Source organism: Puma concolor, chromosome C1 (genome assembly GCF_028749965.1).
Source record: "Puma concolor isolate L17-30 chromosome C1, mPumCon1.1.hap2, whole genome shotgun sequence".
NCBI classification, from domain to species: Eukaryota; Metazoa; Chordata; class Mammalia; order Carnivora; family Felidae; genus Puma; species Puma concolor.
In genome coordinates this window covers 195,833,308-195,905,396 of record NC_141674.1, presented here as the reverse complement: position 1 = coordinate 195,905,396, position 72,089 = coordinate 195,833,308, and the positions used below count along the sequence as shown (strand labels likewise).

Genomic DNA, 72,089 nt, shown 5'->3' with positions numbered 1-72,089 from the left:
TCAATATTCTTTATCAGGTTGAGGAAATTCCGTCTATTAGTTTGTTGAGTGCTTTTATCAAAAAGGATGTTGAATTTTGTCAAATGCTTTTTCTGTATCCTTTGGGATGATTATTTGGGTTTTGTCTTTTATTTTATTAAAATAATTTATCATATAGATTACATATTGAACTTATCTTACATTCTTGAGATTAATCACACTTGATCATATTGTACAATCCTTTTTAAATGTTATTGGATTTGGGGATGCCTGGGTGATTCAGTTGGTTAAGCGTCCAAATTCGTCTCAGGTCATAATCTCACAGTTTATGTGTTCAAGGCCTGCATCAGGCTTTGTGCTGACAGCTCAGAGCCTGGAGCTGCTTCAGATTCTGTGTCTCCCTCTCCCTCTGCCCCTCCTTCTCTCTCTCTCTCTCTCTCTCTCTCTCTCCCTCTCAAAAACAAACATTAAAAAAATAAAAATAAATGTTATTGTATTTGAATGGTTAATTTGTTGAAGATTTTATTTATATATTTATATTTAACGACTTGTTTTGTGTGTCTCTCTTATGGATAGTATATATTTGGAACAGTTTTTAAAGTGCATTTGGTCAATATCTGCATTTTCCAATCCATTTACATTTAATATATTTATGGTAAGGTAGGATTTATATGTCATTGGTTTGTATATATCTTAAGTCTTTTTTGTTCTTCTATTGTCCCATTACTGACTTTGATAATTAAGTATTTTATATTGTATCATTTTCATCATTATTTCTTTTACTATGTTTTTCTGTTATTTTCTAGTGGATACTTTTGGGATTGTAATCAGCATCATAGTTTATAGGTATATAGTTCAGATTAACCCCAATTTAATTTCAATGGTATAAAACACTGTGTTTCTTTTTTTTTAATTTTTTAAATGTTTATTTATTTTTGAGAGAGAGAGACAGAGCATGAGCAGAGGAGGGGCAGAGAGAGAGAGGGAGACACAGAATCTGAAGCAGGCTCCAGGCTCCGAGCTGTCAGCACAGAGCCCAATGTGGGGCTTGAACTCACAGACTGTGAGATCATGACCTTAGCCAAAGTCAGACACCCAACTGAGTGAGCCACCCAGGCACCACTAAAAACTGTGTTTCTATTTAGTATCATTTCCTCCTTTCTTTTTTGTCTTACTACTGCTGTACAAATTATATCTTTATACATTGTATTCTCATCAATGTAGATTTATAAGTATTGCTTCCGAAATTCTTTTAAATCAGAAAAGAGAGCAAAAGAATTGCAAATAAAAAATACATTTGTACTGTCTTTAATATCATCAAACTATGTAGTTATCAATTGTAGTATTCTTATAGTTTAGGTCTGTGGGTAACAAATTTTCTCAGATTTTATTGTCTTTAAATTTTTTTATTTTGTCTGTCTTTTTATTTATTTGTTTGTTTGTTTGTTTTTATAGTGCCCCAGTGTACTCACACTGTAAACAATTTTTTTTTTATTGTCAAGTTAGCTAACATACAATGTAGCCTTGGCTTCAGGAGTAGAATCCTGTGATTTATCACTTACATACAACACCCAGTGCTCATCCCAACAAGTGCCTTCCTTTATGTCTTATCACCCCCATTTTCCCTAACACCCAAGCCCCACCCCCATCAACCCTCAGTTTGTTCTCTGTATTTAAGAGTTTCTTATGGTTTGCCTCCCTGTTTGTATTTTATTTTTCCTTCCATTCCCCCATGGTCATCTGTTGTTTCTCAAATTCCACACATGAGTGAAATCATAGGATATTTGTCTTTGTCTGATTGATACTTCGCTTAACACAATATCCTCCAGTTCCATCCATGTTGTTGCAATTGGCAAGATTTCATTCTTTTTCATCCCCAAGTAGTATTCCATTGTGTATATGTAGATAGATAGATAGATAGACAGATAGATTCATATATACATAGAGATACATATGTAAATATAGACACATACATATATATACATATATATAGATACATACATATATATAATATGTATCACATCACATCTTCTTAATCAATTCATCAGTTGATGGACATTTGGGCCCTTTCCATAAGTTGGTTATTGTTGATAGAGCTGCTATAGACATTGGGGTGCATGTGTCCCTCCAAATCAGCACTCCTGTATCCTTTGGATAAGTTCCCAGTAGTGCAATTGCTGGGTCATAGGGTAATTCTATTTTCAATTTTTTGAGGAAGCTCCACACTGTTTTCCAGAGTTGCTGTAACAGTTTGCATTCCCGGCAATAGTGCAAGAGGGTTCCCCGTCTCCACATCCTTGCCAACATCTGTTGTTGCTTGAGTTGTTAATTTTAGCCATTCTGACTGGTGAGAAGTGGTATCTCATTGTGGTTTTGATTCGTATTTCCCTGATGATGAGTGATGTTGAGCATCTTTTCATATGTCTGTTAGCGCTCTGTATATCTTCTTTGGAAAAGTGTCTATTCATGTCTTCTGCCCATTTCTTCACTGGATTATTTGTTTTTTGGGGAGTTGAGTTTGGTAAATTGTTTATAGATTTTTGATACTAACCCTTTATCTGATATGTCATTTGCAAATATATTCTCCCATTTTGTTGATTGCCTTGCCTTTCTTTCTAAAAACATTTTCACGGGGCGCCTGGGTGGTGCAGTCGGTTAAGCGTCCGACTTCAGCCAGGTCAGGATCTCGCGGTCCGTGAGTTCGAGCCCTGCGTCGGGCTCTGGGCTGATGGCTCAGAGCCTGGAGCCTGTTTCCGATTCTGTGTCTCCCTCTCTCTCTGCCCCTCCCCCGTTCATGCTCCGTCTCTCTCTGTCCCAAAAATAAATAAACGTTAAAATAAATAAATAAATAAATAAATAAGTAAATAAATAAATAAAAAACATTTTCACAAGTAATGCAATTTTTAGTTGATAAATTTCTTCATTTCATCACTTTAATGATATATCTCCATTTTCCTCTGTCTTGCATATTTTTTGATGAGAAGACCACAGTCATTTTCCCCCTGTATGTAATGTATGAAGTTTTACAGCTGCTTTTATAATTTTTCTTTAGAATTTAATTATTATGTTCCTTAGTAAGTGGTTTGTGTGTTGGTTTGTGTGTTGTATGATGTGTATCCTCCTTAGTGGTTTATGAGCCCCCTAAATCCTTGGGTTTATAATTTTCTTTAAATTTCAAAAGTCCCTGACCGGTATTTCTTTAGTATTTTATTAGTGTTTACATGGTATATTAAATATTAAAATACATGGCTACTTAAGTCCTTGATCTTGTTTCATATGTCACTGAGATTGTTAATTTTCTCTGTCTTTTCTTTGTGCTTGTGTCTAGAAATAATCTATTTTTGTGTCTTTAGATTCATTAATGCTGTCTCTATGTCATTTAATCCTCAGTGCATCTCAGAAAGTTGAGTTTCCATTTCCAATATATTTAGACGTTCCATTGTTTTTGATGCTTCCATTTTTCTCTTCACTGTGCTCTTGTTTTTCTTTAAAAACTTGAACATCAACATTTGTACCTTTTTAAGATCCTTTCATTCCTATTTCTGCCATCTGTGTTATTTCTGCTTCTTTTACCTTTGAGTGATATTTCTCTTAGTTATCATCGTATTGTTAACTTATCTAGTAATTTTCAGTTGGACACTGGACATTTATGGTCTAACATAAGCAGTTAAACTGAAATCCTCCCTGAATATTGCTTTAGTTGCACTCTAACAATGTTATGTTGTATTTTTATTATCTTTAAGTTCAAAATATTTCTAATTTCCTTTGTGTTTGTAATATCATTTAAATAAAAATTATTATGTTGTTTAATATCCTAAATATCTTACTTTAAATTAACTTCTAATTTATTTCCAATGTGGTCGGAGAACATACTCTGAATGATATGCTTCATGTTGGCCATCTCCTACACAAGGTCTTGAGGCAAATTTCCATGTTAATTTCCATGTTAATTTTTTTAAATTTATTTTTAAGCAATCACTACACCCAATGTGGGGCTTGAACTCACGACCCTGAGATCAAGAGTCACACGCTCTCCCAGCTGAGTCAGCCAGGCTCCCCTCCAGAAGCTTTTTGATTAGGTTTTACATTAATATCTATGGTGCACCTGAAATTAATATTTGATGGTATGATATAAATGTTTTTTTTAGCCATGAATCTCCTATTCACCCAGTATCATTATTGAATGATATCGATTACTCATATTGAAAATATGAGTTATGATATTGTATACCTTTATCTCATTCCTTATCCCAGAGAGAATGCTTTCAATATTTTACCATTAAATATGATGCTTATATATTTTTTTTGTATTCAACCTTCATCACACTAAAGATGGCCCCTTATGTTAAATTTTGTGAATAATTTTTTAAATTATGGCACAGAATGGTATTGAAATTTATCAAATGCTTTTTATATATTTGTATTAGTTTACTATGGCTGCTATAGCTAATTGCCATAAATTTAATAACTTGAAACAACATAGATTTATTATCTACAATTTTGTAGGTTAAGTGTCTGGCATGAGTTTGACAGGCTAAAATCAACATGTTGGTAGGCTTGCCTTTGTTGCTGGAGGTTGCAGGGAAGAATCAGCATTCTTGCTCATTTCAGTTGTTGATAGAATTTAGTTCCTTGTGGTTATAGATCCAAGGTCCCATTTTCTTGCTGGTTGTAAGCTGAGGTCTATTTCCAGCTTCTAGATGCTACTGCATTTTTTGGACTCGTTCCTCAAATTTAAAGCCAGTACAGGGAAGGGGTATCAATCTTTCTCACATTGCATGTCTCTGACCGCAGCTAGGAAAGGTTCTTCACTTTTAAGGACTCATTGTTAGAATGAATCCACGTGCATATTCCAGAATAATCTATGTCAAGTTCTTTAACCTTAATCACATCTGAAAAGTGTTTTTACCATGTAAGGTAACATATCCACAGGTTTTGGAGACTAGATGTAGACATCCTTGCAGGAAGGAAATGTTATTTTATCTTCCACAACATCTATTGATATATTTGTGTAATTTTCTTTTTTACTATGTTAATATGGTGAGGAGATTTGATTTTTGAATGTGATACCAGTCTTGAATTCCCAGTTCAACTGTGTTATGATTTACATCAGCTTTGCTGCTGGACATGATTTGCAAATATTTTATTATGTTCATGTTTCATGTTCTTTGTGCTACATCTATGTTTAAAGAATTGATCTGCAAGTTTTCTTTATTGCTATATCCTTACCAAGTGTTAATATCAACTTTATTCGACCCTATGAAACCAATTTAGACATTTTCCTTTTTTTCTATATCTGGATGAATTTGCATAGGTTTGGTATTCTTTCTTTCATAAATGACTGGAACAATTTGCCAGTAATGCCACCCAGACTTGGTGCTTTTTTTGCAGAAAGTTGTCCAATTCAAAGTTAAATTTACTTAACAAATGTATTTAGATTTTTACTGCTATTTTGGTGTATTTTAATATACTTTGTTTTCCAGATTATCATCTCACTAAATTTCCAGATTTATTGGTATTAAGTTTTTTATGAGATCCTTATTATTTTACATTCATAATTTTATTCATGATATTGGCAATTTGTACCTTTTATATTTCTTTTTCATCAGCTTTCCCAAGACTATAATTTCTTAAGTCATTTTGACAAAATGACTTTTGTCTTTATTGAAATAGAAAATAATTGCTTTCTATCATCAGTTTTTTCCTATTATCTATCTTCTTTATTCTGTACTACCTTTTTTGAAATTCATATGCTGTTCTTTTTCTAGCTTCTTCATATAGAAGCTGAAATTCTTTTCTAACAATTGCATTTAAGGCCATGACTTTCTCTCTAAACATAGTTTTAGCTCTATTTCTTAGATATGATATATCATATTTTAATTATCATTCAGTCAAACTTATTTTCTATTTTCCATTGTGATTTCCTTCTTGACCCGTGGTTATTTAGTAGAATAGCATTTCATTTTCAAACACTTCAGAACTTTTTACATTATCTTTTTTGTTTATTTCTGGATCAAAAATACATATATTTCTCTACTGTGGTCAGAGACCACATTTTTTTATGACCTAGTACCTGGTTAAATTTGCTGAATTGCCCATTTGCACTTAAAAATAACATGTAATCTGCAGTTGTTCAAGTTATTGTTTCACAATGTATCTACTAGATCAATTTTTCAATTTGTAGTTTTAAATCTTGTCTTTCTTACTGATCTTTTGTTAGCTTGTTCTAGTAGTTTCTGAGGGCTATGTGTTGAAATCTCCCACTGTGATGATCTATTCTTCTCTTAATTCCACCAAATTTGGGGTCGCTTTGGTGGCTCAGTCAGTTAAGCATCCAACTTTGGCTCAGGTCATGATCTTGCGGTTCGTGGATTTGAGCCCCACATCAGGCTCTGTGTTGACAGTTCAGAGCCTGGAGCCTGTGTTTCCCTCTCTCTCTGCCCCTCCCTACTCACACTCTGTCTGTTTCTCTCTCTCTCAAAAATAAATAAACATTAGAAAATAAAAAATAATAATTCTGCCAGTTTTTGCTTCACATGTTGAAGGCTATGCTAAACAAAGCATCGAAATGATCGAATGATCATATATTCTTGGTTAATTGGTTGTTTTATAACATGAGCTATTCCTCTTTTTTGTGGTAATGTCTTAGAGCCTATTTTACTCATATCTGTACACTTCCATCAACCTTCTTTTGGCCACTGTTCACATGGAATAACTTTTTCCATTATTTCATTTTAGTCCTTTTATGTTAATTCATAAGTAGTTTGTGTGCAACATTGAGTTAAGTTTTGTTCTTTTTCCAGTCTGACAATTTTGGTCTGTTTTGTCTGTTTCCACTTACTGTAATTCATTTACGTTGAGGCTTCAGTCTACCATCTTACTATTTGTTTTATATTTGCACGTACGGCTTCATGTTCCTTTTTCTTTCTTTCTTCCCTCGTCTCAATAAATTGGATATTTTTATTTCATATTCCCTCCATTAGATTGTTGCCTGTACATTCTTTTATTTCTGCTAGTGATTTCAACCTGCATGTATCCTTTTACCACTTCCTGGAAATCCAGAAAAGTTAGAGCACTTTAATTCAGCTTATATCGCCTCCTGACTCATGTGCAATTTTCATTTATTTTATTTCTTTGGGTGTTTTAAATGCCAAACGCATTATTGTTGTTGTTTTATACCATCAATATTCATTTGGAGCTACTTTCACACAGATATATGTTTATATTTTGTCCAGATCTTCGCATTCTTCTTGGAGGGAGAATCGGGCTACAATAAACTATTCTACAATTACTAAGAGCTGAAATCCCTAACATCCTCTTTTCATTATCCAGTCTTCAGTGTTCCTAGGGGAAACAAGAGCACTTCTGTCCGGATTATCTTGCAGTAAACAAAAACCACTCAACATACTTTAGACAGAAAGGGATTCAATATAGGAAATAAAATACTAACACATTTTTAGAACCAATGGAATAGGGGGCTGAGGCTTGGCCTTCAAACGAGAATGAGAACATCCCTTCTGGACTGGTCGGTCAGGAACACTCTTACCTCTATCACAACCAGAGAGCTGCAAATCATGAAGCTGCTGTTGTAAGTAAGGAGTTTAAGAGCGGTGACCTAAATGAGATCTAGCTATCAGGAAACCAGTCCTGCTTACACCACAACTGCCTCTTCACAATCACACAGCTGATGATAAATGCAGAAAAACCCATTGTCTCCTCAACTACACTAATCAGCAGCAGTAGCCGAATCACTATCCTTACTTCTTTCTAAATGGCAGGAAATCGTGAATGTAATTTCCAGAACCCAATCTGCAAGAGCATAGGGCACATGTCTGTTTTGGTTTTCTAGCCTTTGCAGTGTGCAATGGAAGGATGAAGGTGGAAGAAATGCTGTGTGCCAATTTATTATATCCAAATTGATTAAATTGTAATGTGTAAGCAAGCTGTTCTCCAAACATGAGTCATTATGATTTAGTTCTTTCAACACTCTGTACAACTCAGCATTCCAAAAGAAACCACTTAATAATGAGACATTGCTATACAGTTAATAAACCTTCCTCTGTGCAAAGTAGCACTTTTTCCTGTTCTATCTGAATGATACTCTCTCACTGATCAAGGATATTTTGGCTGCATCTTCAACTTTGCAGGGCACAGTGATAGTCAACATGAAATGAGAATAGTTATTCTTGTGACAATGCTATGAAAATGTGTAGGATGAATATTAAAGCACAGGATATCATAAACTCTAGCTGCTAAGAGACATATAGCATTTCCCCCCCCCCCACCCCCCCGCCATGTCTTGCCAGGTGCTTAGAAGGCAACTGTAATAACATCAATCAGCAGCTCCATGAAGCTGCTCTTACTTACCATTGGAAAGGGAGTCAGAGTTCTCTGTATAATTGCACTGGAAAAGGCACAGTGTTGAACAGCTCCTGACACAGAAGCCAGTTTGCCCCAAGGCCAATGGGGATAATTCAGAGCTTTTGTATTTTTCCATCAACAAACAGCAGTACTTTTGTACTGCCTTTAACCAGCCCTGAGTTATGGTGATTGCTACTGAGCCTGCTCAGACTTTGGACAGTGTTGTGAAGTTTCACTCCACCTTCAGTTCTGCAGAAAGACTCAAGCACTCCAACAACTGCCTATTCACTTTCCTTTTGCAAAAGTAACATTGGTAATACTTGAAAGTGACGGAAATGAAAAATACAAATACATTTCTCCTATCACATTATAGATCATTTATGCTCTCTTCCTAACTTCTCAGACTCTCATGTCTTGCAAGCCCACCTAACTATACACACATACACCCCACTCAAAACACCAGTATACATTTAAATGATGACCTCATGCTCAAAGTAGCCCACATAATTAAGAAAAGCATTTCCAGTTTGAGTGTCATTTTTCAAAATTTGTAATACTTGACAAGGTCAGAAGACAAGGTCTTTAGATATCTAGAGGCCAAATAATTCTGCAGTAATTGTTGTAGCACTCTGAATAAGTCTTTGTGCTTTAATTAACAAGATTGAAAAATGCAGATATAAATGTAGTTTGACATAAAGTGAAGAATACTAGAAACCTCCTAGTCACATATGCTGCCCCCACTTGTTCATCATTTTGTTATGAAATTTCTGAAGGAAGAGAGGAAAAACAACAACAACAACAATTGGATAACTATGCTATGTCCTAAAATATATTGTACATTTAAAGACATTGGGGCGCCTGGGTGGCGCAGTCGGTTAAGCCTCCGACTTCAGCCAGGTCACGATCTCGCGGTCCGTGAGTTGGAGCCCCGCGTCGGGCTCTGGGCTGATGGCTCAGAGCCTGGAGCCTGTTTCTGATTCTGTGTCTCCCTCTCTCTCTGCCCCTCCCCCATTCATGCTCTGTCTCTCTCTGTCCCAAAAAGATAAATAAACATTGAAAAAAAAAAAATTTAAAAGACATATTGTTTCGCAAAGCAGTAAGATAAAACACATTAGTCTCTTGAATAGTGAATCAAAATATTTCTATAGCATTTGTTTTAATTTAGCTCTTTTTACATGAAGAATTCAGAAAGCCTACCAGCTTAGAAGCTCAAGGAATTAATTTTTATTTTAAATACAAATGAATATTCTAATATTTTATTTTACCATGGGGTATTTTTTATTATTTAAGTTAAAGTAAAATTCAGGCTAACATCTGAAACCTAGAGCAACTTACATTAAAATTTTCTACTGTATGCCTTGTGCCATTATTTATTACACAGTTCTTCAAACTTTATTACCTCAAGAAAGGTGTTCACAGAAAGCCAAAATAATATTCCTGATACGATTCTAAATTGAGCTAATGAAATGAGTGGATGATGCCTTTTAATGATCAGTTTCATGGAAATATGCTTTTTTTCAAAGATGAAGCTGGTTGAGTCCATGAGTGAGGAGGAATTTGAATAGTAATCTCCCAAACAAGGCCATTACATCCAACAGCAGCTTTGTCTGTTAATAGGTTGACCTGATGGGAAATCAGTTACTAAAGTCTATCTTGACTGACATGTAATTTAATCCAAGTTTCTCATAGTAAGAAATAAAGTGATCATTGTATCTGCTATTTAAAAATAAATGTTGGAACATCATTATTTTTAAAATGAAGTACATGTGGCTCTTTTCACAAGGAATGTTCTTATTTTATAAAGATCTTAAAGAAAGAAGGGCTTGAACATTTCACAAGGCATTTTGAGTACTAAGTTTAACAAAGAATACCACAGTTCCTAAAGATGGAAGTGAACAAGCTATAAGATTACTTTCAGTGTGAGAATATAATGATATTTAAGGAAGAAGTGTGAAGTTTGCAGTTGTCAAAATGTGAATTGGATATTATTCTCAATAAATTTCTTTCTCTAAACATACTGATATCCTAATATAATTCTCACTTTTTTATCAACTGAATTTCCATTTGTTCCCTTAAGTGTTGTTTCCTTTCTTATGATTCTTTTTTAATTTTCATTCATTCATTCATTCATTCATTCATTCACTTTTCTTTCTTAGGATTCTTTCTGAGAGGCCCAGGGTGTTCCATTGAAGCATCCATTCCCTTGTATGCAAGTATGTATGAGTTCTTCTAACATTTACAAGTAATATAGCAAAATTGAACAAAAAGCAATTTTTGCACATGACTCAAGATGGTGAGATATTAGTTGTCTGTAGAAGGTGATGTCATTAAAATAGCTCTGTTAAACTGTACCGAGTGAAGTTCCGTCATTTTTTTTCAAGGAATTATGGAGCTGCATAGGTGCTAGAGCTTCCTTATTATTTGAATAATAAAAGCAAAATTTTAAAATTTGATCCACTAAAGATTGAGGTTTAGCAACTACTTACATATTTAAAAATTGAGAAAATATTAAAATGTCTCATAAGTCACATATAAAAAGAAAAATCCCAATTGTTCCTCTCAATCTTCATTTCTTTAAATCTTGCTCTAAACGTGACCCCACTTTACCATTCTTAACAATTAATGAGTACTTAGTGTTAATGCTATGTTCAATGGGATCCAAAAAGCAAGAAATATATACCAGGCATGGCTGGGCGCCATGTAACATGCAAAGATAAATCAAATGAAGAGTTAGGTTTTTTTTGTTTTTTTGTTTTTAGGAAAGTGCATTTCTTTATATTGTGTGCTTTTGCCCATACCTTCTTTTAACTATAGCGACACTAATCCTAGTGATTAGGTCTTGCTTTATAAATGCAGCGTCAGCAGTCACCTGGTGGCTGGCAAGGCAGAATGTATTACGTGATAGGTAGAAATAAATTGATTCTGCAAATCCGGTCTTGCAAACCAGAAAGTAAATTACTTGGCACTTAAAAACAATTTTGTTATGAGCAAGTTAGCACAAAAGTTGTTTTTATGGCCACCGATGCTCAGTGACACCAGCAAAATCACTGTGTATTCTTTGCTAGATAATTATCCTCCAGTGCCCTTTAGTGCAAATGCATTTATCGTGCTTTGGTATTTCTTCCTTTATACAGACAGTTCTCTAACCTTGGCATTCTTAAATCTATTGCTATTTTTTCCCAACATTTTTTTGTTTCCAGGCACTCAAAAACCAAATGTTCTAGTAGGTCTTCTTTCCCCACATGCTGCTTTAGAATGTGATTGTCCTTATATCTCTCTCAAAACCATTTTCTCTGTTATGAATATTTCTCCTAGCTGGGTCATCCACAGCATGATTTGGTGTCTCCTTGGCAACCGCATGGTCTTACCATTTCTCAGTATCCCTTTTTACTCCCACTCACTTCTTTCTAATCATTAATCCTTGAAATATCTTCATGTAGTCCTTGCCCTTGCTTTTATATCCTCCATGTTAATTGTCCATATTCTCATACATATTCTACACCCCAGTCTTTTAACGGCATTAATTAACTTTTTTATAGGCCAGGGATCAGATCTATTTAAGATAGATAAATCTCTCTTACAGTTCCTCTTGCTGTGTTATTAGGCTGTACAATTTGCAATTGAACTGGAAGTTTGGTAACTGAGGGTGATGCCTGATGTTCCTGTAACAAGGTTATATAATCTATTTTGATCCCAGATACAAATCTGAAGTTTAGATAGGCAACCAAGTTTTATGAGCATGCCCTATTCTAGAATTGAGCTGCTGTCTCTAAACAGTAGTTAGATAGTAGAGTGTTTAAAATTAACAGGCTTCAAAATCATACAGAATTCCTAAGTTTGAGTCCCAGTTCTGCCTCTTACCAGCTGGATGATGTTGGACAATATACACAAACTCTCTTACCTAAAGTAGGAAAGTAGTATCCTTCTTGAGTGGTTGGAAAGTTCAGCTGAAATAATGCAATACACAGTGAATAGGTAGGAGCTTAATTAATAGTAGCTTTTAATAAATAAGGCCTCCTCCTAGCCACGTGGAATAACTGGAGGCCTCTATTTCGAGTAGATTTAGCCCACATCCACTTACAGTTGATGCACCTTATAGAAAACCAAGGCAATACTTTGACCTATTTTCTTTCTCCATTCACTGGTTTAATAAACTGTAAAATGTATATGTTTTTCATTACCCTTTTTGTAGCTCTAGAAACTAGCTTTACTATGTATTTAATATCTCAACATTTTTACCTAGAGAGAAAAAAAAACTGTATACACTATCTGAGAGTAAGGATGTAGAAATACATCTTTCCTTATAGTGGCTTTTCATTAGTTTAGCTTTGCTTTCAGCTTCTTTTGTGTTAAAAATTTTACAATTTTCACACAGACGTAGGACAACAAGAATTGTGTGTTATGTTGTAAGCTTTGCATCGATAATTTCATGCACCATTATGCTTTCTGCAGTAATGAGTTTTCTACAGCTGTAATTCTTTCCTTCTCTGGGTCTTGAAGCTTTCCATGGCAACATTACTTTACAGTTACAGGGTAAACACATCGTGACATGGAGGAGTGTGTGTTCATTGAGAGGGTACATCCTCAATCCCCTGACTCTTGTTGGGCTCCTGGCTGCCCACACTTCTTCAACTAAGCCTCTGATTTATCTCCGTTCCTTGCTGAGTCAAACACAGCCTGCATTCTTTAGACTTCATTTTATGTTGGATTTATGTACAGTCTTCTCCAGAAACTAATTGACCCATTGTTTTTGAAGTATCAGTCCTCTAAAAGAATGTCATAATCTGTGTTATTTTCTCTTCTAGTTGCACGTGAATATATAACATTGTGCTCTGGGTAGATTTAAAAGGATTTCAGCACACCCATCTCCTTTGATACTGACATCTTTCAAATTTTTACTTTCTTCTGTCTTCATTGGATAATGCCTGTCAGTGTTCTCTTGAAAGAGCTGGTGCCAGAGCTAATTATTTCTGGCTGCTATCCTATGGCTGGAATGTTCTGAAATGCTTAGTCTTTGACCTATTTTGCATGGCTTTTTCAAGTCTTATTCCAATCTCCTGCCTGCAATTTACATTGTTCATTTTAATTGTTGCATCAGGTAAGGGCATAATGTCATGACTTTCAGTGTTTTTCCTAACTTCTATCCTCAGTGTAAAGTTAAGGTTTTATCAGGCATGCATTTTTCTGCCACTGAGGCACTTTTTTTTATTCTTATTTTTTTTTTTTTTACTTAGACTAATAAAAGTGACTAGAAATCTACAAATAGACATGCCATTTGACCAGCAATTCCATCTATACCTATGAGTACATAAAAAAGAAAAAATAATAAAGATTTTGTGATAGGAATGTTCAATGTAGCTTTGGTAATAATGACAAAATTTGGAAGCAGTCTAAATGACCTTATATGATGGTTGGTTAAATACATGTAAGTATAAAATTATATTGAATAATATATAGCCATTAGCATGATGAAAACAATTTAATGAGCACTTAGCGTATGCTAGGTAGTATGCTACTTCATGCATAATCCCATTTAATTTGTGTATCAGTGCTATGAGGTAAGTACTTTTGTTATTCCCATTACATTTATAAGCAATTAAATCTTAGAGAAGTTTAGTGTGCAAAAGCACACAAGTAATAAGTAGCAGAATTTAATTCCAGAATTTCTAACTTCAGAGCCTAGAGTCTTGACCAGTAGTCTGTCTTGAATTTGTAATAGAGAAAACAATATTCATGTATTTACTTATAAGATTTATTACATGCAATAAAAAGCAATAAGATGAGCCTTTTACTTATTGAATTTTAATTACATTTTTGTGCCCCACACATTATATAAATTATTATATAATAAAATAGCATGTGCTGAAATAAAAGTATGAAAATAGACAAAAAATATTGTTTACAACACATTTATATGTAAATATAATCACTTTCCCCATCTTTCTTTATAGTCCTGGTGTTTTAAAATTCTTTTCAAAACAAATATTCTTTGTAATTTGGTCAAAGGGCTCAGGGCCATGAATGTAGTTTTCCACTCCGTTCTGTTCAATACTATAAATATTTATCATTCTCATTGACTATGTCACCCATTTTATAATAACCAATTAGACACCTCTTTGGATGTACATCAAGTATACTTTTCACTTTAAAGTTAACCCAGTAAAATGCCTCCTCCAGTTTGTTTTCTCTTGACCATAACTGGACTCACTGACCACCCTTTCTTTTTAAAACCCTCTGTAATTATATTTTAGGTACATTTTATAGGTTCACTCTAGCCAATTTTTTAAAGGCTGGTGAATTTTTATAAAGATTCCTATATGTTTTTGTTTAATTGAGAACTTTCTTACAAAAGTGACTAGAAATAATCTAGACCTGTATTATCTTTCTTCCTTCAATATTGTTAAATATTTTTTTCATTCAAATAAATTTAGTGTTCCTCCCTTGCCTTCACTCTTGCCAGTTGGCATTTCTCTCTCTCTCCATATCCATATCTATATATTTTTATATACCTCTACATATAGATTTATATGTGTCACCATAACCTATGCGCTAAGGATATTAACAAACTGATGTCTGATAAGAAAGATGAGGCAATTAGTGAGTCAACATCCTATTAACATATCTCCTGCTAAAGATAGTCATAAACCAACCCAAAGCTTTCTTGTTGGTAGGAAGAATAGTGAGGAGGTTGTTGTGAGAGCCTATGCAAGAGATATTCATGAAGAGAACCCTCATGGTAGTGGTGAAAATGGAGATAAATGCATACATTCCAGCGGGGTTGGGGGTTAGCACATAAGTTTGCAATAAATAATTCTTTAATGAATAAATGGGTAAATAAATTTAAAAAATTACTAATATCAGATCTTTGCCCTTAGGTAATGCATAATCTAATCATGGAGATACATAAATACAAACAATTATCAGATTTTTTTTAGTATCATTTTCATTGTGTGGATCTTGAACTAAATAAGCAAGGGGCTTCATTCAATCCATTAATCCCCACGTTATTGTTGAAAAATGAACAAATCTTTTTTTTTTGTTTAATGCTGAAGAAAATCAAGATTAATATGAAAATTCTGCAAAGGAGTTGCCATACATATTCATAAGATCTGAGAATGAAATGGCTAGTAAGCATGTTTTAAAAATACAGCAGTATAACTTGATATATATTTTAACTTCAGTTCTTTTACTATTACAAAGTGTCTTTGTTAAAAAATAGTAACGAATCAATTTATCGGGAGGAGACACATAAAAATTAATGAAATAAAAGAGGACAGGACATAGAATCATACTCTAGATTTGCAAAAATAATGATAATTTTTGTTTCATTATTACTATGTATCAGACCTTGGGTAAAGCACTTAATGTAAATTACCTCATTTAATAATGATATTTAATATCACTATTAAACATTGGTAATTTGAACTATTTTAAATATATAATTTAAATTCTAAGCAAAAATGTTTACTTTAGCATATGCTAATTTTTTAGTGTATGTGCTGCTGAAGCGAGCACAAAATATGCTAGTTTTTTATCAATTTGTCCAAATGGTTTTTGATCCCTTCCAGAATCTTAAAGTTTTTGAATCATCAGGCAAATATACAAGTATAGCTAAACAGTTGATGAAAATTTACTCTCCTCATTTATTTTTATAACATTAATTTAAAGTGTTTACATTTCTGGGGCGCCTGGGTGGCTCAGTTTGTTCACCGTCCTACTCTTGGTTTCAGCTCAGGTCATGATCTCATGGTTCACGAGTGCGAGCCCCACACTGGGCTCTGTACTGACAATGCGGAGCCTGCTTGGGATTCTCTCTCTCTCCCTCTCTTGCTCTTCCCCTCCTCCTCTCTTTCTCTCTCTCAAAATAAATACATAAACTTTAAAAAGTATTTACATCTCTTTGCAAGTGCTAACAAAGATGCTGAAGCAAATATTTTTAAGTAATTATTAAGTCTCAACAGTAACACTCTTCCTTTCCTGATGTTTCTGAATCTTTGTGGAGTGAATGAGTGCTAAGATTTAAGGGATGATCTATTGGGTGATGAGCTAACAGACATACCGAGTAAGTGACTGAAGTAAGGACAGCTGCTGTTTTCTACAAGATTCGGACTGCCAGGCAGCTAAGGACAAATGTCATTATTTCAGGGAAATCTGAGATCTTGGACTCAGACACAATCAATGAACCTGGTCATTTACCACAGTTTGAGGAGTTTTGGGAAAAGTCCCTCCTATCCCTCAACTCTGAAACAATTTCTCTACCTGCTTGTCCACAGTCCCTGAAAAATTCCAATTAGCCATCCTCTGTGGTTAATTTAGAGGACTTGTTGGGCAATATAGAAAAACGTACTTTATGGGGCGCCTGGGTGGCGCAGTCGGTTAAGCGTCCGACTTCAGCCAGGTCACGATCTCGCGCTCCGTGAGTTTGAGCCCCGCGTCGGGCTCTGGGCTGATGGCTCAGAGCCTGGAGCCTGTTTCCGATTCTGTGTCTCCCTCTCTCTCTGCCCCTCCCCCGTTCATGCTCTGTCTCTCTCTGTCCCAAAAATAAATAAATGTTGAAAAAAAAAAATTAAAAAAAAAAAAGAAAAAAAGAAAAACGTACTTTGTTGGAAAAAGCAGCAGATTTGGAGTCAGCTGGTTTGCCTTGAACAAGTTACTCAGCTTTGTGATTCTCCTGTTGAAAATGAAAAGAATGTCTTCCTCAAGGAGTTATTCTGTGAAAATTAAATGTAATCATGTAAGTATTTCTGTACATGGAATTCTATTTATGGTGATGCTAATTCACCTAATTTTTCCTACTGTGGATAGTTCACAGGTTTCGGGAGATGAGGACACCAGTTAGGATTCAGGTAATATAGTGAGTAACATTCTGCTGTAGAGAAAGGCAAGCAAGGCACATTTAAAAAAAAAAAAAATTGGGGGGCGCCTGGGTGGCGCAGTCGGTTAAGCCTCCGACTTCAGCCAGGTCACGATCTCGCGGTCCGTGAGTTCGAGCCCCGCGTCAGGCTCTGGGCTGATGGCTCGGAGCCTGGAGCCTGTTTCCGATGCTGTGGCTCCCTCTCTCTCTGCCCCTCCCCCGTTCATGCTCTGTTTCTCTCTGTCCCAAAAATAAATAAAAAAACGTTGAAAAAAAAATTTTTTTTTAAAAAAAAATTTTAATGTTTATTTATTTTTGAGAGAGAGAGAGAGAGAGAGACAGAGTGCGAGTGGGGGAGAGGGAGACACAGAATCTGAAGCAGGCTCCAGGCTCTGAGCTGTCAGCACAGAGCCCGACGTGGGGCTTGAACTCACGAACTGTGACATCATGACCTGAACCAAAGTCAGACGCTTAACTGGCTGAGCCACCCAGGCGCCCCAAGTGAGGCACATTTTGATTATGTCAGTGTTTTGTAGGAGGCTGACCATCAATGAATGCATTGAAAGTTTGATAAGCATGTGATAAAATGTGATAAATGGAGCTATATTAAATGATATGGAAACTCCGGCCTGTCCTTCAGATTTCAGGATGGCATTGTTCCCAGACAAGTTACTCATCCTGTTCCTAAAAACTTCAGAGAAAGAGCTTTCTGCTTTAGTAAAGCACCCCAGGGTTTGCCAGCCACAACAACGTAGAAACCCTTCCAAATATCTCACTGCATTCCTGCTGCGATTGGCCTGACTGTGCCCTTCTTGGAGATGGAAAAATACAGATGGGACTCACTTAAAGGAAATCCAGTATATATGTAAAAAAAATTAATGATGCTGATGATTCAGCGTGCAAAACTTAAAAAAAATTACATAGAAAATGTATTGTTACATACAATATTGCCTTTCATCTATTTATGAAATAATCAGGAATCAAAATTAATCATAGAATATAAATGATGAAATAAAAATACAAATGTTGCTGTGGCCAGTAGTTTTATGGAAGACAGTTTTCCTTTGGGTTCCTAACACTTGTAATTACCAAAGGTCTAGATTGTTGAAGTCACTTTTGCACATTTTTAGTTAACCTTACTAACTGGAGAATTTAAAAAGGGGGAACCACGGGGAAGAGATGGGGGAGAGGAAGAAGGGAGAAAAGGAGGTTCCTGAAGGTCTTGTAAAATTGAAATTCACTTGCCAAAGGTAAAGTGGAAAAAATCTTGGGCTTAAATTATGCTGAGATATACAGAGAAACTGACTCTGGACAGGCTAAAAAACAGGCTTGTTTAAATAAAACATAAAATCTTTTATTCTTTTAACTGCTTTTTTAAACATTAAGCAGCATTGGGCCAGCTGGATGGCTCAGTCCAGTAAGTGTCCCACTTTGGCTCAGGTCACAATCTCGCAGTTCATCTTCCATCGGGCTCTGTGCTGACAGCTCAGAGACTGGAGACTGCTTCGGATTCTGTCTCCCTCTCTCTCGGCCCCTCCCCTGCTCACACCCTGTCTCTCTCTGTCCCCAAATAAATAAACATTACATTAAAAACATTTTTTTAAATAATAAATATTAAGCAACATAAATTTTAAGAGTCTTTTGCCAATATTTTCAAAGAATTGAATTTATTCAACTTCCTGTTTTCATTATATGCATTAATTTCCTCTAATAATTCCTAAAATGATAAGGATAATGTTTCATAATAGATTTTTGTTATTATTCAAGCAGATTAAAATATGCCAGAGTGCTTTAGGTAATTAAGCAAGCAATGGACTGCTTACTTTGGAGGCAAATAAACATTTGGGCAACTAGACTATTATCAAGTAAGTGAGCACTTCAGTGCACTAAATGGTACCCTAAGGAATGCTTCTGAAATGATAACATAATAATAGCTAATATTTATTGAGTGCTTATTCTATGCAAGTCACTGTTAAGCGCCTTACAAGTAGTGACTTATTTATTTCTCACAACTCCATAATGGAAGTACCATCATTCTTATTTTACATATGTAGAAACTGAGGTCAGAGAAGGTATGGAAGTTGCCTAAAGTCAAAGAGCCAGAAGGGACAGATCTGGGAATGGAAACCACATTGTCACTCCCAAGGGTCTATTCTCTTATCCGCAGGGTGACACCTTCTGAAATAATCAGTGATGTGATGGGGAGAAAATGAGCAGAGAAGTTCAGATTTAATGTCACCCCTGCTATATAAAGTTAGAAGATGCACTAGTACACTCTAACTTTCTTACATTTGCCACAAGAGATTATGAACGTGCAGTGATTAGCCCTGAAAAGAGCTACATTTTGTAACACAATGAATTACAAAAGCAGATCCTGCAAAACCCAACAGAGTCTGTGCAGGATAAAAACATATCTTTTCACCTGTTTCAAAATGAAAACATTATGCAATGCAGAAACAGAAGTTTTTGTTATTGACCATTTTTCTGAGGAAGTCTGTTTGCATGGAGGTCTTAAATGACAGATAGCACATGGCATTATATTTTCTGGTTGATAACTTGAAGATCCTTGGAGGTAATCGAGTTCAATCCTTTCATTTTAAAGGGGAAGAACCCAAGACTCAAGTATTAATATCAAGCAGTAAGCAGGACAGATTAAAACCTAGGCCTTCTGAATCCTTGTTTTGAATATTCCCAGACAGCTTACATAAATAGAACCACTGGAGGCAGAATGGATCCATCTCTCAACCCCCATTTCTTCCTGTTTTGTACTCTGAATACTCTATTAGCTCCAAGAAAGCAACATGAAAAGAAAAGCTTTAGGATGGAATTTTATTCCTCTCAAGAGGTGTCAGAAAGTCATGAAATCTGGGGAAGGATTATCCCCTTGTGACGGGCAGGGGATAATCTTTGCTATTGTGGGTATGGTGGTCTGACAAGACTAGTGACTCCCTGGGGCTGTTTGATATTTCTTAAATAAAGAGTCTTTGGAATACCTTGCTCGGACTGGGTTGCCATGGAAACAGTGGAGTCAGCGGTTGCAGCCTGTTAGTAAAAGATTTCCTCTATTTGCGTACCTTCCAAAACGTGGTTGGTGCAGATTCTCAAAACAGCAGCTTTGCCTGTAAAGCATTTGACATTGACCATGGACTCTGATTCGGGAGGTCACCTTTTAAATGTCATTCTGCAATCAATGATGCTACAGTAGCCTGGAAAAACAATACGGTGAGGATTGCCAAGCTGGCACCGTATAGCTTGAAGTAGGGATGCCTGTGTTACAAAGTCTGCAAAGCATTTCTAGCTCTCCCCGCCTCCCGCCCCCACTCTCTACCCTAAACAATTTAGCCATAGATATCTGTTTCCATGTCAGCGATGGAGTGCAGAGAAGAAGGTACACAAGGGATGAAAGGAAAGGAGAAAAGGGAAGGGAGGGAGGAGATGGAAAGGAGACATGGGTCCAGCATGACTTGCAAAATTGAAACGCACAGTATCTAACGTGAGAGAGGAAAAGGGCCAGTGTATATTCTTAGGCAACGCTGGCAGTGACACGTTTGGGGGAAAAAATTAACATGCCCAGTGGATTTGAAAATGCACATAATCCACGAGCCACCAGTTGTACTCCTTGGAACAGAATCTCAAGACATCCTTGCATATGTACAACAGAATACATGGTCAAGAATGTTCCTGGCATTTCCGGGTTTAATAGAAAAAATGGTGGGGACTTTACAGAATGCTTCACACACATCAGCGTCGATGATTCTCACAACCTAATGTTGAATGGAGAAGCAAGTCATAATAGGATATACGCAGTAAGAAAGTAAACTATTCAAAACTAAACATAGCGTTTAAGGAAGCATACATAAAGGATACAATTATAAAGAATAAGAGAATCATTAACACACAATCCAGCATTGTGTTTATGTTTGGAGAAGAGAGGGAATGATTTTGGTTGGCAGAGTAACATGGGTACTGGTAATATCCCACTACTTTTAAAAAGAAATTGTAGGGGCACCTGAGTGGCTCAGTTGGTTGAGCGTCGGACTTTGGCTCAGGTCATGATGATCTCGCGGTTCAGGAGTTCAAGCCCCACGTGGGGCTCTGTGCTGACAGCTCAGAGCCCGGAGCCTGCTTCAGATTCTGTGTCTCCCTCTCTCTCTGCCCCTCCCCTGCTCATGCTCTGTCTCTGTCAAAAATAAATAAACGTTAAAAAAAATTTTAAGTATGCATATCTTTACAGACACTCTTAAAAGTAATGTTAAAATAATAAAAAGTTGAAAAATGGAAATTCACCTGCAACCATTATTTTTACCTTTGTCAGAAAAGAGCATTGCAGATGGATATTATTATTGTCAAACATAATAATAGCATTTGCATAGAATTCGATAATTAGTGAAGAAAGTTCACAACACTTTAAGGAGGATTTAATTATTTCTAAATCAAAATAATAGAGGCAACCAAATAATAGAGGCTCAGAGGTGATGTGTACAAAGAAACAGACCTACAAAATGAGTAAACTGAAACTCTGGGCGGGCAACTCAATAACCTGATGATCTTTCCCCTGGACTCTACTAAAATCCACACCTATTCGTGCTATCCTTCTTACACAGTACAGTCTTTGACTGGAATCATTTGGCTATTACTCTTTCTCATCTCCTCTCTTAACATCTCTCACTCTCCCATTGCTCACACTTGAAAATTTTGTGCTGTCTCATATGCCCAGGTCTTTGCATATCTTTGCATATTTGCTCAGCCGACAGGGCTCTCTCAAATCACAACTCCCCACCAGTCCTTTTGGTTTGTTCATTCCTCTTCATCCGTCAGGTCTGAGCTTAGATGCAACTCAATCTAGGGCACCTGAATCCTGGACATTAGGTTAGATATCTCGTAGTTACCCTAGACAGTAATTTACCTTCTGCCTGCTGATTTGTATCATCTAGTACATTGTAAATCCCTTGAAAACAAGAATTGTGTCTTGTTAACTGCCTTATCCTCAGCACCAGCACCAGAATCAATCTATCTGTTTGCCCTTGCCACAGTGAGATTGCAAAAGAAAGCAGCATAAAGCTCAATGGCTTAAAGTAACAATCATTTATTCTTCCTCATGCATTTGCAGGTCTGCAGGGGGTTGGCTGATATACATTTGGCTCCAAGGTGCAGACTGAATCCACCTCTGCTCCACGTGTCTCTCTCATCTTCCCTGGACCTGTGCACTAGCTTGGTTATGCTCTACTCATAGCTGTTGAAGAGGACAATAGAATGCACAAGCACATTTGAAGCTGCTAAGTGCATCATGTTGGCTAGCAGTCTTTGGGATAGCCACAAAGCCAAGCCCAAAGTCAAGGGTGGGAAAGAACATTTTGCCTTTAGTGGGAAGAACTTCAAAGGCACAAGGCAAAGATGGTGGATATATGGAAAGGTGACAAATCAGGGCCAATAATTCAAGATATCAGGGCATGCCATTCACAAGAGGGCTTCTAGATGTCAACATATGGCTTTGGGGCTCCTTTGCCTTCCCTTTTATGGGCCCCTTCCCCAATCACAGAACTTTTATCTTACTCTGCCTCTTCTCCAACCTGCATCTTTTTTATTCCTCCCCAAACTGTTTCCTACCAAAATATGTCCTTTTGCTCAGCTTTGTGCATTTTAATGGATGACTGTAAGTCCTCAAAATATTTCAAGATCCAGGATAATGGATTTTAATAGACTTGGGTAGGTGGTTGGGAAGACTTGGGAGGATCAATTCCTCATCGGGCCCCTACACATGTTTATGGATAGTAGAGCTGAACCACCAACATTCCTTTACCTGTGTCTCTTAGGGCAATTGTTAGTTTATCACTAATTTTGAATGTCACTCATTTACTCCTTAATGTAAAGAATTTTCCACCATTCTATATATCCATTTTCATTCAAATGGGTAAAAATGAACTGGGGAAAAAAAGGAATAAATAATGCATGCATATTTTTCAATGTAACCTATATTAGTTTCTGCCCCAAATACATTTTATTTGGGCAAAGAAAATGCTTTACGCCTCTTTTAGAAGCCAGCAGAAATATATATAAATCATTTTATAGCATTCATAAAACCTTTTAGTATTTTTTTGTATGAATAGTATATTGTTTATAGAATTGAAAAGGAGTTTAATTATGAAATTCTGATGAAAAATTGAAGGTAAAGATAATGGAAATAATTTTACCCTATATTCATCCTCATTCAGTCATGCTTTTATTAGGAAAATTTTTGCATTATTGGAAAAATGACAAGTCTGTAGACCGTTTCTTTAATGTCACATTATTGAGAGGCAGAGCAAGTTTATTTGTTGCTGTGGAAGAAAAAATAGAAAAGCAAAAAAAATAATTATCAGATTTAAAATCTTACCGTGGAATTACATATTGAGAAACACATGAAGGTAATGTGAATGTGTGTCTAGGTATCTTGATTTTTTGATTTGTAGCAATCACTGTGGTTTTAAAAATACCTGCAATTTATTTGGTCCTTTTCCCATTGAAATCAGGTTATGGAGATCACAGACTTATTCTAGGCAGTCCTTGAGTTTCTGAAATGTGAACAGCTTTAGTCTAATGATTGTAGCTTGGGATATTTCCTACTTAAGAAAGGGTAACTAATGTTTCTGTTTAATATGTATTCTTATACTGACTGTGAACCATAAACTACGTGGAAGTATTATGCGCAACTCTTTTTTTTTTAATTTATTTATTTAGAGAGAATGAGAGACAGCAAGCGAGCATGAGCAGAGGAAGGACAGAGAGAAAGGGAGAGAGGGAATTCCAAGCAGGCTCTGAACTGTCAGCACAGAGCCTAGTGTGGGGCTTGATGTCAGGAACCATGAGATCATGACCTGAGTCAAAATCAAGAGTATTAACCAACTGAGCCAACCACGTGCCCCGATACTCAATTCTTTTCTTTTATTTTAATTTTTATGTTTTTAAATTTACATCCAAATTAGTTAGCATATAGTGCAACAATGATTTCAGGAGTAGATTCCTTAGTGCCCCTTCCCCATTTAGCCCATCCCCCCTCCCACAACCCCTCCAGTAACCCTCAGTTTGTTCTCCATATTTATGAGTCTCTTTTGTCCCCCTCCCTGTTTTTATATTATTTTTGTTTCTACTCAACTCTTAATAGATCTCCTCTTCCAATTAATTTGGAGTTTATGGGTTCTGCTAATGTTTTAATTTGTCATGTTTAGACCACAAATCAATAAACTCTTGGTCATTTGTGAACATCTAAGAATTAAAGGCATAGAAAAATATGGCTCTATTGCTGATGTTTTACTTTTGCAATTTTGAGGTCTCCAACTTCCTCCTCATGGCATTTAACTATGTATTTACTTTGAACCTATGGGAGCTTAATCAATCAATTGATGTCACATCTTTTACTTTGTTTTATAATTACATTTATTAGAAAAAATAGTATGGGCTACAAGCCTTTACTTCCCAGGTAGGTGAGCTCAGAGCTATGTTTGAACCTTGAGATAATAATGATAAGACCTTGAAGAAAAACCAGCCAGCCAACCAACCAACCAACCAAACAAACTGAAGGGAAGCTTTCCTCCCTCGTCAGGATCATTAGCTATGAAACTCTGCTGTTTTCCTCATCCCAAAGCAGGGAGGTTGGCTAATGTTAGAAAAATTCCCTTACAGCATAGCACTCTCTGACTCAATGGATATGACTCAGCATGCTTGACAGCCAGGTCTAGCCTTAAAACATCAGATGCAATTTCCTGGAAGCTGTTGTCAAATCTATTCACAAAGCCAAGCAGAAAGAGTTTCATCAGGAACTCAGTTGTGCACCTGTCTTGAGTATCTATGGAAGCTCCTTTATCTGCTGTGAGGCTATAGAAATTACAAGGGAGAGGGTGAGCTGTGAAGGGTTTACCTGCGACAATAAACTGAAAAAGAGAACAATGAGTTCTTTGCCTTTCTCACTCCTCCACTGTCAATACATGAACTTACAAAAAAAAAAAAAAATCACAAAACACACACGCGCACACACACAGGAGAGGAGTGTAGGAAGGGAGGGAAGACAGAAGATTGCTATTTGAGTGGAGACCTGGCTAAGTGTCAGAATAAGGCCTTTGGGAAAGAGATTATAAGAACTAGAAGAACTGGTTTGTCTCCACTCCTGAGTTGGAGCAAAAGGGTGTGGGAGTGAAAGGAGCATCAGGGGAAGAGATTTGGAGAAAGGTGTCTGAGAGCTGTGTTGCCCCTCTCCAGGCCACCCTCCTCACAATGGGGGCTGCTGGTACTTCATTCATCTTCCTGGGAGGTTAGATGTCCCTATGGAACATGTCCATGGAATTTTGGGGTGACTCTTTAATTAGAGGACTGGTGACTACTTTTTAACTGGAGTTTGTAGAGCAGCAGAATTTGAGAACATAGAAGAAGCTGGAATGGCATTTATTTTTTTAAGTTTTATTCATTTAAGAGAGAGACAACACACGTAGGGGTGGGGCAGAGAGAGAGAAAGAGAGAGGGAGAGAGAGGATCTCAAGTAGGCTCTGTTGCTGTCAGCGCAGAGCCTGACATAGGGCTCAACTTCACATAAACTGAGATCGTGACCTGAGCTGAAATCAGGAGTCTGACGCTTAACCGACCGCACCACCCAAGTGTCCCAGAATGGCATTTCTAAATGAGAGAGGAAAGAGGTTCCTCCACCCCCATGTCCTATTTGGGAGTGGCTGTCATTTCTAAATTTCTCATATAGGCTGAGGGTCGGCCAGAGAAATTAATTTGAATCATGAGACTGACTACCAGTTTCCCAAGGAATTGCTCAGTAATGTGAGAATCACCTTTGCACCGTTTGTGACATACATGGTTGTAACTGGGCACCCAAAGATGAAGTGGTCCAGAAACAAGAACTTCAGCTCCCATGGGTCTTCACAGGTGTCAGCAACGTGATCATCCCGAACACCTGGCTGAGAAGCAGGCAGGGCTGAAAGAGTCCAACTCAGTCCTCACGACGCCAACCTCTGCCAGCTCACGGTCTCAGACTCCTTCCCCCTCCACTGGCAGTGAGGCATCTGTGACTTCTGAGCAGTTGATGGTCAGACTAGAAGGAAGGAGAATTGTCATTAAATGAGAAAAAAGAAAGCTTGGAAAGATGTACTAAATAATAAACTTAGTGTTTGACTGAACGATATCCTCCCCAAAAGTTAGGTTTTTAACAAGCAGGGAAGGAGGCTGCTAATTTTTTTTTTGAAATCTGTGACTAGAACTCTGTTTTTGTGTACGCATCTAATAGTGACTGGCTGAACAATCAACTCCATCTGTTCTGTATGTTTCTTCTGGCAGTGAGACATCAACTTCCAATCCTTCGGTAAGTTTGCTCCCAACAGCGAACAACTCTAGCACATCAACCCTTTACCTAGTTTCCTGGTCAAGGATTGCATCCAATTTCTCTAAAATTAAAAGGAAGAGGGGGAGGTCTGTTGTTTGATCCTGAATTTGTAACAATTTTTATAATAGGGTAAATGTACACAATGTATAGTAATATGTAAGCCCTAAAATTTCAGTTGCTTGCTTAATGCAACCAAAAATTATTTCTTGCTCAGTTTGCAAATTATTTCTTGCTCAGTTTCTAGCCGCCTGTGGTTATTGAACATTTGAAATGTGTCTAGTCTGAATTTAAAGATAATACACTGGATTTAGCCTTAGTAAAAATAAAACCGCAAAATATCTCAATAATTATTTGTATATTGCTTACATGTTGAAAGGATAATATCTTGGATGTATTGGATAAACAGAGTACATTATTGAATTAACTTCATGTATTTATTTTAATGGACTGCTAAAAAATTTAATGTTACATATGGGGTTTGTATCATATTTATTGCACAGCACAGATCTAGGAACATGTGGCCACCTGCTCTTAGCTGCCCAGCTTGTAAATGACGCATGTCATTTTCATTCCTGTTTCCTTGTCCAGAATTAGTCATGTAGCCCAAACCTAAGGGGTTATGGGAAATGGATATTTTGTGTGTCCTCAAAATCTCTTCTATACAGTCCTTTTTCTCTTTTTTACAATTGCTCATTATTCCTTTGCATCTGTCCTTTCCCAGTCTCATTTTTTTTAATATTAAGACTTTATTTTTAAGAGCAGTTTTAGGTATAGCAATTGAAGAGAAGGTACAAAGATTTCCATATATTCTCTGCCTCTACACACGCATAGCCTCCCCCATTGTTAAGACTCCCCACCAGAGTGGTGCATTGTTATAATCAATGAACCTACGTTGAAACATTATCATCACCCAAAGATCATAGTTCACATTATGGTTCAACTTGGTGTTGTAAATTCTATATGTATAAATTCATTATACATATATGTATAACGACATGCATCCATCATTATAGTGTCATACAGGGTAGTTTCACTGCCCTAAAAATTCTTCATGCTCCACCCACACATCTCTCTACCCTCTTTAATTCCTGACTTTTTAAAAAGACTTTATTTTTAAGTAATCTCCACACCCAACGTGGGATTCAAACTCACAACCCCAAGATTAAGAGTCACATGCTCTACCGAATTCCTGACTTTTGCCAAGGTCTCCATAGATCTGTTTTTCCCAGAATGTTATATAGTTGGACTCATACAGTATGTAACCTTTTCAGATTGGCTTCTTTCACTTAGTAATGTGCATTTAAGGTTCCCCCATGTCTTTTTATGGCTTGACAGCCCATGCCATTTTAGTACTGAATAATAGTATTCCAGTGTCTGGATGTACCACGTTCTATTTATTCATTCACCTACTGAAGGACATCTTGGTTGCTACTGAGTTTTGGCAGTTATAACTAAAGCTACTATAAACAACCATGTGCAAAGTTTTTGTGTGGATATAAGTTTCAACTCCTTTGGGCAAATACTAAGGAGCACAATTGCTGGATCATATGTTAAGAGTATGTTTAATTTTGTAATCTTTGTCTTCCAAAATGGCTGTACCATTTTGCATTCCCACCAGCAATGAGATTTCCTGTTGCTTCACATCCTGGCCAACATTTGGTGTTACAGATTTTGGCCATTCTAATAGTAGTGGTATCTCATTGTTCTAATTTGCATTTCCATAATGACATATGATGCGGAGCATCTTTTTATATGTTTATCTGTCATTGGTCTACTTTTTTGGTAGATGTCTGTTAAGGTTTTTGACCCATTTGTTAGGTTGTTTGCTTCTTTCTTTTTCATATTTCATTTCCTAGTCTTTCTCCCCTTTATCTGCCTTTTAACCGTTCTTTGCCTTATTTTGTTTCCTTGTTCTATATTACTAAATTTGTAATGTGTTATTTTAAAAAGTACACAGTAACAAATTAAATCTTTGGAGAAAGTGTCAGGGAGCAAATTAAGTGAAATTGATTATTCTCATTAATATTGAAGGATAATGAAGTGTACATTCGCCATTTTTGAGGGGAAACAACTCATTAAGTTGTAAGCAGAATTCCCAGTAATGGGTCTGTATCCTCTACCTCCGCTATATTGTAAGGATTCTTCCTTTGCCCTCGTTCAATCCCCAGAAAAGTGCCAAAGTGCCTTTTCTCTTATACTGGCCCATGGAAAAAAATGCCGACTAGTATGGTCCAACTATAACATATTCTCATAGTATGTGTTTTTCCTGTTGCTCTCATTTTAAATGAAACTCCTTGCCTTCTGAAGAGCTTACTGAACTTGGCCCAACACCATGGCCTCAGGACATTCAAAGTTCTCCCCATACTTTTGGAAATCCCTGTTTACATTTTCATGGTTCTTCTTCTGGTTCAATTTCCTTTCTGCTCTTGGCTTTATTCTAAGTCAGTGGTCAAACAAAAACAAGTCAAAAATTTAGAAACTTTGCTGAAGATCTGAGAGTCACAGAAGGGATGGTCAAGTTTGTTGGTGTCTTGCTAGCTCCTGTGTGAATAGATTTCTTTTGAACCACAGTCGATACACAGGGGCTTCCTGCTCTCTAATAATCATATTATCAGTGTCTGTGACACTGCTCTCTGTGCCCAACCTCCTGGTAGGAGTAGCACAGTCCATCCTTCTCTTCTGCTAGACTGATCTTCTAGGATCGTTGTAGAAAACAATGTTAAGTACATCATTGAATATACTTGTATTAGTCAGCTTAGGCTGCTATAACAAAATATCATAGAGTGGGTGGCTTAAACAACATAAATGCATTTTTTACCTTTCTGGAGGCTCGAAGTCCTAGATTGGTCAAGTTTTGGTGAGAACGCCTTCCTCGCTTGTAGTTGGCCACCCACTTGCTGTGTGCTCATGTGGCCTTTCCTTGCAATGTTTGCATGTCAATAAAGATACCTCCCTCTCTTCCTCTTCTTATAAGGCCACAATCCTATCAGATTAAGACTTCACCCTTATGACCTTATTTAACCTTCATTACCTCCTAAAAGCCCTGTCTCCAGATACAGTCACATTGGTAGTACGGGCTTCAACATATGAATTTGGGCAGGGAGGAGGGAATACATATATTGGTTCACAGCAATACTACTCTGCATCTAATTACAATATCATTTAGGTCTTAAGAGGTACATGCTGAACTTTTCAGTTAATCAATTTGAGATCATGGGGCAGGTGTTTGAAGCCTCCAATTTTAAGATATCTTGTGGCTATTAGAGCTAAAAGAGAATAAAACCATCAGAAATCCTTGAAGAATTAAAATAACTAAAAGTATTGGTAGAACCAGAAGGAGAAGGCAATAATCCTGACTAATCTCCCCCTCCTGGATCCATAGCATAGAAATCTGAGTTTAGAATGAGAAATCAGGGGCATGAGAGACTAAATTGTGTATGATAAGCCTTATTTCCATTCAGTCTACTTCCTCCTTTTCAAAACTCAAAGATGTAAATCCCTTGTCTATCTCATTTTAGCAAGGCTATCTCAATTATTTTGGTGTAAGGAACTGGAAAAACAGAGGTGATTCAGGAAAGCAAACCAGGAAGACTCTGGGCACCACACAGAGATCAGATTGCAGACTGAATTGGCCTATTATAAATATTAGGAGCCGCAGTAACTGCTCCAGTATGGCTCCTAGGTTTTCCTTTGCAACATCCTGCCTCAATGTTCCACTGCATAAGCTCCCATTACAGAGCTACAGGCCTTATTGACTCATTACTGGGGTTAGTCAAGTGTGGAATGGGTTAAGAATTGCTATAATATCCCATTATGTTGCTGTTCTGCCCCATTATCTGAGCTGGCCTAGGGCAGTGTGCTGGATATAATGCTGCTCGGCAGTGCAAGAAGGTACAGCTTAATTCAGAGACCTTTAACAACTCACAGGAAGAATAGTCTAGAAATCAAGGCACACGTACAAACAAATGAACAAGTCTCAGTTGCCACATACTGCTCTCCAATTGCTAAGGCACACTTCCAGTATTCAGGTTCAAGTGCTGAGAGAGTCCCAAGGAGTCTCTCGTGGCTAGAGTGAGCATTTTGAAGAACAGTTGTGATTAAATGAAACTGTAGATTTCATTTCACCTATAGGCTCAGGAGACAAGTCCCTTTGTTCTTGGTCAGGGTTGTCAATGACCTGGTATCAGATATCTAATTCCCTGGGGGATTGAGCCAGGCCACACCGTGGTGTCTGTAGTCTTATTGTTCTTGACTCAACCTCTCAGGCCAACTTCCAAGCTTCTGGTTCGTTATTCCTTTATGGTAACCAAACCCTCAACTCTATCTTCCTTCAACGCAGAGTCTTTAAAATATGCTTTGGAAACCCTGGGAACTGTGAAAACCCAGGGCAACGGCAACAGCAAATCCCACTTGGGTGTAGAGTTATAGAATATTAATTAAAGTTATATTTTTTTACATTGAAAATAATACAACTACTCTGAAAAAAATTAAGTTTGTTTTATTTTTTATTATTTTTTTCAATATATGAAATTTATTGTCAAATTGGTTTCCATACAACACCCAGTGCTCATCCCAAAAGGTGCCCTCCTCACTGCCCATCACCCACCCTCCCCTCCCTCCCACCCCCCATCGACCCTCAGTTTGTTCTCAGTTTTTAAGAGTCTCTTATGCTTTGGCTCTCTCCCACTCTAACCTCTTTTTTTTTTTCCTTCCCCTCCCCCATGGGTTTCTGTTAAGTTTCTCAGGATCCACATAAGAGTGAAAACATATGGTATCTGTCTTTCTCTGTATGGCTTATTTCACTTAGCATCACACTCTCCAGTTCCATCCACGTTGCTACAAAGGGCCATATTTCGTTCTTTCTCATTGCCATGTAGTACTCCATTGTGTATATAAACCACAATTTCTTTATCTATTCATCGGTTGATGGACATTTAGGCTCTTTCCATAATTTGGCTATTGTTGAGAGTGCTGCTGTAAATATTAGGGTACAAGTGCCCCTATGCATTAGTACTCCTCTTTCCCTTGGGTCAATTCCTAGCAGTGCTATTGCTGGGTCATAGGGGAGGTCCATTTTTAATTTTTTGAGGAACCTCCACACTGTTTTCCGGAGTGGCTGCACCAATTTGCATTCCCACCAACAGTGCGAGAGGGTTCCCGTTTCTCCACATCCTCTCCAGCATCTATAGTCTCCTGATTTGTTCATTTTGGCCACGCTGACTGGCGTGAGGTGATATCTGAGTGTGGTTTGATTTATATTTCCCTGATAAGGAGTGACGTTGAGCATCTTTTCATGTGCCTGTTGGCCATCCAGATGTCTTCTTTAGAGAAGTGCCTATTCATGTTTTCTGCCCATTTCTTCACTGGGTTATTTGTGGGAGTTTGGTGAGCTCTTTATAGATTTTGGATACTAGCCCTTTGTCCGATATGTCATTTGCAAATATCTTTTCCCATTCCGTTGGTTGCCTTTTAGTTTTGTTGGTTGTTTCCTTTGCTGTGCAGAAGCTGTTTATCTTCATAAGGTCCCAGTAATTCATTTTTGCTTTTAATTCCCTTGCCTTTGGGGATGTGTCGAGTAAGAGATTGCTACGGCTGAGGTCAGAGAGGTCTTTTCCTGCTTTCTCCTCTAGGGTTTTGATGGTTTCCTGTCTCACATTCAGGTCCTTTAACCATTTTGAGTTTATTTTTGTGAATGGTGTGAGAAAGTGGTCTAGTTTCAACCTTCTGCATGTTGCTGTCCAGTTCTCCCAGCACCATTTGTTAAAGAGACTGTCTTTTTTCCATTGGATGTTCTTTCCTGCTTTGTCAAAGATGAGTTGGCCATACGTTTGTGGGTCTAGTTCTGGGGTTTCTATTCTATTCCATTGGTCTATGTGTCTGTTTTTGTGCCAATACCATGCTGTCTTGCTGATTACAGCTTTGTAGTAGAGGCTAAAGTCTGGGATTGTGATGCCTCCTGCTTTGGTCTTCTTCTTCAAAATTACTTTGGCTATTTGGGGCCTTTTGTGGTTCCATATGAGTTTTAGGATTGCTTGTTCTAGTTTCGAGAAGAACGCTGGTGCAATTTTGATTGGGATTGCATTGAATGTGTAGATAGCTTTGGGTAGTATTGACATTTTGACAATATTTATTCTTCCAGTCCATGAGCACGGAATGTCTTTCCATTTCCTTATATCTTCTTCAATTACCTTCATAAGCTTTCTATAGTTGTCAGCATACAGATCTGTTACATCTTTGGTTAGGTTTATTCCTAGGTATTTTATGCTTCTTGGTGTAATTGTGAATGGGATCAGTTTCTTTATTTGTCTTTCTGTTGCTTCATTGTTAGTGTATAAGAATGCAACTGACTTCTGTACATTGATTTTGTATCCTGCAACTTTGCTGAATTCATGTATCAGTTCTAGCAGACTTTTGGTGGAGTCTATCGGATTTTCCATGTATAATATCATGTCATCTGCAAAAAGTGAAAGCTTGACTTCATCTTTGCCAATTTTGATGCCTTTGATTTCCTTTTGTTGTCTGATTGCTGATGCTAGAACTTCCAACACTATGTTAAACAACAGCGGTGAGAGTGGGCATCCCTGTCGTGTTCCTGATCTCAGGGAAAAAGCTCTCTGTTTTTCCCCATTGAGAATGATGTTAGCTGTGGGCTTTTCATAAATGGCTTTTATGATGTTTAAGTATGTTCCTTCTATCCCGACTTTCTCAAGGGTTTTTATTAAGAAAGGGTGCTGAATTTTGTCAAAGGCCTTTTCTGCATTGATTGACAGGATCATATGGTTCTTAACTTTTTTTATTAATGTGATGTATCACGTTGATTGATTTGCGAATGTTGAATCAGCCCTGCATCCCAGGAATGAATCCCACTTGATCATGGTGAATAATTCTTTTTATATGCTGTTGAATTCGATTTGCTAGTATCTTATTGAGAATTTTTGCATCCATATTCATCAGGGATATTGGCCTATAGTTCTCTTTTTTTACTGGGTCTCTGTCTGGTTTAGGAATCAAAGTAATTCTGGCTTCATAGAATGAGTCTGGAAGTTGTCCTTCCCTTTCTATTTGTTGGAATAGCTTGAGAAGGATAGGTATTATCTCTGCTTTAAACGTCTGGTTGAACTCCCCTGGGAAGCCATCTGGTCCTGGACTCTTATTTATTGGGAGATTTTTGATAACCGATTCAATTTCTTCGCTGGTTATGGATCTGTTCAAGCTTTCTATTTCTTCCTGATTGAGTTTTGGAAGAGTGTGGGTGTTTAGGAATTTGTCCATTTCTTCCAGGTTGTCCAATTTATTGGCATATAATTTTTCATAGTATTCCCTGATAATTGTTTGTATCTCTGAGGGATTGGTTGTAATAATTCCATTTTCATTCATGATTTTATCTATTTGGGTCATCTCCCTTTTCTTTTTGAGAAGCCTGGCTAGAGGTTTGTCAATTTTGTTTATTTTTTCAAAAAACCAACTCTTGGTTTCGTTGATCTGCTCTACAGTTTTTTTAGATTCTGTAATGTTTATTTCTGCTCTGATCTTTATTATTTCTCTTCTTCTGCTGGGTTTAGGGTATCTTTGCTGTTCCGCTTCTATTTCCTTTAGGTGTGCTGTTAGATTTTGTATTTGGGATTTTTCTTGTTTCTTGAGATAGGCCTGGATTGCAATGTATTTTCCTCTCAGGACTGCCTTCGCTGCATCCCAAAGCATTTGGATTGTTGTATTTTCATTTTCATTTGTTTCCATATATTTTTTGATTTCTTCTCTAATTGCCTGGTTGACCCACTCATTCTTTAGTAGGGTGTTCTTTAACCTCTATGCTTTTGGAGGTTTTCCAGACTTTTTCCTGTGGTTGATTTCAAGCTTCACAGCATTGTGGTCTGAAAGTATGCATGGTATAATTTCAATTCTTGTATACTTATGAAGGGCTGTTTTGTGACCCACTATATGATCTATCTTGGAGAATGTTCCATGTGAACTCGAGAAGAAAGTATATTCTGTTGCTTTGGGATGCAGAGTTCTAAATATATCTGTCAAGTCCATCTGATCCAATGTATCATTCAGGGCCCTTGTTTCTTTATTGACTGTGTGTCTAGATGATCTATCCATTTCTGTAAGTGGAGTGTTAAAGTCCCCTGCAATTACCACATTCTTATCAATAAGGTTGCTTATGTTTATGAGTAAGTGTTTTATATATTTGGGGGCTCTGGTATTCGGCGCATAGACATTTATAATTGTTAGCTCTTCCTCATGGATAGACCCTGTAATTATTATATAAAGCCCTTCTTCATCTCTTGTTACATCCTTTAATTTAAAGTCTAGATTTTCTGATATAAGTATGGCTACTCCAGCTTTCTTTTGGCTTCCAGTAGCATGATAAATAGTTCTCCATCCCTCACTCTCAATCTAAAGGTGTCCTCAGGTCTAAAGTGAGTCTCTTGTAGACAGCAAATAGATGGGTCTTGTTTTTTTTATCCATTCTGATACCCTATGTCTTTTGGTTGGCGCATTTAATCCATTTACATTCAGTGTTATTATAGAAAGATACGGGTTTAGAGTCATTGTGATGTCTGTATGTTTTATGCTTGTAGCGATGTCTCTGGTACTTTGTCTCACAGGATCCCCCTTAGGATCTCTTGTAGGGCTGGTTTAGTGGTCCTGAATTCCTTCAGTTTTTGTTTGTTTGGGAAGACCCTTATCTCTCCTTCTATTCTAAATGACAGACTTGCTGGATAAAGGATTCTCGGCTGCATATTTTTTCTGTTCAACACATTGAAGCTCTCGTGCCAATCCTTTCTGGCCTGCCAGGTTTCAAAAGAGAGATCAGTCATGAGTCTTATAGATCTCCCTTTATATGTTAGGGCACGTTTATCCCTTGCTGCTTTCAGAACTTTCTCTTTATCCTTGTATTTTGCCAGTTTCACTATGATATGTTGTGCAGATCGATTTAAGTTACGTTTGAAGGGAGTTCTCTGTGCCTCTTGGATTTCAATGCCTTTTTCCTTCCCCAGTTCAGGGAAGTTCTCAGCTATTATTTCTTCAAGTACACCTTCAGCATCTTTCCCTCTTTCTTCCTCCTCTGGGATACCAGTTATGCGTATATTATTTCTTTTTAGTGTATCACTTAGTTCTCTAATTTTCCTCTCATACTCCTGGATTTTTTTCTCTCTCTTTTTCTCAGCTTCCTCTTTTTCCATAATTTTATCTTCTAGTTCACCTATTCTCTCCTCTGCCTCTTCAATCCGAGCCGTGGTCATTTCCATTTTATTTTGTATCTCATTTAAAGCGTTTTTCAGCTCCTCCTGACTGTTCCTTAGTCCCTTGATCTCTGTAGCAAGAGATTCTCTGCTGTCCTCTATACTGTTTTCAAGCCCAGCAATTAATTTTATGACTATTATTCTAAATTCACTTTCTGTTATATTATTTAAATCCTTTTTGATCAGTTCATTAGCTGTTGTTATTTCCTGGAGGTTCTTTTGAGGGGAATTCTTCCGTTTGGTCATTTTGGATAGTCCCTTGAGTGGTGCAGACCTGCAGGGCACTTCCCCTGTGCTGTGGTGTATAACTGGAGTTGGTGGGCAGGGCCGCAGTCAGACCTGATGTCTGTCCCCAGCCCACGCTGGGGCCACAGTCAGACTGGTGTGTGCCTCCTCTTCCCCTCTCCTAGGGGCAGGATTCACTGTGGGGTGGTGTGGCCCGTCTGGGCTACTTGCACACTGCCAGGCTTGTGATGCTGGGGATCTGGCGTATTAGCTGGGGTGGGTAGGCAAGGTGCATGGGGGCAGGAGGGGCAGGCTTAGCTCGCTTCTCCTTAGGTGACCCTAAGGAGGGTCCCTGTGGCAGCGGGAGGGAGTCAGACCCTCCGTAGCCAAACCGGAGGTTTGGCTCCGCAGAAGCACAGCGTTGGGTGTTTGCACAGAGCAAGCAAGTTCCCTGGCAGGAACTGGTTCCCTTTGGGATTTTGGCTGGGGGATGTGTGAGGGTGATGGCGCTGGCGAGCGCCTTTGTTCCCCGCCAAGCTGAGCTCTGTCGTCCTGGGGCTCAGCAACTCTCCCTCCCTTTCTCCTCCAGCCTTCCCGCTTTCCGAGCAGAGCTGTTAATTTATGAGCTCCCAGATGCTAAGTCCCACTTGCTGTCAGAACACACTCCGTCCAGCCCCTCCGCTTTTGCGAGCCAGACTCGGGGGCTCTGCTTGGCCCGCAGGCTGCCCCTCCGTCCGGGCTCCCTCCCGCCAGTCCGTGCAGCGCGCACCGCCTCGCCGCCCTTCCTACCCTCTTCCGTGGGCCTTTCGTCTGCGCTTGGCTCCGGAGACTCCGTTCTGCTAATCCTCTGGCGGTTTTCTGGGTTATTTAGGCAGGTGTAGGTGGGATCTAAGTGATCAGCAGGACTCGCGGTGAGCCCAGCGTCCTCCTACGCCGCCATCTTCTGCCAGAAGCCCAGTTTGTTTTATATATACTGGATATTATGGTAACTAAATGTTTATATTCATTTTAGCACTATTCACATTGTGACTAAATGCTTGTTTAGGAATTTACTTGTTTCACGGCGGTCTCCCCCCATAGATGGTTAAATCCTTGAGGGAAAGGATCTAGGGTCTCTTGACTGTCAGATCATCCCTATACTTAGTAGGGATTATACATAACAGATTACCCATAAATTCTGGTTGTAAAAATAAATGAACCCATGGTTTTTCTCACCATGGTGATTTGGTGAAAGTAAATATTTTACCTTATTTTCTCATCTTTCTGTGACTATGGCTTCGTACCAGTTGAGTTGGCTACTATTTTTGCTTCTCTGCAACTGGGGCTTGAATGTTTCTGGGGTAAGGTCCATCAGGAAGTTGCACACTCATGTTTAATTCAACTTCTGTAGATACTTAACTAATTATGACATCAGAGGATGCCATGGAGTATAGAGGGAAGATCACTAGACTGAAAGTCAAAGACGTTTGTGTTGCTCAACTACCTTAGAATGTCATTTAATTTCTCTCAACTTCAGTTTCCTCCTTGAAAAGAAATGCAATGAAAATGACTATTATGCTTATTTAAAAATTTTTTTTTAATCCAAAATGGGAAAACAGCCATGGCTATGCTTGACATATAGTACAAATTCAATTTATGTTGAATCTGATCTCTGCAAAAATAAACCATTGTCAGATACAGTTTAGGTGCATCGGATAACAAGTGATGCTCTTTAAACCTGACCCCAGGAGCAAGTTCTCCATCGTTCCACCTGGGCCACTTATTGCTTAGCTCACCCCTACACAATCACAACTCCAGTGCTCGGTCAGCATGTCTGCCCTTAGACTATAGTGCAGCTGGTAACATCAAGAATGCAAGCCATCTTGCAGAAGTCTCAGGAGAAAGAGCAAAATGTGAGTAAATAGTCCGCAATATATAAGTGCTAAGAATTCCATCGTGTTAGGCTGGGAAGGACTTTAGAATCCACTTTCTGCTTAGGCTGTCTTTCCTGATACAGAAAACTTTCAGAAATAACCTCACAAGATTTATCACGTCATGGTGTACAAGAATGGTCAGGGAAAACTGAAGACCTGTCTTCCTCATGCTTCCCCAGCTGTAGCCAGAGAGTGAACCAAGGGCAGAGCCCGAAGGATACAACTGTAGAAATTACGGGAAAATAAAGCCTTTGAAACATCATTAAGACACACTACCTTATCTCTTCAGTTATGAAATAACAGATAAGGGAGATTCTGTAATTCTCTATTTGACCATTGTCTCTTCTGCAATCCCTACGGATTTGTTAATTTTCACATCTTGGGCTACTACACATAATAAAAAGACTGTGTCAGGTGGACTCACATGGGGTCTTTTGAGTGAATTAGTCTTTTTTGATTATATAGAGTATAGCAATGTACCTTAAAATTTGCTCACAACACTAGGATTCAAGTACTGCTAAAAGCATTTTTTCCTTCAGGAAATCTGCCATGGGCCATTACATTTTTTTTTTTGTTGTTGATTTTTGGCTATGGCATGTGCACCCCACACTCATTTTCAGTAGATGCCCAGTTACTTAAGCTCTGCTAATATAATGCCTTCATTTTAAGTCTTTTGTTGTTTTCTTTTTCTCCACAATTCTTCCTAATAAATTGTATTTAGCCTTCATTGAGGGCATTAAAAACCTGCCCGTCACCTTCTCCGGCATCTGGCCTTATGGCTGTTCTTTGAATAATAGTAATTAACATCTGTGCAGAATAATTTTTATTCACAGAATTCTGAGGCATTAATTAGTGTCATAACATCCCTAAGAGGTAAGTAATTATAATCCTCACACTTTTTACACAGGAGAGACTGAGACACATCTGGGTTAAGTCATATGCTTAAACTCATGCATAAGAAGGTAAAAAATGCACCAAGGCCTGAGTACACAAAAGCTTCACTATGTCTGACATCAGTGAGCAGTCTGTCTGCCACCTTGCTTATAGCATTACACACCGCTGTCTCCTGGGTGGCTAGAACATTTTATTTTGATTCTTATGGGGAAGACCTTGAGCGGAATCTCATAAGGAGGGAAATTTTCTGAGAAGTCAGATTATCGAGTGAGCATGAGTTGTGCCCATCGAGAACTCTAGAGGAAATATGAAGTCCTCCTATGAAGACATGTGAAATGCATTGAAAGTACGTACGAGGCCGGTCAACCAGCTGTCTCCCTGTTTTCATCGTTTTGCCTAATGGCTTAGTGAACGTTACTCTTCCCAAAGGTTTCTACTTTGGATTTTAACGTAGGACTAAGGAGAAGAAAGTCGCGGTTATACATTTCTATGTCAAACCTCAAAACGTAATGGATCAATACAAATAGTATTAAAAATGGAGTATTTCAAAATTATTTGGCTTTTTAAAAATTTTGTTAATGTTTATTTATTTTTGAAAGAGAGAGAGAGAGAGAGACAGAGCATGAGGGAGGGAGGGGCAGACAGGGAGAAACATAACTCGAAGCAGGCTCCAGGCTCTGAGCTGTCAGCACAGAGCCCGACGTGGGGCTTAAACTCACAAACTGTGAGATCATGACCTGAGCCAAAGTCAGACACTTAACCGACTGAGCCACCCAGGTGCCCCTGAAAACTATTTGGCTCTTAATTTACAAGTTAATAGCTTCCCACGTGATGCATAAAGTTGGTGCATGATTCCATTAATAACAATGGAGATCATTTTGACCAAAACTAATTTTTAAGCTAATGTTTATTGATAAAGCTTGGGAGATTGTCATTTTGTGTGTGCACATATTTGAATACTTGCTTAATTATCAGAGACATAATTTCTGAAAAACATTCCATTTTAGTACCTTGTAACTTATTTTTAAACTCCTGATAATTTAATTACTCATGGAGTAATTAACTGGACTCTCTAGTTGCCTTTATGGAGCCGATGAAGTTTGGAGCAATTAAATACCCTTCCTGACTTTTCACACCCTTCTCTTTTGTCTGAAGTAAGGTAGAAATGAGAACCCACATGCTGTACCTGCAGTTCCCCTCTGCAGAGCCTTTGGTCAATCTGTCGTGGTCTCAATTTAATTTGGGAGAAAAGTAGATATTGATTGTGTAAATCTGATGTAACCCTAGACTCCAAGTTAAGAGTTAGACACTATTGTCACCTTAGATAAGAATATCTTCAGATAAAATATTGACTTGTATGATTTCTAAACCTACACTTGGTCTAAGTGGTCGTGCAGCAAGCCAGCGAGCTGGGTTATATACCACCCTAGAGAAACTTGTCCCCCCAGATAAATACAGGAATGACCTGAGGAGAAAAATCACGACACCCTTTGGGAAGCAACTAGTGGAGGAAAGTCATCAGTTATATTTAAAAGCACTGAGTGTTGTTAATTCTGCTCCTAAAATAAGAACCCAAACTGCCACTCTCTCTTTATTCTCAGTACAACGGCTTAATCCCAGACTTTTTTTTCTTTAGTATATTCTCCTTCTTGTTCAAATTAACAAATTGAACCCCTACTTATTTACAGAAAAATCTTCCAGAATGCAGTGGATGGTGTCATTCGCTCCCCTATGTCATCTTCATTAGCTCCTGGGAGCCCAATAGATGTAAAGCTCCATAGGTAGAATACAGACCATTCATCATGTGGCTTCTGTATATTCTGCAATTTCCCACTGAAACCTTGGGGTTTCATCAGACCAACTGTACTGCTATGATTTTATTTGGCTGAAAAAGGCATTCTGTACCTTGATATGTCATGATGCTCTCAGTAGAATATCCTTCTCCTCTTTGTCTGATAAATGAAATCTTACTCTTCAAGACGCTCCATCAAAGTCATTTTAGGAGCACATTTCTTGCCATTCCCTCACAAACAACAGATAGTCGTCCCTACCCCTGTGCTTCAGTTGTGCTTTAAATAAGTCTCTCCTCACACGTATCGTGTTATACTGCAATCACATTAAGGACAGAAATGACTTCTTTTTCTTCTTTGCTTGTGAGGCACATAATAAGTGCCCCATAATTGTTTATGGAACTGCCATTTCATCTTTCCTAGGTTATTTTTCCTCTGTAAATAATAGTGTTAAAATCATTTTCATTAATGTCCTGTGTTATTAGATACTTTATTTAATCAAGTCTCGGTTGTGTCATCTGGAAAAACCTGTGAAAATTGTAATTATTCCCTTCACAAGGATATCACGTAGATTAATTAGTATCCTCAAAGTGTTCATAAAATGTAGGACATATTGTTTAGGTGTTAAGTTCTATTGCCTAAGATCAGCAGTAAAGCTTTCTAAATGCCAAGAGTAAAGTTTGAGAACCTGCTGCCACAGAAAATCTATAAGAAGGTGCAAGCTAAGTGTGAAGTTTCCTTTTAGGTAATTTTGTTTCGGAAACTTCACATCGTTGGCTGGAAATTGAGTTTATAAGAATAAGATTAAAGGGGAAGCGGAGTGTTCAGTGTTCTATAGACAGACGTGTCACTGTGTATTTATAGGCATATGTATGTTATATATAGTACATGTATAATGTGACCACAAGTATGTATGGTATGCCTGTACAAAATCATGATGCACATATGTTTAAATATTTTATACACACACACATTCACACACATGAACAGAAGTTAATTAGTTAGTTACTTTGTCCTGCTAAAGCCACTAAGGTTAAGTAAGGAAGGCTCTCTGGGAGCCTTCCAATTTATGAGCACTAAAATTTTGTGTCCTCTCCTTTCAAGCCATAATATATATCCTTTTGGCTTTGGAACCAACTGCATATCAGTCCATTCACTGGTTCTCAGTGAATTCTTCATTTACCAACTTTGTGATTTATTGGTAAAAAAGACAAGGGTCCACATAACTTAAATTTCTATAAGACTTGAAGAGCTGTAAAATTCTTTCATGTATATTTGAGATAAATCCCTGTTTTTTGATACTAACAGGTCTATGGTCAGTTGGTTTTAAAATAAAAGTGATTTTATTGCGGAAGCTTAAAAATAATACGTGCCTAACTTTAAGTGGTTTGAAAAATCCACAGTAACTTGTCAATATTTTGATTTTGTGCCAAGATCTTCATTATTCTGGATTCCCTGCTTTGAATTGTCATCTTCCTGCCCAATCCACATCGAAAATTCATCCTATACAATTTTGAGATTTAGTTTCCTTAAAGAGGAATAGGAATTTAAAGATATTTACAAAGCCAGTAGAGTACAAATTTCTTTGATGTATTTTATGATTTTCCCTTCAGATTTTTAGTTTTCTAGATACACCTGAATTGATAAAGAATTTTGGTAGTATTACATTTATGATCTTTCCAAAGCATTCAACTTCGTTTTCATAGAAATGATCTTCTTTTTACATGCATATTTCCATTAATATATACAATGATTGATTCAAATATGTTGTTAATAGCACCGAAACCATACGCATCAAAGTCATATTCCATGAGCTCATGTCTGAAACTTTTCATTGACTAAATAAATACGTTTTTCTTAAATGCTTACTAGTGCTGGGCACTGTGCACTATTTATGTTTCTATTACAATATGTGCTTCACATTTTGCATGTGATATTTGCTATCAAAATTAATTCAGGACTGGTGTTTTTCTCACAGCTGTCAGGACCTAGGGCATGGAGAACCCCAAGACTCTCCCACTTTGTGGTTTATGGACTTAACGATTTGACAAAGTGTGACAATGGAGCAGATAAAACAATGTCAGGTAACTAGAATTGAATATGTAGCTGCTAAATGTAAGGGTGCTAATTCATATGTGGGTAAAATGGGAGACAGAAGTCCAAGTCAACGAGCATCTGTTCAAATACTTTGACCTCTGACCCACCTGTCTGGACTCATTTGGCTCTCACTTCTTCTAACTGAAGGGAATCATCGCCCTGAGGCACCCTCCAGCTTGACAAACATTATTCTAAATAATTTAAGAAAGACCATAAATGCTTCCATAGCAATGCAATCTGCCAGATGACAGCTTTTGTTTATAATTCATATTGCACTTGTCATTATTACATAGTTTTTTATTACCAGTCAGATCAATTAAAAATTATTTTATTTCAAATAGTAATACACTTCTTATCATCTTTATGATGTGATAAAGGAAAAAGCAATATATATTGTAGTGATGTGTCTTGCCTAGACTTTCAAACAAATGAACAAACCAAAAAGGGATGGTGTTGGATTGTTCATGGCTGCGCTTAATAGATGGCTATGCCTTGAGACAGAAAAAGAATCAGCAGTCTTCTCTGCCAAATGCTTGTATTTCTTTGCAGCATGGTTGCTTTCCTTCCTAAGGGCAAAAGTTGGACAGGTCCAGAGATTCTGTTTTACTCTACAGTCGCTTTGTCTTCACAATAGACTAAGACAACTGATGCTTCACCTAAAAAAAAAAAAAAAAAAGTCACACTCTATAGTGGTTGAAACAACCAGCTATTAAGTTTTTAAATAATGTTATACTTCTAGATGAGCTAAAGACATTACAGAAAGGCATGGTTTAAATATGGGTCTTTGCTCTGATTCAAATCAGAAATGTCTCAGGAATAATTTAAACATAAAGAAAATGTTCTAGCCACCACTTGTGATCAACATGAAGCCATAGTTCTCGATCATGAGTCTATGATGCCATTTTTGTCAACAAGATTTCTTGTTTCGGTGCCATTGTTGGTTTCATTCCAGTGCCATGAATCAGTCAGCTGGTGTGTTGTACTCAGCTGGCAGGTGTAAGAGGCGAGAATTCCTGGCAAAGCTCCAATCAGATAAGAAGCAATGTAACCTGCTAGGAATGCCAGGCCTTCCTGAGAGGGGACAGAGAATGTTGCTGTTGTCTAGAATTAAAACCACTTTATTATGGTTAACGTGCAAAACCACTTGAAACTTTGAAATTTACTCTAGGTATCAAGAAGAACAAACATTTTTTTTAAATGTTTTTAAATGTTTATTTATTTTTGAGTGGGGGAAGGGCAGAGAGAGAGGGAGAGGAACCTCAGCAGGCTCCGCACTGTCAGCACAGAGCCCGACACGGGTCTTGAACGCACAAACCATGAGAACGCACAAACCTGAGCTGAAATCAGGTTGATTTCAGCCTGACTGAGCCACCCAGGTGCCCCCAAAAGAACAAATATTTTTTATTACTAAATTCTTGCAATGCAGTTTCAATGGCATAGCAGTTCTTATTTTGACAGGCAATGTTTTGTATGACAGATCGAGATATTCTTTACTCGTAAGTGTGCAAGATACAGGGGCTGCATGAAGCTTTATTAAATATTTAAAGCCACAGACCACCAAGGCATGGAAAGCCCTGACCTAAGCAAAACTGTGAAGGAGTGAAGCTCACGTTGGGCTTTGCACGTCTTTTTTTTTCTGTAGTCCTTTCCTTGCATGCCTCTCTTGGTACCGGGTGAGTCGGAGGTGGGATGGGCTCATCACGGAGCTTGGAGTTAGCAGTCAGGTTTGCATCTTGCCACTCACAATAATAACGAAGCCTACCCGCACAGAACATATGTAACAAGAATATAAGATAAAGCAAGAACAGAAAATAAACGCTTAGCGAGTCAGTCAAATACTCCTTTAAGTGATTTTATCCAGTAACCCATTTAATGCTTAAAACCATCCATGATGTAGGTACTATTATTATCTCGGTTTACAGATGGGGAAAGTGAGACACAGAGTGGATGAATAACTTGCCCGAGTTCACCCAGGTGGTTGCAGGTAGAGCTGGGACATGGATTTGGGCAACATTAAAGCCATGACTCTTAGCACAATGCTGTCTGTGTTAAACGAAAGAAAACATTACAAGCGTTGAGTGTGCTATAAACACTTGTGGCAGAGACTATGAAATGCCTACCTAATAGTCACTCAACTTTTCTTCCTTAGTATGACGGCTAATTTTATTAGGGGATTTACAGTGCCCACCTGAAAGACTACATTTCCTAGCCACTGAGAATAAAGAAACAATAGCAGAAATTGTTAGGTGGAAAGTCCCACAAAACCTCTTTGAGGAGCGGGTAGACAGTTGGCATGGGTCTTTTCTGCCCCTCACTCCTTCCTTTCCTCTTTCCTCCTGGATATGCTAGACTACTAGTTGGCACTTTGCCCTACAAAGAAACTTTGGGTTTGTAAGCTACCTGCTAAGGCTGAGAAACCGGAAAGTTACTAAGGTCTTTGATAACGAAAAGAGCTGCCACTCCCACCAGAGTTGCTTTATACAGACTTTTTTTTTTCTTTTTAATGCAGAGAAATGAATTTCTACCCTATTATAGCTACTTATTTCTGGTCTCTTGCCAGCAGCTGACATTGGGAATTGATTAAGAATTCAATCCATTTTTAAAATTTTTTGATCAATTGAACCAGATTTCTTCAGTGTACTCTTAATGCTCACCACTGTGAGGATGGTAATAAAGAGAACTCAAAAGGACGATCATGCTGGCTCTGCTATTCGAGGAGCTTAGGCTCTTGCTGTGGAGATAAACACACGAAGCAATGATGAAGTGCTTAACAGTGTTTTGTAAATTTGGTATAATCTCAAACTTAGAGAAGTGATTGACTTATGAAAGCTGGAACAATCAGGGAAGGATTCCTGTAGATGAGAGGCACTTCAGTTCAGCCTTGGAGGGTGGGAAAGGGACCAAGAAGGTCAGGAAGTCAGGTCAACTGTTCCAGAAAAGGTGAGAGACCCTAGGGTAACTGTAGGACTGTTTTCATGGGGCTATGAAGAGAGTGGCATGTTTAGAACAGAGTCCTAAACAGAATAATATATAGCTAAAGCTCTTAGCACTGTGCCTGGTACATACTTTTCTTCTTTATCATTTCAATTTATATCCCAGATTCTAAACTCTCCCACCTTTGAAATGATTTTCTATATTGCTCCTAATGTACTTTTTCTAAATTACAATTCAATTCACATTTCTCTCATGCTTAAAATTATTCATTAAATTTCTGTTAAGTACAGGAAAGAGTCCAGCTCATTGTTTTGGTTTTGTAAAGCTAGCCTTTATTTCTGTAATTTCCTCCTTCCCCGATCCTTTTCTAATAATATAAAATGAACTACTTGTAGATCAGCAGCAACATGCAATGCTATTTTCACAAATTTATGCCTTTGAACACGCTGTGACTTCTCTCTGAAATGTCCTTTCGCAATGTCTCCCAAATAAACACCATTGTCTTTCAATTCCTACTTCATATATAACCCTTAGCTCCAACTCAGAAAAACTTAACCTGTCCTGTGTGTGTATGTGTGTGCACGCACGTGTGTATAATGTGTATATTTAATTGAAAATACATTAAATAATTTAAAATTTGTTTGAGATTTCTTGAAGAAATGTGTATAATATGATACAAATAAATCAATGGGAAAATATATTCAAAAGACAAATAAGAAATTAGAATAAAAATAAAATATAGCCAAATGTAAGAATACAAGATATTTTATTTAAAAATTTTTAATACAGTAGCTGAAGTTGGCTGCAAATATGGTTCTAAGCTTCTCAATAGCCAGACAGAGATAGATATTTTTGAGATTCAGAATATCCATGAGATACATTTTTAAAAGACCAGATGCTTGAGAACTTTCAGAATGAAAATTTTCCCAAGGGTCTTCATAAATAAGCCATTGGCTGATATACTAATAAATCTTGTCAACTGCATTCAGGATCGCCATTCAGTGGGCACGTATTGGATGGCATTCTGGTTGTTAAAATATTGAAATACTTCCTTACTGATTGGTAAACTGCCACTGCCCTCGATGCCTTTTCCTCACTCTTTCTGATGTGAACCTTCCTTCATAATTCTCTGCTTATCCTCAACATCCATGAGGCAAGGATGAAATATGGCACAGCAAGGGGTGCCTCGAGATCTGCTCCAACACTCTGGCGGTGTTCCTCCTGATGGGTCAGTGTCCAGGCCTCACTGGCTGTGAAATGTGTTGGCTATCATTTCCAAATCAAAACAACGTACTTCTTGAGATTTCGATACTATATTCCCTACAATACGTAGCCACTTGGATTTCTCACAGGCACCTCAAAATTAACACATCATAAAACAACTTTTTAAAAAGTTGAACAAATGAATAGATACAATATTGAGTTGTATGTTCTTCTTCTTCGTTTCTTTAACCCAAGCTGATGGTCTAATACCAAAGCGCAAGTTACTAAAAGAGAATCTAGGAAGACTAAATAATGTATACCTCTGAATGAACAGAATAACTACTCACACCGGCAGTGCTCCAAATGAAATTACTTATCACAGCCAAAATTTTAATGAGAATTAGCAACAGGGTGCTTCAGGCCTTAATTTTTTGGGGGAGACTTGAAGGGCAGTTGTTTTGTGTTGCTAACTAAGGAGAGCTCCACAGGCTTTGATAACTTGCCAGGCTGAGGAGAGGGGTGGAAATTTTCAGTGAACCTGGAGACGTCAATCAGAACAGCTGTCTCGAGAGATGGCTGTTCCATCTCAACACAGGAGTGGCAGGGGATTTTTCCTCCGAAAATAATTCTGAGACCATGTACAATATGGCAAAATAGGGACCAGAGACCATTTATACACCAGAAACCAAGGCTGGGTTGTGTCGTCATAATAAATTAGCAAACATGTAAATTAGTCTCTTGATGATTTTTTTAAATTTTATATCAACTTTGTTGAGATGTCATTTATATAAAAAGAAGTGAACCCATTTTAAGTGTATAGTTCAATAAGTGTTAAGAAATGATCACCCATGGAACTCATCCGTGATCAGGTTATAAAATTTTCCGTCATCGCAACAAGATACTTTCTCTCTCGGCATTCAATACCCTACCCCCACCCCCACTATAGGCCTCAGGCAACCACTTTTGTGCTTGTTATCATTAGAGATTACTTTCACTTACTCTAAAATTCCATAGTAATGGAATTGTTCAATAATTTCTTTTATCTCATTTATTCAGCATAAAGTTTGTGACAGTGATCTTTATTGTAGTTTCTTTCATTAAAGTAGAATCCCATTGTATAAATGTCACAATGTATTTATTCATTCAACTCTTAATAAACATTAGTTTCTAGGTTTTTTAAAATTTTTTTTAATGTTTATTTATTTTTGAGAGAGAGAGAGAGGGCGGGGGAGAGAGAGAGAGAGAGAGAGACAGAGTGTGAGCAGGGGAAGGGCAGAGAGAGAGGGAGACACAGAATCTGAAGCAGGCTCCAGGCTCTGAGTTCTTAGCACAGAGCCGGACAGGGGGCTCAAACCCACGAACTGTGAGATCATGACCTGAGCCAAAGTCGAACACTTAATTGACTGAGCCACTCAGGTGCCCCAGGATAGTTTCTAGTTTAAAAAACTATTATTAAGAGTAGTGCTACTGTAGATATTTATTTATAAATCCTTTAAAAATTTTGTATTGAGATTTATGTACCTTTGCATCCTTTGCATTTATTTTGAGAGAGAGAGAGAGAAAGCATGAGGGGAGGGGCAGAGAGAGAGAGGGAGAGAGAGAGAGTCCCAAGCAGGCTTCACACCAGTGTGGAGCCTGATGTGGGGCTTGAACCCACGAACCACTAGATCATGACCTGAGCTAAAGGGGACACTTAACCGACCGAGCCACCCCGGCGCCCTTTTGTTTGTTTTTAGACTTCATTTTAACTTAAAATATAATAAAATGATTATTGGATTTAAAAGAAATAATTTTTAAAAATTAAAATTTTTAAATTTAATTAAAAAGAATTTTAGATTTACAGAAACATTGCAATAGTGCAGAGAGTTCCCACTTACTCTTCACCATAATTCTCCTAACGCTAGCATCTCCCATAACCACGGTAAAGCTGACAAAATTAAGAATGTAACGTTGGTGCGACTGCTAACCAGACTCTAGACTTTGTTTGAAGGTTCCCAGGTTTTCAGGACCATCCTGTCCTCCAGGATTCCGCCCAGGCCACCACATTACAGTTACTTGTCATGTCTCCTTAGTCTCCTCCAACCCATGGTGGTTTCTCAGTCTTTCCTCGCCTTTATGACCTTGATACTTTTGAAGAGCAGCAGTCAGGTACTTTGCAGAACATCCCTCAGTTGAATTCATTTGATGCTTTCTAATGATTAGTTGGAGAATATGAATTTTGCAGAAGAAAATCACAGAGATGATGTGGGGGTTTTTGTTGTTGTTGTTTTTGTATTTTTGGTATACTGTATCAGAGTTAAGTGATATCACTCTGTCCCATGACTGGGGATGTGACTTTTGGTCGTTTGATAAGGTAGTGCCTGCTAGATTTCTCCACAATAAAATCACCATTTTTCCCTTTCTGTGGTCTATGTTATTTATGTATCTATTTATCTATCCACTTATATTACATACATATTATTGTTAAATATACAGAAAATTAAATAAATTCATACATATATTCCCAATTCCAATCCACTACCACAGGATTCATTCCACCATGTCCCCTTTGCATATCTGTAACTTTACATTGAGGACCTACTTTACAGGTTCTCCTAGTGATAAACCTGGTTTTCATCACTTACAATACATTTACTTGTTTGTTCCATGCTAATACACCTAGAAAATAGTTTCAGAAGTGCTAGCATGTACCCCTGTAAGAAACAGATTTACTAATTAGAGTACAGTGTTTTGTACATTTTTAAAATTTTTATCCTTAAAGTGTCAAGTCAAAACACTATTCCTTCCCCCAACATGACCATTAATCACAACTCTACTGCTAACTAGCTCTGTGGCATTGGAAAAATGACCTGCCCTCTTTGCTTTGGTGTTGTCGTTTGTGAGATGGAGAGTATAATAGTAAGAACTTTCTTGATTATAAATAGTAGATGCCTGGCACATAATAAACATTAGATAATCATTTGCTGCTACCATAGCCCATTAGTCATTAACAAGGCAATAAATTGACTTACAGTTATTGCACATATAATTTTGTGTTATAATTCATTTTTCTTTGTCCTCTTTACGTGGTGAACTTTTTAAGAGTAGGAATTGTCTTTATTTTGTTTCTTTACACAGGTGTCTTGCATGATAAGTTCTCAAAAGTTATTGGCTGATGTTATTTAGCAGTAGGTTCATGTTAAATATTTATAATACCAAACAATATAAAACAGTTAATGATATTAATGTGCTAAGAAATGAAAATAGTTCAAAATTATCTTTTTTTAGTCACAAGCTTATGTTTTGACATAATTCTTCTTGAGAAAGTACGTTTTCACATATGCATATTCTCTCTTCCAGAAACTTACAGAATAATGTCTAAAATTCCACTATTTGATCTTTCCTTTGGATCAACAGTTTTTTCAAACTCATTTGAAGGCAAATCCAACATGATGTGTGATAAGAGCTAATCAGATCTCTTTTATCTTTCCATCTCAAAAAAAAAAAAAAAAAAAGGCTTGACCAAGTTAGCATAAAAGAAGGAGGGAATCAGGAAATGGAAAAGCAAGAATACAAAGATTGCAATTACTCTGTATCAAGGACAACCACTTAGCAAGAATTAAAATGTAAACATTAAATCATGATTTTGTTTTAGGGGAAGATAGAACATCCTCTTTCATAATGACAGATTTTATTCTTATTGTGGTAATCTGCTCTGGTTGTTGTATCCCTTTAATTTCTGCAAGTATTTTGGATAATAAAGCATTAGAGAGATATAAGATATATATATATATATCCATGATATATATATATATATCTTATATATATGTGTATATATTATATATATATATCTTATATATGTGTATATATTATATATATCATATATATGTGTATATATTATATATATGTATATATTATATATATATTTTAATTTACATCCAAATTAGTTAGCATATAGTGCAATAATAATTTCAGGAGTAGAATCCAGTGATTCACCCCTACGTATAACACCCAGTGCTGATCCCAAGTGTCTTCCTCAATGCCCCTTGCCCATTTAGCCATCCCCCCACCCACAACCTCTCCAGCATCCCTCAGTTTGTTCTCTATATTTAAGAGGAGATATAAGAGATATTTTTATCTGTCTTTATTTTGAATCTATAATTAGGAATGACTTTATGCTAAAGAAATATCATATATAAATAAAATAACAACTACATAAGTTTCATATTATTATATTAAATCTCCAAGGAATGTGCAGAAATCATGTTTTAGGGAATCAAGAAGTAATCTGCATTACCCTGAATATAATAATTTGGAATTATAAAAGAAATTTAATGTTAAGTAAGTAAATGTTTTTAGAACTGTTACATTTGTGCTTTAGCAATAGCATTTGACAATGTTTAAATAACTAACAGAAAGGAATTAATTTTCCTAAAAAATACTATTTAACCAAAATGATTAATGTAGTATTTGGTTTCTGGGGATTTTTTATAATGTCATGTCAGAAATGAAGACAAGATTATTAAACAATAAGAAATTGATTTCCTCAAATTTACATATAAACCTTATAAGGTCAGATTCATATGCATTAGTACAACTTTGTAGAATCTCCAGTATTGCAAATTTACATTAGGTATTGCATATCATCTCTGAATTGAGGCAAAATTTACTGCCTTAGAGAAAGAGATACAGTATTTGTAATTTCATTAACATGTCACACTGACCATAAGCTTAGGTTTCTATGGAAGCAGGAACATTTAATTGCTATGCACTGAAAAATAAAAGCTGTCCTATTGTGTTATAGTCGAGATAATAAAATATCTGCTGTGACGGTACATACTGGTTGTCAATCTTTTACCCATAAACCACTTATTGATTAGGCATTCTGGTCAATGTACTGGACTAGACAGTGGGAAATATAAAGATAAAAACCCACCCTACTTATGTACATACAGAATTACAATACAAGGTTGGAATTGAAAAGGGAATCTGATTAACATATTTATATTATGCAAATGGAAGGTAATATTATGTTAAGTTACAATAAAATCAACCACAAAGAAAAGCATGGTGGCCTGCTTAGAAAAGGACTTGCCCTTGATCTACAATGCTATTGTTGCATCAAATCATAATCATTTTTTTAAACTTTTGTTTAATGTTTATTTTTGAGAGAGAGAGAGAGAGAGAGAGACAGAGACAGAGCATAAGTGAGGGAGGGGCAGAGAGAGAGAGAGGGGGACACAGAATTTGAAGCAGGCTCCAGGCTCTGAGCTGTCAGCACAGAGCCTGACAAGGGGCTCGAACCCAGAAACCATGATCTGACCTGAATCAGATCATGACCTGAATCAAAGTCAGATGCTTAACCGACTGAGCCACCCAGGTGCCCCTAAACCTTTTTATTTGAGAGAGAGAGAGAGAACAGGGAAGAGGGTGAGAGGAACAGAAAGAGAGAGAGAAAAAAAAAGAATCTCAAGTAGGATCCATGCTCAGTGTGGAGCCTGATACAGGGCTCGATCCCACAACACTGGGATTATGACTTGAGCCTAAATCAAGAGTCGAATGGTCAACCAACTGAGCCACCCAGGCACCCCCAAATCATAGTCACTTTCATATCAGCGTATTTGGGGAGGAGACACTGCTAGGAAATATTATGGTGAACACACACATTTTATTTTCTAACTAATAACAATATTTTATTTTTCTAATAATATTTTTTAAATCGTATGCTGTTTCTTTGTTTAGCATCACAAAGTAAGTTTTCTTCACGTTGAAAGTATAAAGATTCTTTTAACTTACTTTTGGGCCTTGGCAAATATGCATATTTAATATCACGGGTACATATTGCTCTTTATAACATTATTTTAATCATTTGGCACCATTCAGATGGTTAATATAATTTCAAAAGACAGCAAAGAGTACCACAGTACTGTTAGCATTTTTTATTTAAATGAATACATAGATTTGTTTTTCTTTTAATTGACTTTAGCATCGCGGGAATTAAACACCTTTTCTTGAAAAAAAGAGAGAACCAGAGAGTGAGCAACAAGCTTTTGACAGATACATTTTAATGACTTAAAATGATGGGTCACATCAGCCTGCTTGTTTCAAAATTTCTCTGATCGGTTCTGAGATAGTCATCAGTTTTAACGGCCTCAGATTTCTCAATGTCAAAACGAAATTCAGTTTTGTCTACTCGTAGGTTTATCCTTTTTGGGTTGGTTCGGTAATGTAATAGGCTATTGCTTTACAAGAAGGTAACTAAATACTGTAATTCTTCCAATGACGAATATCTATTTCACTTTTGGTCAATATATACTTTACAGATCTAGTCCTTCTCTACTGCTTATATAGAATCCTTTTGTTTCAAAGATGCCAGATGTGGGTTAATGGATGTCAGAAATATAAAACAAGAAAGAGAAAAGTGTATTGCTTCCCATTGTTTGTATAAAATCTGTTACACACACATGTAGTTTTTTTTTTAATTTTTTTTTAACGTTTATTTTATTTTTGAAACAGAGAGAGACAGACCATGAACGGGGGAGGGTCAGAGAGAGGGAGACACAGAATCCGAAACAGGCTCCAGGCTCTGAGCTGTCAGCACAGAGCCGGACGCGGGGCTCGAACTCACAGACCGCGAGATCATGACCTGAGCCGGGGTTGGCTACTTAACGGACTGAGCCACCCAGGCGCCCCCTTTTTTTTTTTTTTTTAATTTTTTTTTTAACACACACACATGTAGTTTTAAGGAATGGTGTGGCTCAGCATACACACACTCGGGTAAATTTATTTCTCCAGCCAAAAGGGTGTGTGAGTCCAGATGGGGACCCTAAATTATTTGAGCAGGTTTGACAACAGAGCTCGAAACAACAGCTACCTGCCCTGGATTGGTGTGGTCATTCTCCCAGAAAAAAGTCCCATAGAATCTAAATCACTTCCAGTGAATCTGTAGCTAAGAGCCTCAGGAGAAAGCGTTGTTCTGCTCCAACAGAAGCAGGAAAATATATTCATATTGCTTTGCAAGAGGCTGTTTCTATTTTTCCGACTTTATTGCTTTTTAAATTATGAATGCAATAATGTTCATTATAATAAATCCCAACAATACAGAATAAAACATTACAAAATTTCCTCCTCTTCCTCTTACTGTCTCCTTCCCCAAGGATGATCATTGTTGGGTGTCTTTTGAGATTTTAGTGTATACAAATATTCTCAATGTGTGAAAATTCCCACACACATTGAATGGACTATATCATATATAACCATCAAGTTTATCACATAGAGGTGTAACAACATTCTTCAGCATAGCAACAGAGTATTTTATTCTGTGGGCATGCTATCATTTTTCCAACAATTCCCTATTAAAGGTTGTATAGGTTGATTCATTTTCTATTTGCCTGTAATAAAAATGCTTTTATAAATATATCTATATTGGGGCACCTCTGTGGCTCAGTTAGTTGAGTGCCTGACTCTTGATGTTGGCTCAGGTCATGGTCCCAGCATCGTGGGATCAAGTCCGGCATTGGGCTCTGCACTGAGTATGGAACCTGCTTGGGATTCTCTTTCTCTGTCTTTCTTTCTTTCTCTCTCTCTCCTCCCAGTCCTCTCTAAAATAAATAGATAAATAAATAAATAAATAAATAAATACTTCTGTATAGAAATCTTTGCAAGTATGTATTATATTCTTGTAGGATTCTTAGAGGTAAACTCATTGCCACAAAAACTTATGTATTTAATATTTTGATAGATAACACTTAACTGTTGACAAAAAACAAGATTGTGTTTTTTGATATCCTCACCAAGTGTATGCGTGGTTCTTTAGTTTCACAAATTCCAGTTATTATCATTATATTTTTTTAAATTTTATTTTGTACACTTTGATATTTAATCACCTAGAATTTATTTCATGTATCATGTGAAGTGGAACTCAAACATAGCTTTTTTTCCAAGTGAGTATAAAGGCTCAGAATCATTTATGCATTGCTTATCCTTTCTCTAGCAATTCTACTATAAACTGTATTCTCAAATGTAATTCATGTGTCACTTAAGATTCTTAGATGCAAACAGCAAAATCTGCATAAAAGGAATTTGTTTCAGGATGTTATGTAGCTCACAGAGTCATTCAATTGCTAGAAAAACAGATTAGAACCAAACTTCTAGGACACTTCCTGAACCACTGTGCTTGACCAGCCCAGACAGCAGCCATCACTCAAGCCATAAAAAAATGGAAGGCTGTTGATTCACATAGGTCAGACTGACACTAAGTCTCACATAGGTGCATTTTATTGTAGGAAGCTGGTCCACCTGTCTGTCCCCTAGCTTTTGCACAGGCTAGAAATACCAGATTTCAGTACATCTAAGAAGCTATCAATTATGAAATACATGATTATTTTATGTACCACTAACGAAAAGAAAACGCTGACCACTAAACTCTGATATAATGCTTTCACTTAGAATTTTAAATTTATAATTATTATTTTTAAAGTAAACTGTATCCACAACGTGAGGCTCAAAGTCACGACCTCAAGATCAAAAGCACATGTTCTACTGACAGAGGCAGTCAGGCGCTCCTAACTGGTAACTATTGAAAAGGACAGTACTTTGAATTTATTCAGACAGGTTTGTATTACGTGTTCTTATGTGTATGTAAAAAGGATATTATAGGCAAAGCAATTTGTTTAAGCAATTCTAAAACTTTATTGAAGGAATCAGCCCAGTTCTTATTTCGAATGAAGGAATCAGCCTAGTTCTGATTTCAAATAGGGGAACAGAGGCAAGCAAACTCCATAAGGAACTTTCTCAGACTGTAGATAGCAGCCTCGAGAGAGATTAGGAGGCACACCAATCCATCCAGAGTCAGACTTGAAAGCGGGATTCGATTTAAGTAGGGAAGGAGCAAAAAGTTCCTTGCTCTTTTACCCACTTTCCCGATCATTCTATTAGAAAAGGCTTACATAGTGGCAATACTTCATTATGTGTTGCTCTATTTGGAACATGGAAAGAGTGTGGGGCGCCTGGGTGGCTCAGTGGGTTAAGTATCTGACTTTGGCTCAGGTCATGATCTTGGCGGTTTCAGGGTTCGAGCCCCATGTAGGGCTCTGGGCTGACAGCTCAGAGACTGGAACCTGCCTCGTTTTCTGTGTCTCCTCCGCTCTCCGCCCCACCCCTGCTAACGCTCTCTCTTTCCCTCTCAAAAATAAACTTTTGAAAAAACTTAAAAGAAAAAAAAAGAATGTGGAAAGAGTGTTTTCCATCCTTTGGGTATATATCCAGAAGTCTAGTTTAGGAATACCATTCTTTTTTTTTTTTTTCAACTTTTTTTTTTTTTTTTTTAATTTATTTTTGGGACAGAGAGAGACAGAGCATGAACGGGGGAGGGGCAGAGAGAGAGGGAGACACAGAATCGGAAACAGGCTCCAGGCTCTGAGCCATCAGCCCAGAGCCCGACGCGGGGCTCGAACTCACGGACCGCGAGATCGTGACCTGGCTGAAGTCGGACGCTTAACCGACTGCGCCACCCAGGCGCCCCAGGAATACCATTCTTAAGAAGGCAGTCCTCTTTGACTCAGACTACCTCCTAAAACAGAAAGTACAGAACTTCACATTTATAATCTCTTACCGAGAGGATAGTATCAGAATAAAAAGAGTTGTAAAAAAGGCTACAGAATATATGTATGCAAATGAAAAGAAAATGCTCCAGAAGGAAATCTATCAAATAAATAGCAGTGAATACCTCTGGGGATGATACTGAGATGAGGGAAAGATGGAGAAAGTTTGATAAGACACTTCATTTTTTATATATTTAGTTCCTGTTAAGATTTGTTTTTACAAGAAAGAAGGATACATGGAATCCCTATGTAGGTAAAATGTTAATTAACATTTCTATAAGGATATAGATTAATATTATCAAAAGATGTCAGCTGGGTCCTTCCTGCCCAATGAAATCTAGGATTGCCGTAAAACTCTACTTCCTTGGCCTGCGAAATTACCAATCTCCGGATTCCAAGAATTAACTTTTTCATGTTTTTTTTTGGGCTTCTTCTTCCATCCTTAGGTGCTTTGTGTTATAGTAGATGGGCTGAGGTGTATAGCCTGACAATCGCGAGGTTTCTGCAAAGATCCAGTCATATGAAAGCTGGGCAATGCAGACCTTTATAAAGGCCTTGCGTGGGAAGTGAGGGAGGACCCAATACTACACAAGCTAACATGCTTGTTTACATTTGTTTTCCGAAGATGCGTTTCACCGCCTTCCCACCCTCCAGCATTCCCTTTCCCTTTCTTCTTCCACGTAGTGCCGAGGATCCTTGGGTTCTCTCTTTTCCCTCCCAATTTTCAATTTCTATCTTTCTATTTGCCTTATTTAGCTCTGAATGCCAATTTTCACTAAATATTTCAAGGTGCCTCTGAAGAATACAGCGATGATTTTAGAGAGAAGTTCTTGTTATAGGAGCCAATTATTATTATCTCTCATGTTATGCCTTCCTCCCTTGAAAGAAAAAAAAATTGTAATTCTTAAAACTTTTCTGATTCAGGGCCCATTGCCTTTCTTTGTACTTGGAATTTTCTTGTCGGTGCCTTCTGCCTAACAGAGAGAGGATCTCTCGTCTTCTTGAAGGTTAACCACACTGGCCTCTACTCCACCCTGTTCGGGAAGGGGCTTTGCTTCTCATTATTTCTGCATCTGGGCTGAGTCATACTTGCATGAACTTCAGTTCCCCGATTGGTTCCAGTCCTACCGAGACGATTCTGTTTTGTTCTGTAGGGAATGCTGAAGTCATTTTCCTCTCTGCCTCATCCCAAATTATCTCCATTTACTATGATAATTTATGGAGACACTCAGGGCTCTTCGATACTGTGTGGTTCCCTAAAATATTCTGCACCAAACTGCTTCTGCAGTGACTTGCAGTGAAAAACCAGATTTTTCAAACTAAGTTCAATAGCACTTGCTTGTAGGGCTCATTTCAGTCATCTCTGAGTTGAAAGTATATGCAGAGGGATACTCAGATATGCATAATCTGCAATTGCAAAAAAAATCTTGGACGAAAACCAAATATCAGTCAATACTGGAATGAATATATGTATTTCATTGGAATATGCAGTGAGATACCATTGGCAACAAAGAGTCAATTATTCAGAGCTATATGTGACAAATCATATAAATCTCATGATCATAATATTGAGTGGAAAGCAAATTATATGGGAATAGTCATAGTTTAATTCCATTTATATAATGTTCAAAAGCACACAAGTTCAAGCAAAATAAAAACATATAACATTACAAATATAGGTGGTAAAACTATAAATAAAAGTAGGGGCATAATATCCCCCATATTCAGATTTGGGATACTGTTATCTCTGAAAGGAGGTAAATAGGTTTGGAGAGGCTTACTCAGAGGCCTTCAAAAACATTCTTAATAATTTACTTTTTAAACTTGATGGTAGTCAGATAGAGGTTTTTGTCTATTCTTCATGCCTTACATTAAATTATAAGTGCTTTGTATACACATATATATCAATATTTATATCTAACATGTATATCATCCATATATATATCTAAAATAATAACTTAAAACTCTTGTGCTGTATTAGTCTAATTCTAAGATTGGTTTTAATTTTTGAAATATATCATTTGGAATATGTTTAGAAACTAGGGTTCACTACAACTCAGAGGTGACAAAGCAAGAGGATCAAGAGAAGTAGCCAGTACTGGCAAAAGAAACCAACTATACTGCCATTTCCTGTGAAATAATCTGTGTTTCTGTAATTTTAGAAAGAGAAACTATTTTGTTAGTGAAAAATGCTAGTTGTAGCTTATTACAACAGGCCTAGACCTGTTGTACCTTGACCCTGAGGAATTCCTCAGAGATTAGGCACATGGCCCCTTGAAACACCCCAGAGACTGAACTCCAAGAAGAACAGGTGTGAGTGATGTGAGATAACGTCAGGTAGAGTTTCATCCTGGAGATTTCTGTGAAGCAGGAAGAAGACATTTTACAATATCTTCCTCAGTTTTCTAGGGCAACCAAGCCTGATAATTAAGAACAACTGTCTGAGGGGAAACTGGCAGCTAATGAAAAGGACTGGAAACAAAGCTCTGTAACCTTAAAGTAAATTCTCAGATTGTATCTCTCAGGAGAGGCACCTTGGCACTAATATGTGCTCCCATGGGTGCCCCAGCGGCATCAACCACTAGGAACTAAATGCTGCCACCCAGAAAAGACACAGCCCTTTTACACACACTCTATTTGCAATAGCAACTCAACAGCAATACCTGACTTTAGGAGAGCAGGTGGGCAGTTCTCCAGGAGTACAGAAGTATTTGCATGCGCACACACAGCAGTCACGCCTACTGCCCCGAACAGGAACCAAAGACCGTTTCATTGGAAGTTCTAATTTATCTATATGTGAATGTTTCTCTAGGAAAAAATAGTTATATGATCCCCAAACTAACCAGTTTCAGCAAAAACATCAACTGCCAACCCCAGAAACTTGAGAAATCTCTTGTTCAATATGTCTGCCTTCATTTACTCACTGGAAGAGATTAAATTAATGTAAAACTAACGGGAAAAGGGAACATATTTATTATATGAGCATTCATCACCCAGCTTCCAGGGAGTTTATGACCCTGAACAGCATATAGCAAAATAGAGCTTTTGCCCTTTCGAGAGCTTCCCCTTGGAGGAAAAGATAAACCTCCCACGCATCATTTCAACAGACTCTTCATAGATCACAAGCTACTTCAGTTAAAAGAAATAAGGAAAATATGTTAGGAAAGAGAAAAATGGGTCAGAAATGGAAGAATATTATTTAAAATGGAAGGGCAATGGATTAATTTTGAACAGTTTTGCCTAAACTGCTTATCCATCCTTTCTGTAGTTAGACATGGTAATCAGTTTGTTGTTGTTTTTTTTTTCTAAATTAAACAGTTGTCAATCTTCCAAATAAAAATTGTGGCTCTCTTACTGCTGTGATAAAAATTAGGGGATCATTTAGCTGCAAGGGATATTCGATTCCATTTTATACTTGTCTCTGCCTTTGAGAAACTCCACCTTAGAACAGGCCAAGTCAGAAAAGTTTTAAAGTCATGCTTTGTATATTTTTCTCTATCTTTACCAGCCATTTTTTTTCTTCAAGCATTTAAATGTCCTTGGCTATCAAGAAGGTGAAATCTCATTACTCTGAATCAGCAATTCTCAAAGATTTGTAGGCTTAAGGTCCTCATAGGATTGTTGTTTAAAAAAAAAATCATATTTCTAGATGTTATCTCTGAAGATACTGACTCAGAAGATCTCAAGTAAGGCCCAACGACCTCCATTTTAAACCAGAGCCCCCGTTGGTTCTGTTGTCAAAGATCTGAATACAACCTTTTGAGAAACACAGTTATAAAGTGATGGAGGGGCGCCTGGGTGGCGCAGTCGGTTAAGCGTCCGACTTCAGCCAGGTCAAGATCTCGCGGTCCGTGAGTTCGAGCCCCGCGTCGGGCTCTGGGCTGATGGCTCGGAGCCTGGAGCCTGTTTCTGATTCTGTGTCTCCCTCTCTCTCTGCCCCTCCCCCGTTCATGCTCTGTCTCTCTCTGTCCCCAAAAAAAATAAAAAACGTTGAAAAAAAAATTTAAAAAAGAATCTTAAAAAAATAAATAAATAAATAAATAAATAAAAAATAAAGTGATGGACAACATAGATCAATTCATTCAGGTATGTTGGCAAAACCTGCAATAAACGGATGACCAGGAGACTGGCTGGTTACTATTCATGATGGCACCCCAAGGAAGTTGTGTGTTTCTATGGTACTGATTTTTTATGGAAACTTTGGCATTTGTTGTCCTGTGACCTCCATCAGTCTAGTAGTGAACTCCACCAGTAACAAGACACTAATACAGTCCCTGTGGAAAGCAACATAAACAGACGTTGGCACTGACCTCAGGAGCTTATACTCTTATGAGAGTAAATCCATGCAGACCAGTTACAAAGGAGAAATAGATGCAAGGAGGTGGCTTTTGACTGGGCCTTGAAGGAAAAGTATTATTTTAGCAGGCATCTAAGTGAATTGAATACATTCACATTAGTGGGGACAGTATGGACCTAGGCTCAGATGGAGAGACACTCAATTATATGTTAGGAAATGACTAGTGATCCAGGTTGGCCATATGTCATGATGTGATAATTCTCTAAGTGATTTGTTTGCAGTCTAAAACTTTTTAAATAAACAATTTTTTTTTGGTGGGGGGGGTGGGAATAAAGAAGAGAGGGGAAAACAGTTGACATAATAATTTTCCCCTGATGGTCACTATAATAATCTGTACCATTTAATCTCAGTTTATTCTCAGGTTAATTCTTTAGTGAAAGGCCAAGAAATTAAAATCCTCCAGCAGTGGGGAAGGGGAGGAGGGAGAGGAGCTGAATGGAATGAGAAACCAGATGACACCCATGTGCTTGAAAAGAACATTCCCCAACTGCTGGGGTTATTGTGATCCTTCCTATTGGATTAAGCTTGGCATAAAAAAGCTACTTAGGAATTGGCAGCCACACAAAGGAAGGCAAGAAGGAGATAGACATGATTTTAAAACACAGTCAGTTCAAAAAGCTCCCAAGAAATTACTTAATGTACTCAAGGAAGTATAATATGTGATTTGCCTAAGAATAGTGTATAAATGCCATTTCCGATTGTGATAATATGTAATGTTATGTTCAAAGCCCATACTTTGCTCGTAATTAAAAAGGCTCTTAGAGAAATGAGAATCAGTTTGCCTGAGGAATTTATTCCATCACATATATGCTTATTCCATGAGATGCCCCATCTCTAATAAGAACAGTTATCACACATCACTCTCATTTTTGATTGATTTTTGACACTATTTTTTAAAGGATTTCTGAAATCAGAAGATGAATAAACTTTCCTTTTGCCAAAGCAGGCTGCATTGTAGTAGGTTCCAGAGAAATCCACTTAAAGTGCTTTGGTCAGAAGAATGTTTCTCCAAACTGAGAGGATGAACTCTGAGAATATCAAATAAATTTGAATTGCTCTTATTTATGTAACACAATTATCTCTGAGTGTAGATAACATAATCTCACATATTAATAATCATGGATCTGTGCCATGGCATCATATTGGAGTCTGGGGTAAGTTATGTTTGTTTGTAAGCTCCACGAATTACCTAGTGTTTCTCTGATGAGAGATTATGGTAAACAAAATCGCAACTTTAGATTTTTTCCAAAAATTTAATAGAATTTATTACCCTCTACTAAAAAAAAAAAAAAAAGATCTTTCAGAGCATCAAAAAAAGTTCCACATAATTTTCCAGAAATATGTCTATTGCAGTAAGTAAAACAATCACTAACTTGGTAACAGATACAAAGAGAGAACATGGGAATCTCTAACCTGAGTATTAAATAGCACCAGACTACAGGATATGGGAGTGGAATTTATCCTGAAAAGATATGTAGTAGACTGAAATGCTCTAGCAATGAGGATGTGCCCATTTTGAACATCTTTGTGTAGGATCACAATAACCCGCAGCAGTTGGGGAATGTTCTTTTCAAGCACATGGGTGTCATCTGATTCTCTCATTCCATTCTGTGTAGTTAGTTAACTGCAAGGTTGTGTAGCTGGAAAGAGAACCAGATCAATCTGTGCGCACTGAACAAACTGCTTGGCCTTGAGCCAATCGCCTAGCTTCTCTGGACCTCATTTTACTCATCTGAAAATAACGGGGTTAGACCAGAGGCTTGTTATTGAAAGCTTTGAAAATGCAGAACATTGGGTCTCAATCAGACCTACAGAATTACTAATTAACAAGACTTATGGATGATTCCTGTGTACCTCAAGTTTGGAAAGCACTGGCCCAGATATTCTTTATGTTACCCGAAATTGTACTTTTCTTTGAGGGTCTCCTTCTCTACAAGTTCTCCTTTCTGCAAGAGAGGCAATAGGCTTAGGAAAAAGGTCAATGTTTTCCTGAGTTTGGGAATCAGACAAATTTGGGTTGGAATCCTGGCTCTAGAAGTTAGTTACTTTGTTACTCCAGGTAACTGACTTTGCTTTACTTAATCACAGCTTTCTCATCTTCAGTATTGCATACTAATGTGTTCCTTGCATGGTTTCTGTGTTTGTTAATGTATGTCAAGCCTCTGACACATACAGGCTTAATGACTAGTAGCTGTAATTATTGCTATTATTCTAATCATTTTTTAGACCCTGAATTGTTCTCCTTAACTCCTATTAGCTAAAGGATAAGTATAGATACTTAAGAGGATATTGTTCATGGAAGGGCATAGTCAAAATGGCCATCAGCTCTTTTCTCTTCTCAGTGTCTCTGGACTGTGACAGGACTCTGGATAAACATCCCCACCCTGCCATTCATACTACAATTGCAGAGAAGAGTGATGTTAGCTCCTATGATCAAAGGCTTTTTACTGTGGCAGGCCCTAGACCCACTTCCTCTAATGCTCATAAGGAAGTTAGAAGTTTCCTGTCCCAGAAATATTGCCGATCTCTGACTTAAGTTTTGGAAAATACCAACCATGACATATTGTCATATGCTGGATGAGCTGACAGAGGAGTCCAAATATCCTTAGTGCATGCACATACACGCCCATTTTGGGAAGAAATTGTCCCCAAAGGGTCTTTCCCAATCTTGGCAGTCATTGCTAGTGCAATTTATTTTGTCAGAAGGAGGTATCCAGCCGCTGCCCAGGTCATAGCAAATCTTATCTGGACTATTGTCTGACCCCAATACAGGTTAGTTCCTAACATCTGTCATCTTGCATCAAGAAACAAAGGCCCACAGGGGCACCCGGCTGGCTCTGTAGATAGACTATCCCACTCTCGATCTCAGGGTCATGAGCTCAAGCCCCACTTTGGGCATGGAGCCTCCTTAAAAAAATAAGAAATGAAAAAGAAACAGAGGCACACATACCATGTCTCTAAACCAAAGTTATAAATTGAAACTTAAAGTCGTCATTCTTCATTTATTATTTATTTATCCCTTTTATTGAAATATTTGATCATTCATTTATCTCTTTACTTGAAGTATAGCTGGCACACAATTTTACATTAGCTTCAGGTGTCCAGCATTTGTGACTGGAAAAGTCTATATGTTATTCTCTGCTCCCCACAAGTGTAGCTCCCATCTGTCACCCTACAATGCCATTACAGCACCACTGACTACACCTACTATGTTGTACCTTTTATCCCTGTGAAAGTCAGCATTATTTAGATAAGTCTGGAAGTTTTGTTTTAAGTCTGGAATTTTTATGTTAATTTTTAAAATTTAATTAAATTATTAAATTACTTTTATAAAGAATATAATTATCTACCATTCTAGTATTCAATATCCTCTTAGTTGCCCAGGAGAAAATTAGTATTGCACTAATGTCTATGTTTCTTTCTCTAAAGTTAATGTGTGTATATATATATATACATATATACATATATATGTATACATATATATATGTATACATATATATACATATACATATATACACATATATACATATATATACATATATACATATGTATATATACATATACATATACATGTATACATGTATACATGTATACATGTATATGTATATGTACATATGTATACATATATATACATATACATATATATACATATATATGTACATATATATATACATATATATACTTGCATATATAAGGCTATATCACATCACAGTAACCATTCGCAACTGTTGCAAACACCCCACTGGTTCATGAGTTTCCACAAATTGAGATATAAAGGGAAGCAATGAAATGGACCATCTTTATTCCTCGGAAACAACACTTAATTATGCAAGAATCAGAAGCATAATATCTGAGAAGAAGGTAGCAAGAAGTTACTTCATTAGTCTTTTCAGTTACGTGAAGGCTTTACCTACTCAGCTTTCCCCCACATTCTGAAGCAGTATATTTTTCCAAAGTAGGCAGCAGAGGTAAAACCCTCAAACCTTCATGACTTCCGTCTGCATGTGCTTTTCTTTTGAGAATGTGGAGCAAAAGATGTTGGGTAGCTATTCTCTGGAGCTTGAAGGGCGTTCCTCAAGAGAGAGGATGTGCGGGTTACAGATCATCTGTGACAAGTGACCCAAGAGTCTTTGTGCTCTTTAAGACACTTATTATTTTTCACCTGTCTGTTAAGAAGAAACCTTTTCTAAATGGAGGGGGTGGTGTAGGATCCCCTCTAGCTTGGGGGTTCGGGGCAGCAGGTTTCTTCAGCTGATCACACAGGGATAGTTGGCCAAAACTGCCCAATAGAACTCTAGCACACCAGATGATATCCTAGCCACCCCAAGCCAACTCTTCCCTTTGGGAAATGGGTGGTTATGTGGCTAGCATTTCTGTCTTAAAACTTGTCAAGCCAGTTTTCTGTGTATTTATGAAGACTCTTCTACCTCATGAAATTTGGATAACTGAATCTGAGTTGATGGGTTGCCAACAAACTGATTTCTGCTCTTACCTCATGCACTGTCATCCTTGCAATAAATATACATTGTTGTAGATAGTCTGGGATTTTTATGTCTTGAGACCCTGGGTGACTTAAACAGTACGTTTAGTACATATTCTTCACTTAATTTTTTTTGAATGTTTATTAATTTTTGACAGCAAGAGAGAGAGAGAGAGACAGAGCACACACAGTGTAGGGGCAGAGAGAGAGGGAGACACAGATCCGAAGCAGGCTCCAGGCTCTGAGCTGTCAGCACAGAGCCTGACGCAGGGCTCGAACCCACCATGAGATCATGACCTGAGCCAAAGTCAGATGCTTAACCAACTGAGCCACCCTCAAACAGCTTCACTTTAAAGCTATGTTATCTTGTATAAGCCTTTAATATACCAGAGCTTCAATTATCTACTACCATAAAATAAAGAAAATTACATTTGTCATTTAGGGTTGCTTCAAAGATGACCTATGTTCATATGCTTAGAAGGTGCTCAGTTAATTAAATGTGAATGTAAAGCAAAAAGAAGTCTGAAACCTAGAAATATTTCTATCAGTAATACATCTACAATTTCTAGCAAGGTAGTTGAGGTGTTATTTTCTCTCCCACAGTGTTGTGTTTTGTTTTAGTCAAATGAGTGTCCCTACAATGAAGCTAATAGCTCACTCTCATTTGGAGAGTGACTGGTTCCTTACATCAGTCACAGGTTTCAGAAAGAGGCAGCAGGAAGCTGGGGCGGGTTGCTGAGTCAGGCTCCTACCTGAGGACTGCCAAGGTGGGTTAAACCTGCAGGTCTTCCGAGGCTCAGAGGAAATGAACTTTTAGTCGGAAGGAGCCCTAGGGCACAAGTAAAATGTCATTTGCTACATTTCTGGGACGTATTGCATAGAAAACAGCTGAAACATTTCTTTTCTCCAGCAGCTGCTCACTCCCGTTTTGTTTTCACTTTGCTGAATCCAATCACTGGTGGAGTCTATTGTTCCTACCAAAACCTTCATGCTTAGATTTCCTTAAAGCTACTTCTTGTATTATGACCTTTCAAGTTTTCTAGAAATATTTTGTAACGTTCAGAGTCACTTTGCAGATTTGCTATCTGACATCTGATATTGGATAACAATGGGAAATGCAGGATAAAAAGCATGAAATGCCTGCATTTAAATATGGTTGTCTAGGGGCGCCTGGGTGGCGCAGTCGGTTAAGCGTCCGACTTCAGCCAGGTCACGATCTCGCGATCCGTGAGTTCGAGCCCCGCGTCGGGCTCTGGGCTGATGGCTCAGAGCCTGGAGCCTGTTTCCGATTCTGTGTCTCCCTCTCTCTCTGCCCCTCCCCCGTTCATGCTCTGTCTCTCTCTGTCCCAAAAATAAATAAACGTTGGAAAAAAAAAAAATTTAAATATGGTTGTCTAATTAGTCAGATATATTGTGTTTTATCCTTCATCTGTTTCCTAAAGGATTCAGGGACTAATTGCATTATTATGCATCCAAAATAAACATTTGAAATAAACATGTTTAAAGTCAGACCAAAATCTATGGCAAAACAGAATAAATGCTGAATCAGAAGCTTTGGATTAGTTAGCTAGTCTTACAGAATTCACAATTTAAATCTGAGGCGCAGAATCCACGAGCAGGAAGTGTTCACATTGAACGAAATAGCCATCATACTCATTATGTGAAAAAACGTCCAGATTCACCTGAAGATACAAACCTATTCTAAGTATGCATCCTGCCCTCCAGGAGACCACATGCTCCCGTGTCATTTATCTTTCTAATCCTAACATTCAGCATAAAGCCTGTTCACAGTAGACCCTCACAAGAGCTTGTAAAATGAATTAATGTATTGCATGGATCCCAGTAACATGGTAAATATGAAACACAATAAAAATGTGGTTAAAGTTTTGCAAGAGATTCTAAATATAAAATTGGAGCACAGTTCTTCAAGTTTTCTGTGCAAGGCTATTCTTTAATTTTGTTCCCCTAGTTCCACCATTGTATTCGTTGATTTACCTTGGATGTATACATACGCTTATACAATATGCAGTGTCATTTTGCATTTGTGTATTTTCAATACATATGAGTGGTACGTCGCTCTGGACCTTATCAATTATTTTTGCTTGACACTACTCATTTTGGCGTATGTGTGTTAATTGGTTTTTAATTGGAGAGTATTTAGTAATAGTTACACTTCTACCTGCCGGGCATGGTGCTTTCCATTTCTCTACACACTTTCCAACATTTGATTTTAAACTCCATTAAACAACGTTCTGATTTTAAACTTCGGCTCATATGATGTGTTAAGAGTATCATCTTGGGCGTCTGGGTGGCTCAGTCGGTTAAGCATTTGACTCTTGATTTTAGCTCAGGTCATGATCTCACGGTTCATGAGACTGAGCCCTGTGTCAGGCTCTGTTCTATTAGTGCGGAGCCTGCTTGGGATTCTCTCTCTCTCTTTCTGCCCCTCCCCTACTTGTGCTCTCCCCCTCTCTCAAAATAAATAAAGCTTAAAACAAAATAGTAACAAAAAACAAAACAAAAAAGAGTATTGTCTTGTTTTAATATGCATTTCTCCAATTATTGCATGAAACAATATTACTTTACCTACTTGTTAGCAGATTTCCCACTTTGTCTGTTTGTTAGATCATTGGATCATTTTTTTCTATCAATTCATTTCTTTTTGATTTTTAGGAATTCCATGTATAGTCTGTATATTGATCCTCAATCAGTTTTAGATATCACAAATATCTTTTCCCAGTCTGTCATTATCAGTTAATTTTTTAATATTTTTTAAAAATTTATTTTATTTATTATTGAAGTATGGTTGACATACAATGTCATATTAGTTTCAGGTGTACAACATAGTGATTCCACAATTCTACACATTACTCAGTGCTCACCACGGTGCATGTAGTTACCGCCTGTCACCACCCGTCACCGTACAATGTTATTACAGTGTTATTGACTATATCCCCTATGCTGTACTTTTCATCTTGTGACTTATTTATTTTATAACTGGAAATTTATACCTCTTAATCCCCTTCACCTTTGCCCATTCCTTCACCAACTTCCCCTCTGACTCCACCAGTTTTTTCTCTGTATTTAAGAGTCTGTTTGGTTTTTTTTATTTGTTCATTTGTTTTGTTTTTTTAGATTTCACATGTAAGTGAAATCATGCTATTTGTCTTTCTCTGACTTCTTTCACTTAGCATAATATTCTCTAGGTCCATCCATGTTTTTACAAATGGCAAGATTTCATTCTTTTTTTGTGACTGAGTAATATTCCCTCCCTCCCTCTCTCTCTCTTTCTCTCTCTCTCTCTCTCTCCCCCTCTGTGTGTGTGTGTGTGTGTGTGTGTGTGTGTATTTGTATCACGTCTTCTTTATCCATTCATCTAAAGATGGACACTTGAGTTGCTTTCGTACCTTGACTATTGTAAATAATACCGCAAAAACATAAGGCTGCATTTATCTTTTTGAATCAGTGTTTTCTTTTTTTCAACTTTTTAAAGTTTATTTATTTATTCTGAGAAAGAGAGAGAATTTGAGCAGGAGAGGGACAGAGAGAGAGGGAGAGAGAATCCCAGGCAGGCTCTGTACTGACAGTGCGTAGCCCAATGCAGGGCTCCAACTCATGAACCCATGAGATCATAACCTGAGCTGAGACCAAGAGTTGGATGCTTAACTGACTGGGTCACCCAGGCACCCCTGAATCAGTGTTTTCATTTTCTTTGTGTAAATACCCAATAGTGGAATTACTGAATCATGCGCTATTTCTATTTTTAACTTATTGAGGAAACTAAACCGGTTTTCACGGTGGTTGCAGCAATTTACATTTCCACCAATAGAGCATGAGGGTTCCTTTTCTCTCCACATCCTTGCTAACATTTATATTTCTTGTCTTTTTGATACTAGCCATTCTGACTGGTGTGATATGATATCTCATTGTAGTTTTGATTTGTATTTCCCTGATGATGAGTGATGCTGAACATCTTTTCATGTGTCTGTTGGCCATCTGTATGTCTTCTTTGGAAAACATATCTATTCAGGTCCTCTACCCACTCTTTAATCCGATTTTTTTTTTTTTTTTTTTGGTTTTGAGTTGTATAATATCTTTGTATATTTTGAATACTAACTCCTTATCAGATATATCACTCGCAAATATCTTCTTCCACTAAGTAGGTTGTTGTTTCATTTTATTGATGGTTTCCTTTGCTTTGCAAAAGCTTTTTATTTTGGTGTGGTCCCAGAAGTTTATTGTTGCTTTTGTTTCCCTTGCCTGAAGAGATAGATCTATAAATATGTTGTTAAGGCTGATGTCCAATAGTGATGTCACACTATTTTATTTTATTTATCAATAATGTCACATCAGAAATAATGTGACGCATACCTTTCTTTATTTTTGGTCTATCTCCCCACTCTGGAATGTAAGCTCTATGAGAAAGGACTTTGTGAGTTTGGTTCTCCACTTTATTTTCAATGTCCAGAACATGCTTGGCACAATATTTATTACATAAATTCATTATTGAAATATTTCACTTAATCATTGAAAAATGACTCCCAGATATAGAAATTTTAACTCTATAATAGTTTATCCAAATGGACACTTTTAGAAACATTTAATCAATGGATTAAGTTTCTTTTTTTTTTTAATATTTTATTTTATTTTTTATTTTTTTAATGTTTATTTATTTTTGAGAGAGATAGAGACACAGTGTGAGCAGAGGAGGGACAGATTGAGAGGGGGAGACACAGAATCTGAAGCAGACTTCAGGCTCTGAGATGTCAGCACAGAGCCCGATGCGGGGCTCGAGCTCACACACCATGACCTGAGCTGAAGAAGTCTGATGCTCAACTGACTGAGCCACCCAGGCGCCCCCATTGGATTAAATGTCTTAAGGCTTCTTAAGTTATGGCTACTAAGTGAAGACATCACCGTAGAGAAGAATGCTTACCTTGCTATTCAATGGAACTCATTAATTTAATGAATTTACCAAGTGCTATTAAAAATCGAAGTGTTAAGGCAGCTTCTTTTATGCTATTTAGAATTGGAATTTCTACTGAATTCTGGCTTACAGTGTTAAGTATGGCAACAATTAGAAACAAACAAACAAACAAACAAACAAACATAAGAGCCTTAGGTCTAAACACAGATTGTACATAAATGCATTCTGTGTCTGTGGTTAAGATCTGATGTATTGGTATAGCACTCCAGCCCCAGCCCCCAACCCCTTTGTACATTTCTATAGCTTTCTTCCCTGCCCTCTTCCCCAACCTCCTTCCACTCTTTGGCTTTCATTGTGTCTTCCATGGCTAAATCTGGGGCTCCTCAGTTAACTGCCCTAGGCAGTGGGCCTCCACTCCCCATGTGGGAGTACTAAATTTCGGTTCCCTCACATTTGCTGGAGACAATCTTGAGGTGTATCTCATGCTCCAGAGTTCCCCTGCAGGATCAAGTTGGACCATACCTTTGTCTCTAGTATGACTCATATCCTGGAAAATACCTCCTTAAAACATTACTTGTACACAGATCCTCTTTGTAAGCTAGACTGAGAAGCCCAACTTGGCACAATAGTTGATGGACTCCAGCAAGACTCCTGAACCTTCACTCCTGTAGCTGAAACAAGACAATGAAGTTTAGTTCTACCTCAACTCTGCTTGTTTTTCAGAGTTGAGGAACCCAGCCCCCAATGTCAAAAAGAAATAATAAAGAGCATGTTTAGAAGTTCTAAGGAATTTTAAGGGATGTTGTAAACTAATTTGTAATTTTTTAAAAAAATTCTGACGATGGGGTAGTTTCCTTTTTAATTTTTTTTTTTAATTTTTTTTTTCAACGTTTATTTATTTTTGGGACAGAGAGAGACAGAGCATGAATGGGGGAGGGGCAGAGAGAGAGGGAGACACAGAATCGGAAACAGGCCCCAGGCTCTGAGCCATCAGCCCAGAGCCCGACGCGGGGCTCGAACCCACGGACCGCGAGATCGTGACCTGGCTGAAGTCGGACGCTTAACCGACTGCGCCACCCAGGCGCCCCCTTTTTAATTTTTTTTAATGTTTATTTATTTCAGAGACAGAGAGAGACAGAGCATGAGTGGGGGAGGGGCAGAGAAAGAGAGGGAGACACAGAATCCGAAGCAGGCTCTAGGCTCCAAGCTGTCAGCACAGAGCCCTACGCAGGGCTCGAACCACAAAGCGTGAGATCGTGACCTGAGCCGAAGTTGTCCCCGACTGAGCCACCCAGGCACCCTGGGGTAGTTTCCTTTTTAAATTCCTGCAGGGAGAAATCTGACCAAGGAGCAAAGAGCTAATTAGGAAAAATTGATATATCAGCAATTCTTCAGTGGGAGAGACTTTCTCTTAGAACAGTAAGAATTTTACATAATTAATGGAGTGTTTAGCAGACGCTGATCCTAGACTACACCTAAGGAAAACAATTCAATGCATAAACTGCAGCAAAATCCTCATAAAGATGTGAATTTTTCTGAACTGACCCAGCAGTCATATGGTTTCTCACCAAAACTTTGCCAGAGGCAAAATGATTTCCAGACCTGCTTTTTGTTGACCTCTGAACCTGTTATCAAGCTTCATTGGACCCAACTTAGTTTTTCTTAGTACATTGTTTTTTTCCAAATCTGCTTTTTTTGTTGACCTCTGAAGCTGTTACCAAGTTTCATTAGACTCAATTTAGTTTTTTCCTAGTACATTGTTTATTAATAAAATATTTTTGAATGGGTATAGTTATATGATTCAAAACATCTCACATTTCTTTTATAATTGACCTGGTCCCCACCCCCATTCCCACAGATAACCATTATTAGTAGTATTTTGCATATTCTC

The 72,089-nt window shown here is 37.6% G+C and overlaps 1 long non-coding RNA gene across 1 annotated transcript; it reads left to right on the top strand.

Moving 5' to 3' along the window:
• Positions 1 to 25,396: 25,396 nt before the first annotated feature.
• Positions 25,397 to 42,954, top strand: LOC147578656 (uncharacterized). Its single transcript, XR_015254325.1, has 3 exons — positions 25,397 to 25,517; positions 26,454 to 26,528; positions 42,598 to 42,954. It is a non-coding gene; the product is annotated as an uncharacterized LOC147578656 (long non-coding RNA).
• The last annotated feature ends 29,135 nt before the right edge of the window (positions 42,955 to 72,089 follow it).